Raw genomic sequence first — 72,089 nt, 5'->3', positions numbered from 1 at the left:
ATGCTCATGTTAAAGGAAATAGACATGTACCAGCTATAGCAGATACATTTCATATGCCTTCTTGCATCATATTGAACGTATGTTTCCTATGTTGGGATTTGAATGTACCCTTTTGCTAACCTTATATGACAAGTAATGTAATATTCATACCATGTAATGTGGATTTCATATTCTTTTCCTCACAATGTTATTTTCTCTTTGTGGGAAAAATCTTAAAATATTTTAGAAATAAACAGTTATATAAACAATACAGGAAACGAGTGGAGGACAGAGGAGACTGTTAAAGAAGAAATTACAGGTCTATGAGAGCCAGACATCTTGCTTGTTTGTAGGTAACCAAATAGTTATTTTCCATCATAATTTGCAAATAAATTCTTTAAAAATCAGACAAAGTGATATTATGGATTTTTTTTCTCATTATGTCTCTCATAGTTGAGGTATACCTATGATGAAAATTACAGGCCTCTCATCTTTTTAAGTGGGAGAACTTGTACAATTGGCGGATGACTAAATACTTTTTTGCCTCACTGTGTGTGTGTGTCTGTATATATATTAATATATATATATATATATATACCAATTATTTTTTTACACCTATATGGTGTTTGCCATTTTACTAGTCAATTATCTTGCCAAGTCAATATTGGTATGGTTCAGTTTTCATTAGTATGTCCCTAGACGTCTGACTCTTGGCAGTTGTCAGGCACAATAACCTCTCCCTTCCCAGTCAAGCATAGGAAATATGATTGGCCAGTCTGCCCAACACCCTCTCTCTGTCCAATATTAGCATTTGATACATATTTTATCTAGATTGTTTGCCAAAGGGAGGAGGGGTGCACACTGCAATATAGTAGGCCATTCTGTAAAGAGACATTTTATTTAAATATACACATGCTGTAACATAAATATGTACACATTATATTTACTATAATGTGTTTATGTGTTACCACTTTTCTGCTTCTGTCTGCTTCTTGTATTCCTTTTTATCTGCAATTATAATTTAGGCATTGACCTAGCACTGTACCAATTCTCCTTCCTGTGGGTGCTCTGTGTAGTCCTCAGTATTTATGATTAATGGACAAATAATGATAATTTATTTATATAGCGCCTACACATTCCGCAGCGCTTCCACTTCTAAAGTGCTTTATGTCTTCTCTTATGCTTGGTTTGGTTCTGTTTCCTGGATACTGCACACACGCAGAAAAGGTTCATGTACATACAGATACCAGCGCTCTGACTACTCTATGACAATCCTATTTTTGGTCAAAATTGTTTCACTGTGTTTGCATTATTCCTATCAGATACTGCTGCTATTCTTAATTTCTGTACCAGGAAATGTATTTTTGGAGCCACTGATCTTACATTGTTTTATCATGTAAATTAAAGGAGATGTCTGGCGCAGACTTTTTCTATTCCGTCTTGCCCGGGCTGCAAAAAAAGACAAAACAAACTTTCACTTACCTCCATTTGTTCCCCCGGAGCTCCGCAACAGCTGATCGGTTGGCCGGGCTGTCTGCTTCCTACTTCTTTTAACCCGGTACGTCACATAGCGCTTCAGCCTATCACAGGCTGCAGCGATGTCCTGCCTCGGCCGGTGATAGGCTGAAGCGCCGTGTGACGTATCGGGCTAAAGGAAGTAGGAAGTAAACAGCCCGGCCGACCCATCAGACTTTGCGGAGCTCCGGGGCAACATATGGAGGTAAGCTACACATTGATCGGGTGAGTGAGACTTATTTCTTCTATGCTTTGAAGACGTAGGTTCCATTTTAATTTTGCTGAGAAATTCAGTTGCTGCAGACTGCTATTGTTTTCAATAAGATTCTGCTGCATCATGCACGCAGCAAATAATTCCGTCTTCTGCAGAAAGAACTGACATGTCCATGCAGAATATTCTCTCGGAAAGTATTGTCCAATTTTTAGATAAAAACTTCAATGTTTAAGTTCTCATTCAAGTAGTAAATCCATTGAGCCTCTTCTTACTCTGATAACAACCCTGTAAAAACGATTATATTTTTAGTTCACTGTCTAATATGTATATAAATAGGACATGGATTTTCTTTTCCAACCAGGATTGCTCATTGTCAAAGACAGGCTGGCATATGTTGCCAAATGCTAGAGGCATTGTCTGGAATAGCCTTATAAAATCACACTGGGTATACAGTCTATCCCTAAGAATTTATGATACCATGATACACTGAGGAAGCACAGACCAGCTTTGTAAAGGTAAATCTTGTTTAAATAATAATTATATCTGAGATAACCAGATAGAAATATACACAGATAGAAGAAAAATGCTATATGAAAGACATATTGTATATAGTCAACATAACAAAGTTTGATTTTTCATTTACTTATGGTACATTTCTTGGCTAAGAAAGGAGATAGCATGTATACTAGAAACTTAGTGAGAGCAAAATCAGTGGTCTCTGATATTACCACATTATATATATATATATATATATATATATATATATATATATGTTAATGTAAATCAGTGATCTCTGCTTGTTTATAATCATAATGATATAGGCTGATGTTTTGTATTGTTATAAATATATATATATATATATATATATATATATATATGTAAATCAGTGGTCTCTGATATTACCTCACTGCTTGTTTATAATCATAATAAAAAAGGCAGATTTTTTGTTCTATATATGTATATTTTTGTTCTATATATGTACATGTTAATGTAAATCCACGGCATGCAACCTATCTATTCTTCTCTAACTTGCAGTCATTCACTGACATCAAATGTGGATAGTATTTGCCTAAAAGAGGTAATGTGTGAAAGGGTGTGATGCAAAGGGCAGGTGGAATAACCCTAGGGGCAGATGGTATTAACCCCTAGTATTCGTGACGCCAGGGCATGGTTTATCCTTAATACCACCCAAAGGTATACCGCTGGATCCAGGGCTAGACACGGGGGCAATAATGACTCCAACGCCACGTTACGGACAACGATTAGACAGATGGAAAAGTCTATACAGTTCAGCCACGGCCCACAGAGTTGACCAGCGACTCAGAGACCTTAAGGGCTTGCTGGGACTTGTAGTAGACATGGTCAATTTAGTGCAGGCCACGTTGACGTGACAAATGATGACTATGACTGACTTGACTTGACCGATGACTGACAATACTGAGACTGTGGCTTACTTGTAGCTGCTTGTGGCTGCAGACTGGACTTGAGGTCTCCTATGACTCTGGACACACACCTAGACTCGACTGCACTGGACCTCAGCAGGAAGCAAGAGAGAGAGAAGAGATTCCTCCCAGGGCTTTTATGGGGGTGACTCTGGTGGGGTCCCATTGGTCACCCTTAAGTCACCTGGTCACTGATACCTCCTGGGTAACAATCACATGACAACCCACATGACAACTGATGATCACGTTAACCTTTCTTAAAAGATACAACATTCTTATATACATAACATAGGGGATAATATACAATTACAGTAGAACAGATGCAGGGGGGGCCCAGGGGACACTGCAGGGAGGCTGCCTGACAGGGCAGCAAGAGTACGGGGTAACAACTCCCGTACTGGGTCACCACAGTAAGTCTAGAGATATGAATGATATCAATAAACTTCAACAAAACCCAACTTCACAAAAATGTCACCAAAACTTCTTTAGTTTCATTTACTGTGATATGTCAGTATATATGCATGTTGTTCAACAAGTTACACAACTGCTATACAAGTAAGTCCTAGTCTAATCCTCTCCCATTGTTAAAGTGTTTATTAGGCACATTAGGTGCTGTACACCATCTATAACTGGCCCCGCTTCTTCATGTTGACTGCTAGAATACTTGCGGTAACACATCATTTTATTTTGGCATTATATTAGTGTCTACTTATGTTCAACTTGTGATGACTAGTGGTCTCTTTTTCCAGTTATCAAGTTATTACTGTGGTAAATAAATCTTTTTTTGTAATAACTCTAATAAAGAAATTATGCTAAAAGTTGAAATCTATTAACTTGTATATAATGCACGATTGATATATGCTGTTATTTTGCAATGTAATAATTGTCATGTCATTATGAAATTCTGTGTTTTCAGTTATCCTATGTGCAAAAAGTTGACTATGCTAGGCTATGTTCACACGGTGAAATGTTCGCACAGAATATCTCTGTGCAGACATTTGACAGACAGCAGAGCAGCAGAAAATGCAGGTGCTGGTACCACTCTGATAGAAAGCAATGCATTTCCTTGTGGAATCTGCAAAATCATTACTGTGAACAGAGCAGCTGAATCCTAATGAAATCAATGGGACTCTGCTGCTGCGGAATGTCAGTGCAGAAGATGTAGGGTACGTTCACAGGGGCAAATTTATTTTGGGGTTTACCGCTGTGTATTTGAAAGGGGGCGGGCTCTTTGCGGTTGTCCGCAGCAGATTTTCCGCTGCGCAATTACGCTGCGGAAAATCCGCCGCAAGCCCCATTGAAGTCAGTAGGTCTGTGGCGGATTTTCCGAAGCAGAAATTCCACCACGGAAAATCTGCTGCGGACAGCCGAGAAGAGCCTGCCCCCTTTCAAATATTCAGTGGGAAACCCGCAAATAAATCCGCCCGTGTGAATGTACCCTTATGCAGAATTCTGAACAGACATTCTGTCGTGTGAACCCGGCCTAAGTTTCTAGTTCTGCCGCTGGAGGCTCCGTGTCTGAAGCCTCACGACCACGGGGCAGGAGTATCGTGATGTAACGACTCCGCCCCCTTGTGACATCACACCCCACCCCGTCAATGTAAGTCTATGGGAGGGGGCGTGATGGCCATCATGCGCCCTCCCATAAGCTTGCATTGACGGGGCGGTGCGTGACAGCACAAGGGGTCGGAGTCATGATGTCATGATACTCCAGCCCCCTGGGACCCCTGCGATCAGACATCTTATCCCCTATCCTTTGGACAGGGGATAAGATGTCTTAGGGCCGGGGTACCCTTTTAAGGACTCAAAACAGTTTTCGTTCTTGCACTTTCGTTTTTTTCGCCTCCCCTTTTAAAAATCATAACGTGTTAAATTTTGCACCATTGTACTTTGTAATGATATCACTTATTTTATAACATCATCTGCGGCAAAACAAAAAAAACGTATTTGTGGGGTGAATTTTTTTAAAGGCCATTTTGCAACATTTTAGAACTTCCGTTCCTACGCAGTGAACTTTTCATTAAAAATGACACCTTATATTTATTCTGGAGGTCCATTCGGTTACACGAATACCCAATTTATGTAGGTTTTATTTTATTTTACTACTGTATTTTCCGGCATATAACACAACTTTTTAACCCAGGAAAATTTTCTCAAAAGTCGGGGGTCGTCTTATATGCTGGGTGTCGTCTTATAGGGCGGGGTCTGCAGTCGGTGGGGATGCCTGGGGTATGGATAGAGATAGAGCAGGGCACCCGGGGTATGGGTAGAGAGAGAGCAGCACTGTGCCCAGAAAAACATGCATCACTCATAGCCCTTGTATGTATCCTATTACCGTACCTCTTTCTCTGCCTCTCAGACCTCACTCCTGAGGACTGCAGTGAAGTGGCGCAGGAGAGCATGTGTGAGATCTGAGGCAGCGCAGGTGCGCATGTGCGAAATCTGACAGGCGGTGCTGTTGCGCATTTGCGAGATCTGAGAGACGGAGAAGGAGGTACGGTAATGGGATACAAGGGTGGCGCATCTGCGAGATCTGTGAGGCAGAGAAGGAGGAATGGTAATAGGATACAATGGCGGGCCAAACAGGTGGAAGAGGCATGTACTGCTGATAGTCTTGGAGACAGGAAGGGCTGGGCAGGCAGGGAGAGCTGACCAATCCAAGCAGGCTTTGTATACAACAACCTGGTAAGGTACCGTACATCACTTGCCCTGATTGGCTGGTTGTTGTATACTGGGTACCACATACAGTACAACACCAGTATCTGTACCTGTTCATACAGTAACATTACATACAGTACAGTATAAAAATGTCCAACAGTCAAAACCCCATCATGGCTGCACCAGCAAGAAGAAAGAAATATGAAGCCAATTTCAAACTCAAAGTTATAAACTTTGCCATGGAACATAATAACTGCGCTGCTGCAAGACAATATGGGGTGACGGAAAAGATGGTTCAGGATTGGAAAGCAAATAAAAAAGCATTCAAGAGTGTGCAATAAGAAGAGGCACCCCACATTGGCCAGAACTCGAAAAACATGTAGCAGACATGGTGAATGAGCATCGCCAAAACGGTTATGTAGTGACATGATATAAAATACGTTTGTTAGCACTTCAGTGGGCCAAATGTAGCCCAGATCAGAGCAACAGCTTTAAGGCCACTGTATCCTGGTGTACTAGATTCATGGCAAGGCATAATATGGTACTGAGGCAAAAGACAAAAATTGACCAAAAATTACCTGCAGATCTTGATAGCAAAGTAAATAGTTTCCATCGATACGTAATACAACAGCGCACTAAACAAGGCATTGCGTTAGGTAGTATTGGAAATATGGATGAAACTCCAATGAATTTTGAAATGGTTGGAAATAAAACTGTCCATCAAAAAGGTGAAAAACCTATTTTAATTAAAACATGCCCAGTTTTGCAATGGTATCAGGATGCACAGCTGATTGCGCCAAACTGAGACTAATGATTATTTTTAAAAGGAAAAAAAATGCCGAAACTCAAGTTCCCTGTTGGTTGTTTTGCAAATGTGAATGAAAAAGGATGGATGGAGGAAGAAGAGGTAAAGCTATGGCTTGATAATGTATGGAGCAGGAGACCAGGTGGACTTATTCAAAAACATAGGCCCTCATTTACTATTCTAAACCCGACTTCTTTTGTCGGGTTTTTTTGGCGCATCTTTGTCTGCGACATGTCGCAGACATCGTGTGCCAGTCTGCGACACGATGCAACATTTTTTCCCGACGGACTTGATGTGGATTCTTCCAAACCCAAAAAAGGGGCGTAACCCGACATTTCTAAACTTTCCCATGTATTTATAAAGGTTTCCAACTCGAATTTGTTGAATTGTTGTGGATTTTTTCCCGACAACTCAGAGGAGTTGGAAACCAAAACCAACAAAACCCAGTGCGACAAACAGGATGCAACATAATAATAAATACCAGGGGAAAAAAGCAGTCGGGGAAAAAAGCAACATAGACTTACAACCCGATTTTCTAAGTAAATGAGGTCTACTGGTGTGGGTTATGTTCAGGGCTCATTTAACCCCCAGCACCAAGCAAAGACTTGCAAGACTAAACACAGATGCGGCAGTTATTCCTGCAGGATTGACATCGTTGGTACAGCCACTGGATGTGTGCCTAAAAAGCCATTTAAAGTATACCCGTCAGATCCAACAAGTTTTTTTTTTTTTTTTTTATATATATCGCTCAGTACCTAATCCTGACCATGTACATCTATACACGTTTATTTGTCTAGCACCTTTATTTATTTTTTTATTACACTTTTAATTTAGCTCACTAGTCTGAATTCCTCTCAAAGGGAGGGGGCGTCTCCACCCCCTCCCTCAGTATGCTGTCTGCTCACATCTCCCCTAGAATTAGCAAAACTACAACTCCCAGCTTGTCCTCACGGACAGTAGTGGGACACAAGCTGACAGTGGGAGGATTTTTCCCTGCGCTCACAGCTGTGAATCAAGAAAGTGTGTCCATGACATAGGTGATGATGCATGGACACAGCAGGACTAGTATGTGTCCAAGCAGGCAGGGGGGGCAGTTGTTTGACTGGCTTTTTCAGTATGAAATACTGAAAATTTTCTATTGGTTTTGCATGTTTTACAACATATCAAAAGTTTTTGTATCTGACAGTGCCCATTTAAAGATCGCATTTGAGAACAGTGGAATGAATGGATGGTTAGTGCCGTAAAGTCATTCACAAAAGGAGGAAACATGCATGCTCCACAGTTGGATGTTTTGTGCCAGTTTTCATAAAAGCCAGGAATGATATTGATGCAGAAACAGTAATCAAGTCTTTCAAGAAGTGTGGCATATCACATTCATTAGATGGTATTGAGGACGACTACTTGTGGCAAGATGAAGAGGAAGCCAAAGCCGAAGCTTAGACCACACCATCTGATACGGAATTCGATCCATACGATGTCTGCCTTACAAATGTATCACAATATGTCATTGATGTACTTATGATATCAGATGACGAACAGGAGGATTTTTAAGGCTTTTAAAGGGAAACTGTCACGCCAACAAAACCTGTAAAAATACCGTAGCTTGCAGTTATGATGGACGTTGCTAACTCGCCAGGGAATTGCACGGCACTTGCTCTCTCTCTACTGTTCGTTATCTTCTTCTTATCACCATCAGTTCCAGTTTGGTTGACAGCTTAGAAAACAAACAGCATGGCAGCTCCCATGGGTTTATTGTCTTATCCTTCTTTTCAACTTTAGAGTGAATTAGCAAAAGTTTAATCCACTTGCACTGTTTTATGTTTACATGTTTGATGACAAACAGCCTTATGTTTATAAGGCTGCATTCACACCTCGTTTTCACTGTACGGGTGCCGGATCCGGCTGGGGTACGGGAGAGCCCAGTTTTCGCCTCCCTCAGCCGGATCTGGCACCCGTACAGTGAAAACGAGGTGTGAATACAGCCTATGTGACAGTTTTCCTGTTAAGTACCTGCATGTCATAAGCATTTGAATGAAAATTACCATATTGAAATCAGATCTGATGTTTTTTTTTTTTTTTATTTGGTATGCGTTGGAAGAGTGGTAGTCTTATACGGCGAGTATATCCCAAACTCTATATTTTGGAGATCGTCTTATATGCCCAGTTGTCTTATATGCCGGAAAATACGGTACTTTAGAAAATTATAACTACATACACCAAATTAGTATGTTTAAAATTGTCATCTTCTGACCCCTATAACTTTTTAATTTTTCCACATATGGGGCTATATGAGGACAAATTTTTTTTGCGCCGTGGTCTGCAGTTTTGACTGGTACCATTTTTGTTTCGATGGGACTTTTTGATAGTTTATTAATATTTTTATGGTATAGGAAGTGACAAAAAATGCACAATTTTGGATTTTGCTTTTTTTTATGTGTACGCCATCGACCGTGCGGTTTATCTACCCTTATATTTTAATAGTTCGGATATTAACACATGCGGTGGTACCACATATGATTATTTTTATTTTTTATTACATTATTTTATCTACAAAATGGGAAATGGGGGGTAATTCAAACTTTTACTAGTGGAGAAGCTTATTCACAATTATTAACTTTCTTTTTTTTTTTTTTTACACTTTTTACTATTTTTTTAGTTTAGCCCCTTAGGGGTCTATACCATGCAATCTTCTGATTGCATATACTGATCAATGCCATAGCATAGCATCGATCAGGGTTATGGGTGCTCTGCTGCTCCAGCCTGCATGGCAGACTTGGAACAATAGATCACCGATTGGACAGCGAGGAGCCAGGTAAGTGCCCTCTCACCGTCCTCTCAGCTGATCATAACTTTGATTGTGGCATCTAAAGGGTTAATTCCGACCATCGGCCCGATTAGTGATGCCCAGCATTAACCCTGGGTCCTGGCTGCTGATAGTAGTCAGGACCCACCAGGTGTAAAGCGTTCTCCGCTTGTGAGAACGCTTTAAAAACCCAGTAACGGGAATCAGGTCATATAGGTATGCCCTGAGTCCTTAAGTACCAGAACGCCAGGGTGTACCTGTACGCCCTGTGTCCTTAAGTGGTTAAAGGGTAACTATGTTTTAAAAAACATGTTGCCCAGACATGTCAAAAGTTTCTATCGCAACGAGTCTCATTCCTGAGACATGCTGCGATCACTAGCTATAAGTTAGGGAATTAATGGCGGCATGCCGCTCATTTCCTGGCTGTCAATCAAATCCGACCTTTTGCTATATAAGTCTATGCAGTGAAAAGGCCAGATCTGCCGGACAAGAAGTAGAGCACAATGCCCCGCACTTTTCCAGCTTATAACTAGCGATTATAGCAGGTCTCAGGAAAGAGAACTGATGCGGTCAAGACTTTTTTTTTTTTTTTTTCCAATAATAGTAACCCTTCAAATATTCAACTGTAAGGTTATAATGAAACAGTAAGGTTAACATAAAAACATAGAATGTGTCAGCAGATAAAAACCATTCAACTTTAGTCTGCCCAATTTAGAGAACATAGGAAATACAGCACTCACTATCTTGCCTCCCAGAATACTGTACTATGCAGTTACCAAACCAGCCTTTAAGTACATCTCTTTCAAATAGGTCTTGATATAGAAATATGTTAAGGAATTCTGGAGGCTATTTCCAGCATACATCAAGAGGAAACAGTTGACAATCGTATAGCAAACCTATACCGAGGAGATAAGTTCCATATATGCAGGTACTGATAATGCAAGTTACTTTTTGTGGACTGGAAAATATATTCAAATACTTTCCTCAATATATTTAACATTTGTCAGCTTAGACTTTTATGCATTATGCACATGAGCATTTAGTGAACCCCCAAACTGTATTCACATGGTCACATGGTCTGCCATGTTGCCTTGGTCCCTAAATGATATCAATATTTAATAATATCACTCACCATTGATCGATTGATCGTGGACAATATAGGAGGAAAGAAATGTCCTGAACTGACTTTTTACAGCAGTGGCATTCTATTACACAGTGCTGTGCTGGAATATAGTGGGCTCTTTAGAGTGACACATTTTTTCACAAATGTTTGTATAGGTCAACAGATGCTGGATTTTATACATCCAAGGCAATGAATACTTGGTACGTGCATATAGGGGGAAATTTATCAAGGATGGTGTAGGTAAACAATGGGGAAGATTTACCAAAACCTGGACAGAGGAAAAGTGGACCAGTTACCCATAACAACCAATCAAATGGCTTCTTTCACTTTTCAGAGGCCTTGTTAAAAATGAAAGAAGCAATCTAATTGGTTGCTATGGGCAACTGGTTGACTTTAACTCTGCACAGGTTTTCATAACTCCCCCCATAGTATGTTTCTATACCTTTAATTGGTGTGATGGTAATTTGTATGTGCGCCACATTTATTAACTGCTTTTATGGCATGTGAGAAATATTAGTATTAGTTCACATTTTTTTTTTTCAAATTACACTGTAGTATACCACATTGTATGGTTCCTTCTCAGTGTCTTTTTCTGCATCTGTTTCTGTTTCTTGTTCAGTAAAAAAAAAAATTCTGATAAAGCTTCTGATCTTCTCCCCCAACTATGTTCAGGTTGTTCCCCCCATGTCCTCATCTTTGGTTTCTTATTAAAATTGCTTGTTTAGTTGAAATGTTTCTTGACACTTTTTTACAAGCATGAGATTTCTGGAGAACAGAGAGCACTTTCTAAAGTAATACAAACAACAAATAGGATTTGATGATAAATATAGATACAGGATCACTTAGGACTTAGATAAATCCATGTAAATCCATGCATATCAAACTTCCACCCTTTACAGAGTGTTTGTTGTGACAGCAAAGATTAGATGCAAGCATTCCACCTTGTGAAACTTAAAAGCAGCAAATATGTACAGACTGTATAAAAAATACATACACATAGATGCTGATAGTGACCTACATGAGGGGTCTGGGGTGAAGTTCAGTAATGTTGTAACACTCACGTTTCAGAAGACAGGAACTCCGGTGGATGTGGATCCGCTTGACCTGTGTGGCAGATGACTCGGACTGTACCAGGGAGCGAAGTCTAAGGTGCCGCTGGTTTTCACCAGAGCCCGCCGCAAAGCGGGATGGACTTGCTTGGGCAGACTGCACCCAGGTAGCTACCCCTGGCACGGCTCGACCAAACAGGTGGCTGAGGAGATGCGAGGCACATACAGAATAAGGCAGCTAGTAGTCAGGATAGCAGAAGGTCAAGGCAGGTGGCAAAATAGCATAGTGAGGATGTAGCAGGAGGTCAGTAGGCAGGCGGCAGAGGAGCAAGGTCAAGTCACAGAGCAAAGGATCAGAATCACAGTAAGGCAACTCTCAGGAATGCTTTCTCTCAAGCACAAGGCAACAAAGATCCAGCAGGGAAGTGAGAAGGGGGGAGGAATTTATCAATGAGCCACAGGTGAATTACACTAATGAGCGCACTGGCCCTTTAAATCTTAAAGCTCCGGCAGGCGTGCGCCCTAGGGGTCGCGTACACGCATCCCGGAGCAGAGAGAAGCACCAGGGGAATGACGGCCTGAGGCTCGGATGCGGGCACGTCCCGCGATGCGACTCCCATCCCCGCCAGCAGCAGGTAACGGGACCATGCGCTCACGTGTGCGACCGGTGCGCATAATGTAACAGTACCCCCTCCTTTGGTCTCCCCCTCCTTTTACAAGTCAGAAAACTCCTGAGAAGGTCACGGTCCAGGATATTCTCCTCAGGCTCCCAAGATCTCTCCTCAGGACCGTAACCCTCCCAGTCAACCAAAACATTTTTTTACCTCTCACAGTTTTTGTAGCAAGAATCTCTTTAACCTTGAAGATGTCAGAAGAGCCGGAGACAGGTGTAGGGACAAGATTCTTCTGAGAAAACCTGTTTATGACAAGAGGCTTGAGGAGAGAGACGTGGAAGGAATTGGACATACCGTAGCAGGTAGACAGAGTTTGTAGGAGACAGGGTTGATTTTTTGTAGAATCTGGAAGGGACCAAGGTAGCGAGGACCGAGCTTGTAACAGGGGATCTTGAAGCGGATGTACTTGGATGAAAGCCACACCATGTCACCAGGGTAGAAGGACAGAGGAGGTCTTCTACTTTTATCTGCTTGCGCCTTCATGCGTGAAGAAGTCTGAGATAACGACTGTCGGGTCTGTCGCCAGATGGTAGACAAGTCATGGACCAGCTCATCAACAGCAGGCACATCGGAGGACACTGGGGGAGGAAGAGGATGATGGAGATAGAGTCCGTAGACAGCAAAAAGGGAGACGACCTCGTGGACTCGGAATCCATATGTGTGAGCACCAGCAGGGTTAACAGGTGCTGACAAGGTGTTGTTTGCAAGGTTGATGGGTTACGCCCTGTTGTCTGAGTGGCTAGCTACTGATTGACCACATGTGCATCTCCCTATATTACCTGGCATCAGTCACTGGGAAGATGCCTGTGAAACTGGTCATTACCTGAGTAGCTAGCATTCCTTATTCCCTTGTATACCCCGCAACTTGACTTCTGGCTTCATATCTGACTTCTCTTTGGTTATAGCGATTTGGCACCTCTTCCCACTCCTGGCTTGACTCGGTTTGATTGACATCGACTTTATGTGTGTATGTTTAGTTTGTCTTTGTTAGTTGCTTGTTTCCCTGTTGCTCCTGACAACTGAGAGGATTGTATTTTATTGTGTTGACATTTGACTCCCCTCACTTATTTAGGAAGGAATTGTCGACCAGTTGCCGGCCTATCATTTAGGATAGGCAGACAAGTAGGCAGGGACAGGGGCGCGGGTAAGCTTAGCGAGCACTCCTTCCCTGCCCATACGTAACATTTTCACAGGCCCAAACTACTACCTGCATCTGCTATGATGGAAGCAATGACTTCTTTAGTAGAGCAAATGCAGGGATTAACCCAGTTAGTGCATTCTCTTGCTGAGAGGGTTCAGGCTCAGGAGACAGCTAATGGTCAGTCAGTGGTCTGTCCTCCAGCGGTTTCAAGTGACCCTAAAATTAATCTTCCTGACCGTTTTTCAGGTGACCGAAAGAAATTTGTTGTCTTCAGAGAGAGTTGCATGTTTTGGGGGTGTGTGTTCTTTTTTTTTTTTATAACTTAAAGGAGTACTCCACCCCTAGACATCTTATCCCCTATCCAAAGGATAGGGGATAAGATGTCTGATCGCGGGGGTCCCGCTCCTGGGGACCCCCAGGATCTCGGCTACAGCACCACGCTGTCATTACTGCACAGAGCAAACTCGCTCCGTGCGTAATGACGGGTGATACAGGGGTGGAGCTGTGATGTCACGATGCTCCGGCCCCTGTATTGCCCGTCATTACGCACAAAGCGAGTTTGCTCTGTGCAGTAATGACAGAGGGGTGCTGCAGCCAAGATACCAGTGGTCCCCAGCAGCAGGACCCCCGCGATCAGACATCTTATCCCCTATCCTTTGGATATGAGATAAGATGTCTAGTGGCGGAGTACCCCTTTAAATTATTTTAAAAAAGAACACACACACCCAAAACATTTATTACGTTATGCGCTCCGGCCGCACACGCTGGCCGTGAGCGCATGGTCCCGTTACCTGCTGCTGCCAGCGGGGCTGGGACTCGCATCACGGGACGCGCCTGCATTCGAGCCCCAGTCCGTCACTCACCTGGTGCTTCTCCTGCCCCAGCCTCTGCCTCTCTGCTCCGGCACGCGTGTCCCAGTCCCCTAGGGCGCACGCGCCAGAGCTTTAAGATTTAAAGGGCCAGTGCGCTCATTAGTGTAATTCACCTGTGGCTCATTGATAAATTCCTCCACCCTCCTCATTTCCCTGCCGGATCTTTGTTGCCTTGTGCCTGAGAGAAAGCATTCCAGAGTTGCCTTACTGTGTATCTAATCCTTTGCTCTGTGACTTGACCTTGCTCATCTCCTGCCTGCCTACCAACCTCCTGCTATGTCCTGACTATGCTACTTTGCCGCCTGCCTTGAAATTCGGCTATCCTGACTATGAGCTGCCGTATTCCTCCTGTGCCTCGCATGTCCTCAGCCGCCTGTGTGGTCGAGCCATGCCAGGGGTAGCGACCTGCCGCAGCAAGTCCATCCCGCTTTGTGACTGGCTCTTGTGAAAACCAGCAGCACCTTAGACTCCGCTCCCTGGTACAGTCCGAGTCATCTGCCACACAGGTCCAGCGGATCCACATCCACCGGAATTCCTATCTCCTGAAACGTGAGTGTTACAGTAAGATCCGGCCATGGATCCCTCTGAGGTACCCCTGCCTGAAGTCGCGGATCTTCCCTCTGTTTGTGGTACGTCAATCACAAACACAGTTTGCCCAACAGGCGCAGCAACTTTCTCAACTTTCAGCTATGATGCAAAAGCTATATTTTTGCATGAGACCACAGTGTACTAGCACAGAGGACCAGAGAGTAGGACTTATATTGTCTTTGTTGCAAGGAGACCGTCAAGAGTGGGCTTTCGCCTTACGTTCCTCAGCTCCTGAATTAAGTTCAGTGGAGGCTTTCTTTTCTGCTTTGGGCCTTCTTTATCCTTTCAGGGCCGGGTCCATGTAGCTACGCCCCCTAGTGATGCAGTCATTAGGGGTGGAGCTACAGACGGGAGGCAGGCTGGTAAGGGTGTGAGGCTCTGTTCACATTGTACGTTTTGTATAATGTGAACAGACCCTTCTCCCAAACAGAGAGACTCTAGCTGTTGCTAAACTACAACTCTCAGCATACCCAGACAGCCAAAGGCTGGACTACTTCAATTGAACTGGATATTTTTCTTTTAATAAATTGGTTTAAAGAGGGCTGTGGGGGAGTTTTTTTAAATAACCCATTTTTTGTGTTTCATTTTTCTTCTCATTTCAGATTCGTGTATGAAGAGGATTACGGCAGAAACGGTGGATTACTGCGGATGAACTGGATTTTTTTTCTTTTAATAAAATGGTTAACGAGGGCTGTGGGGGAGTGTTTTTTAAAATAAAAAAATTTTTCAATGTGTCATGTTTTTTTTTTATTGAATTTTCAGGCTTAGTAGTGGAAGTCGTTTTATTGACAGAATCCATTACTAAACTGGGGCTTAGCATTAGCACCAAAAACAGCTGGCGCTAACCCCTAATTATAATTATTATTAGCAAGAGGTCCCGGAGCGTCTCAAATGTCGCTCCTGGGCCTAGGCGGTAACAGGCTGGCGTTATTTGGGCTGGGGAGGGTCAGTAACAATCGTCCTTACTCACCCTGGTAACGTCAGACTGTTGCTGCTTGGTTGGTATCTGACTGAGAATAAAAATACGGGGAACCCTGTGTGTTTTTTTTTTCATAAATAAATGCATTTAAAAAAAACGCATAGGGTTCCCCGTATTTTGATTCTCAGCCAGATACCAACCAAGTAGTAACAGCCTGACGTTACCATTGTGGGTTAGGACGATTGTTACTGACCCTCCCCAGCCTAAATAACACCAGCCTGTTACCGCCTAGGCCCAGGAGCGCCATTTGAGATGCTCCCGGCCTGTTGGTACCGGCTCTTCCCGGCACCCCTGTGGCGGCGGGTACCGGGTAATATTTGGGGGTTTGCTGTTTTTGGAGCTAATGTTAAGCCCCGGCTTAGTAATGGACTCCCTCTATAAGACAGCTTCCACAACTAAACCTGAAAATTCAATAAAAAAAAAAAAAACATGACACACTGAAAAAATCTTTTTATTTAAAAAAACTCTCCCCTACAGCCCTCGTTAACCATTTTAACAACCTTTGGCTGTCTGGGCATGCTGGGAGTTGTAGTTTAGCAACAGCTGGAGTCTCCCTGTCTGCGAAGACACTGGCAGAAGGGTCTGTTCACATTATACAAAACGTACAATGGGAACAGAGCCTTAGACTTACCACTCTGCCTCCCGTCTGTAGCTTCGCCCACTAGTTACATCATCACTAGGGGCGGAGCTACACGGACCCGACAGGGACAGGGAGCAAGGGAGGCAAGTGGACCTTGTCTTCTGTATACACTATATACAGCTATCTATAGATAGCTGTATATTCTGTATACCGCCCAAAGGGGCTATAGGAGCAGGGAGTCCTGTCAGTCTGGTAACAGGATTCCCAGCTCCTGTATAGTATACACGGGTACACTATGCACCCCTGTATACTATACGGCTGGGGGAGGTGAATAGTGATGCTGTACATCACTCCTCATCTCCTTACACTCTGTGGACCGGGCGCTCAGCATCAGACCCACACAGAGTGGTACCTGAAGGCAGTGAGAAAACTGCCACAGGGGACAAAATTAGCTGTTTCCACACACCTGAAAAAACGCCAGAAAAACTGCCAAAATGCAAGAAAAAAGCTGTGGCAGTTTTTCTGGGTTTTTGCTGGCGTTTTTTTAGGTGTAAAAAATAACCAAGTGGAAACTTAGCCTAAAGTAGCCATGTGGAACCTATATGGTGCACATACACAAGAAATAAGTACATAAAATGACCACAGAGAAACCATTTTGCATATAAATAATAATTTAGCACCTTGTATTGCTTGTCACTGTGCATGTGAATGCTTCTCCTGAAGAGGCTGCAAGCTGTCTGCATCTTATCTGTGCTCTGAGGAACAACATGGAGATAACTACACCTCCCTCCCCTACATATTTTTCTCCTTTTTAAAAAAAGGCCAAAAAGGCAGCATTTTCTTGGTTCGTTTGCAGAAGAGACCCCTAGTGGCCATTTTTTTAAACCAGTTTTTTACATGTTTAGCAATCAAATTTTTTTATGAAGTATGTTAGGAAAATGCTTAGTTTTTAAGAGAGCATTACATTGAAAAAGGTTTCTAATGACAGTAACGCTTTAATTTTGGCTTTATAGTGGAATCTATCTGATAAATAACATCCATTACTATGCTTGGACTTAGTGTTAACCCTTAGAACAGCTAGCAGTAACCCCACCCCTATTATTATCATCCTGGTACTCACCACCACCAGGGGTACTAGGATGAGTCTGGTATTGTTGGGTAACAAGCCCTTAAAAAATTTGCCTTAGGCTAGGATTCCACTTGTTTTTTTTTTTTTCCCTGTTTTTTTTTTGCATTTGAGTTGAAATAGAATTTTTGGCCCCTTTGGCGTGGTACCCAAAAACAAAACAAAAAGGATTCAGTAGGGATGGGAAAAAAATGTATTTAAGGACATATTTATTTGTTATAATGGACTTTTAATAAATGTGTAATAAAGTGTGTATGTGTGTTACATTTTTTTTCAATTTTTTTTTTTTTACATATTTAGGTAGTACTACTACTTCCAGCATTGAACAGACTGTTCCATGTTGGGAGTAGTAGTACCTGTACTAATAGACATATCGCCCCGGTGTCAGTCCTGACACCCGATGTGATCGTCCATAATATAGCAGAGATTGGGAGCGGCTCTATACAGCACTCGCATCTCTGCACCATACTCCGGCCAGTGATGTGAATAAAAATTCACATCACTAATTATATTTTCCGCCCAGAGTGGTGATTGGCCAGATGGTTGCAGCCAATCACAGCTCTCAGCGGGAAATATGAATGAGCAATGTTCTATTCACATCACTGGCCGGAGTATAGTGCAGAGATGCGGAGCACAGGAGAAAGCCTCTCCGCATCTCTGCAATAGATAGGACAATCACAGCGGATGTCAGGAGTGACACCCGCTGTGATCTGTCCTTAACTGCAGGTACTACTACTCCCATCATGGAGCACGCTCTGCTCCATGTTGGGAGCAGTAGTACCTGCAGTTAAGGAAAGATCACAGCGGATGTCACTCCTGACACCTGCTGTGATCCTCCTGTATAATGTATAACAGATGCGGGCGGCCGATCTTCTATGGCCCATGCACTGACGTATATATACACCTATTCATATTTCCCGCAGAGAGTTGTGATTGGCTGGAACCATCTGGCCAATCACAGCTCTCTGCGGGAAATATGAATATGTGTATATATGCGGCAGTGCAGGGGACCATAGAAGAGTGGCCGCCCGCATCTATACATTATACAGAAGAATCGCAATGGACCCGGGGCGATCTGTCAATTAGTACAGGTAACTACTACTTCCATCATGGAACAGTGTGTGTTCCATGCTGGGAGTAGAAGTACCACCTAAAAGATAAAGACAAAAAAAGTGAAAAACACACACTACATTTATATTATTATAATTGGAGATATTTAAATATAATTTATATAGAACCAGTCCTCAAAGTACAATTTAAAAAGAATAAAGATAAAGATGAGAGTAGGTCCAGTAAATATTAATAAATGGTATTTATTATATTATAATAGTAGACACAAAGATTTGTTTAAAATGTATCTATGGTAAAGGACGCCTAAAAACCCCAGCAGGGCCCTTACATGGGGTATAGGGGTCCAAAAAATGAGTAAAAAATAGGTAGTAAAAAATGTTAATAAATAAATGATAATAAAAAGTGGATAAAATCAAGGGGATATGCTGTATATCGGGGCAATTAATAATAGTCTCTAATGCAGATTATATTTTCACCAAAAAAGTAGTTCATTCAATTAATTGTGGGTGCCTACAATTCATAGGTGGCACGGTGGAAGATAGCGCTTATTGATATATTTGTCACAGTTCAGTTGTAATAGTCAGCGCTGAAGATATATTGTTACTGTAAACATACAGTGTTGCTGTGAAGATACAGTGTAATGATGTGCTGGTATGCCAGTAAGTTATCGCAGTTCATTTATAAGTAGAAGTAGAAGTTCATTCATAAGTGTAAAATACAAGGTTGCTGTAAGATTGTAGTGTAGCGATGTTGTCAGGCCCAAGGCCTGATTATGGAAACATACATGTGTTTTTATTGTATCTGTGTATAAACTAAGACCTGGGGGTGAGGGTCATTCAGACTGTGGGTTTGTGTATTGCATTTTATTGGGGGTCTGGCTGTTTGGTGTCTCCTTTGAAGTCATGCACTCTGGTTCCATCATATAACCAAACAGATACGGGGTCAGGAAGAGAGATGCCCCACCTGGTGGGATCAGAGGGGAAGGGGGGAATGGAGTTTCCCTCCAAAGAAGCAGATAAGACTTAAAATGCTGGACTCAACTGTTGTTCAAGGCTGTGCCCAAAGCTGACAAGAGCTGGACTCTCACTCACAAGGATGGCTATATCATCATGCTGTAAGAACTTCATCTTTTGTTTTCTGAACTTGCCTTGCTAAACTCTTTCATATTTTTGTAACTGTATGTCATTTGTTTATTTTTATGCATACCACTGTGATACCTTTTATCAGATTAAATGTTTAATTAATCAGCTCTGGTCTTTGATCTCTAAATATAGGAGCTCACCTTTATGAAGGCAGCTCTGGTAAAACACGTTTATCTAAGGGTTAATTTGTTGACTTGCTGGGACTAGTAGTGGATACCCAGAGGTCTGGCGGCTTTTACCCTTGCACCATCACACTCTCTCGAGCGTCTTGGCTGGACCGATAGGGTGTGATCGTGATAGATGTTATCACAGTTCATTCATAAGTTGGAGATACAAAGTTACCGTGGAAGTACAATGTAGCAATGTACTGGGATATCGTGCTATGCCTGGTCGGCTCCTTGTAACAGGGTTCGGTGTACAGTACCACTCACCAGCTCCTGGAGGGGACAGAACAGGCTGGCGTGGCTGGGCAGTCGGCACAAGAGGATACCTGTCTGGCAGCTGGCTAGTTGGGTCCTAGGCTGGCACGGCTGACGTCCGGCCTTTTGGAGTAGATGTCCAGGATTCTAGTTTGCCGCTGGTCGCTCCGGAGCTGGTTGCGGGAGTGATGGGCTGTGTTGGCGTCCACGTTTCTGAACAGAGCGCTGACTGCGCGCGTGATGCGGTGGTCACTGAACGAGGGGCATTCAGCAGTTGCAAATGCCGGTATGACGATTCAGTTCTAAATGTCGATATACATATATAATCTGCTGTATATCGACATTTAGAACTGAATCGTCATACCGGCATTTGCAACTGCTGGATGCCCCTCGTTCAGTGACCACCGCATCACGCACGCAGTCAGCGCTCTGTTCAGACACGTGGATGCCAACACAGCCCATCATTCCCGCAACCAGCTCCGGAGCGACCAGCGGCAAACTAGAATCCTGGACATCTACTCCAAAAGGCCGGACGTCAGCCGTGCCAGCCCAGGACCCAACTAGCCAGCTGCCAGACAGGTATCCTCTTGTGCCGACTGCCCAGCCACGCCAGCCTGTTCTGTCCCCTCCAGGAGCTGGTGAGTGGTACTGTACACCGAACCGTGTTACAAGGAGCCGACCAGACACAGCACGATATCCCAGTACATTGCTACATTGTACTTCCACGGTAACTTTGTATCTCCTACTTATGAATAAACTGTGATAACATCGCTACACTATAATCTTACAGCAACCTTGTATCTTCCACTTATGAATGAACTTCTACATGAACTGCGATAACTTACTGGCATACCAGCACATCATTACACTGTATCTTCACAGCAACACTGTATGTTTACAGTAACAATATATCTTCAGCGCTGACTATTACAACTGAACTGTGACAAATCTATCAATAAGCGCTATCTTCCACCGTGCCACCTATGAATTGTAGGCATCCACAATTAATTGAACGAACTAATTTTTTTGGTGAAAATATCATCTGCATTAGAGACTTATTAATTGCCCCGATATACAGCATATCCCCTTGATTTTATCCCCTTTTTATTATCCTTATTTTATTAACATTTTTTACTACCTATTTTTTACTCATTTTTTGGACCCCTATACCCCATGCAAGGGCCCTGCTGGGGTTTTTAGGCCGTCCTTTACCATACATACATTTTAAACAAATCTTTGTATCTACTATTATAATATAATAAATACCATTTATTAATATGTACTGGACCTACTCTCATCTTTATCTTTATTCTTTTTAAATTGTACCTTGAGGACTGGTTCTATATAAATTCTATTTACCATATTTTTCGTCCTAAAAAAATAAAGATTTTGAACCCAATAGTGGTCTTCAACCTGCGGACCTCCATGGTGGGAGTTGTAGTTTTGCAACATCTGGAGGTCCGCAGATTGAAGACCACTGCATAGGAGGTAATACTCACGTGTCCCCGCCGCTCTGGACCCGTCACCGCTGCCCTGGATGTCGCTCCATCGCTGTCGCCGTGTCCCCGTCACTCCGGAACGTCTCTGCTGCTGCCCGGGTATCCTTGCTCTCCGTCGCCGCCATCACGTCGTTACGCACGTTGATGCACATACGCGATGTTGAGGAAGGAGAGCGCCGGCCATACAGGGGATCCCTGAACGGAGAAGACACCGAGGAGGCAGGTAAGGTCCCTCCCGGTGTCCTGTAAGCACTAACCCGGCTATTCAGTCGGGCTGTTCGGGACCGCCACGATTTCACCGACTGAACAGCTGGGTTAGTGTCACTTTCCCTTCAGACGCAGTGGTCAGCTTTGATCGCCGCGTCTGAAGGGTTAATACAGGGCATCACCGCGATCGGTGATGTCCTGTATTAGCCGCAGGTCCCGGCCGTTGATGGCCGCAGGGACCGCCGCGATAGGGGTGTATTCGCCGTATAAGACGCACCGACTATTTCCCCCCAGTTTTGGGGAAGAAAAAGTGCGTCTTATACGGCGAAAAATACGGTATATATCTCCAATTTCGTTAAATAACATTTTTTACATCACTACTGTATCTTTATGTTTTTTTAATGGTACCCTACGAAATTTTATTTAAAAAGGTATCTCCATCACTTTTTTGGATCGCTAAAGTCCAAAAAAGAATAACCGCCTGTAAAAACACCAAAGTTAAAACCCACATGGCGTTTTTCTTGGAGTTTTTTTTACTCCCATAGACCTCTATGGGAGAAAAACACCACGATTTAAGAGAAAAAAACACCATAGGCTCAACATACTGCGATTTAGCAAAACCGCCAAGGAGCTGAAAAACGCCAAAGCCAAAAAAGAGTGAAAAACGCCAAAAGGATAAAAAAAATGCCAAACTGAAAAACACCAAGTGGAACAACAATTTTGCAATTTCTCATTGATTTACAGCTAATATCTGGCTGCAGCGTTTTTTGCCCGAAAAAACGCCATGCGGCAGAATTGGCGTTTTTCTTGGTGTCCCCCCCCCCCCCCCCAAAAAAAAAAAACAAGTGGAATTCCAGCCTAAGGGTACGTTCACACGTGTGGATTTTCGCAGCGGATTTTGCTGTGGATCCGCCGCTGAAGGACCTCCTATATGCTGCTTTTATATGTGCCTGCTCAGAGCGGCAATACGCCGCTCCGAGCAGACACACTGCGATATGCGAGTTGCTGTGCTTGTGCGGTGTACTCACACACATCGCGACCACTCCCCCTGCTCAATGAGCTAGGCCAAGAGCTGCCGCGATGTGCGAGTATACTGCGCATGCGCGCAGCGATTCGCACAACACAGTGTGTCTGCTCGGAGTGGCGTATTGCCGTCTGAGCAGGCACATGTAAAGGCAGCATATAGAGGTGCTTAAGCAGCAGATCTGCAGCGAAATACGCTGACTAAATCCGCACATGTGAACGTACCATAACACTGACAAAGCAGAAAGTGTGTCTGGAAAATTTATAGTATTTTCGTCACACAAAAGATCCACTGCAGATTTGAAGTTGTAAAATCCACAATTGCGGATTTTACAAGGCAATTCTTAAGTATTTTTCATTGCCTTGTAAAATCCGCAACTGCAGATTTTACAATGTGGATCCGTAATTGTGGATCTGCAATTTTAAATCTGCAGCGGATCTGGTGTGTGAATGCCCCTTTATGAAAAGGAAACATATTAATAGATTTCCAAAGATTCACCTATCTTCATGTCCTTTTTCCTTGCTATTGTTATGTGTTTATTGATAGCTTAATATATAGCAATAATAAATCGCGTTAGGCTGGGTTCACACTACGTTTTGGCCTTACGGGCACCAGATCCGGCTGGGGGATAGGAAAACCGGGCGCTACTTTATCCCAGCCGGACCCGGCCCCCATCTCATTAATTTGAATGAGCCCACCGGAGTCAGATAGTGACTCCAGTTGGCTCATTTTTGCCCTGTATCCAGTTTTCTGACCAGATCTAAAACCGTGGTATACTGCGTTTTTAGATCCGGTCACAAAACCAGATTTGGGGCAAAAATTATCTATCTAACTTCAGTCGGCTCATTCAAATGAATGAGAAGGGGGTCAGGTCCGGCTGGAATACAGGAGCATGCAGTTTCCACTCCCCCCCAGCCGGATCCGGTCTCCGTATAGCCAAAATGTAGTGTGAACAAAGCCTTATATTTGTAATTGTTTACTAGATTGTGATATAAAATGTATTTTTACAGACTTACACCAATGGCCTAATTGGTCCACTGTAAAACAATGAGGACTGCTGGATACAGCTTTAGGCACGAGCAAACAGACTAAACCTTGTATGAAGTTATAAGAAATCATGGGCTGTTTATGCTCCATCTGCACCTACATTTGCTGGCAAAAACACACTGGAAAAAGGTTAAAAAGAGTCTTCTGCTGTTGTGGGAAAAGAAAAACAAAAACAGCTGAATGGATCATGTGTGACTCACTTCAGTTGAGACCCCCACTAGAGAACTGTGAAAGGTATGTCTTTTTTCTAGATTCTATTATTATGAATTACTGTTGTCGCAATATTTGCACGTACCCACTGTATTTACTGTATTTGTATTCACATGTACTATATATGCTGCAGATTTTCTGCTGGAGACTTTGGGGGAGATTTATTAAAACCTAAGCAGAGGAAAAGTTGACCAGTCACCCATAGCAACCAACCAGATCGCTTCTTTCATTTTTCACAGGCCTTTTTGAAAATGAAAGAAGCAATCTGGTTTCTATGGGCAACTGCGCCAATCTTCTTCTGCATAGTTTTTGATAAATCTCCCGCTTGTAAGGGCCCATGCAAAGAGAAAAATTCAGCAAGAATTTTTCTTGCTAAATTTCCTTGCAGAATCCGTGCCGCTCAGAAGCGCTGGTTATTTAATCCGGAATTTTAACATAGAAACAAGCGGCAGAAACCAAAGTCTCATTAACTAATGAGCATTTCTGGACGGATTCCCGCAAAGAAGTAAAAATGTTCATTCTTCTATTACTACGGAACTTCAGATGTGTGAAGTGTGCAGCAGTATTTCCTAACTGAATTTTTAGCACGGTGGAATTCCCTACTGGAATCCAGTTTAAGGGTACGTTCAGACAAGCGGATCCTCTGCTGAAGGATCGCTACATGCCCTAAGGGTCCGTTCACACATCTGTATTTTCTGATGCAGATCTGCTCTAACAGATTTTGCGACCCATTAAAGTCAATGGGCAACAAAGTCTGCAGCAGCAAATCTGCAGCAAAAATACACGTTAATGCACCCAAAGGGTACTTTCACACATGCATATTTTTGCGGCAGATCGTCTGCAGATTTGCTGTAACAGATATTGCTACAGATTTCAAACTCGGAGCAGATCTTCCGCTGCAAGTTTGAAAAGGGGCTGGGTCTCCGTGCGCTACCAGCGCTACCATTTTTGCCAGTGGAATCTCCGCTGTTGAAAATCCGCCACAGACCCTATTGACTTCAATGGGGTCTGCCGCAGAATTTCAACAGCGGAAATTCGGCTGGCAAAAATCTGCTGCAGGTAGCACACGGAGACCCAGCTCCTTTTCAAACTTGCAGCGGAAGATCTGCTCCGAGTTTGAAAAGAAATCCGCTCCTGTGAACGAGCCCTTAGGGTGCATTCAAACGTGTGTATTTTCTGCTCCAGATTTGCTTCAGCAGATTTTGCTACCCATTGAAATCAATGGGCAGCAAAATCTGCAACAGAAAATACACACGTGTGAATGCACCCTAAGGGTGGATTTATTTGTGGGTTTCCTGCTGCGTATTTGAAAGGGGGCGGGCTCTTCTCGGCTGTCAGCAGCAGATTTTCTGCGGAGGAATTTATGCTGCGGAAAATCCGCCGCAAGCCCCATTGAAGTCAGTAGGGTCTGTGGCGGATTTTCGGCAGCGGAAATTCAGCCGTGGAAAATCTGCTGTGGACAGTCGAGAAGAGCCCGCACCCTTTCAAATACGCAGCGGGAAACCCGCAAATAAATCCGCCCGTGTGAAGGTACCCATGTGAACATACGCTAAGGGTGTACAGTATCTTGTGTATATTTGATGCGCAGGATTTAAAGCTGCAGATTGTATGCTGTAAATTTTAATGTAAACAAAATGACTTCAAATCTTACACAGGATACTGTACGTGTGAATAGACACTACAGATTTAGTTTGAAAATTCTGGTGCAGCAGCCTTCCTTTGTTTTCAATGGGATTCTGCTGCACCATATACATGGCACAAATTCCATGGAGGAAAATATAGCCTTGGAAATTCTGATTCTGACTGCTGGAAGAATGAACATGTTCATTCTTTCAGTGAAGCATACAGCGAAGAAAGTTTATTGTCAAGATGCCAATTACATGTCCTGCCATTGATATCCAGCCACCATCGTCTTCGTTTGCAGTGGTGGATTGGAAACATATCATCTTTAAAGACAAATCCAAGCTCTGTTTGAAATCCAACAATGGTTGGGTTTGAGTATGGAGACCTCGTGGTGAGCTCTTCAATCCTGCTTTGGCTGTGGAGCAACACACTGCCCCAACTGCCGGTGTGATTATTAGCCATAGTATATGACAGACGTCACCCATAGTAGGGATACCAACAGCACGGCGATATGTGCAGGACATCCTGCTGCCACATGTGTTATTTCTCATGACAGGGCTTCCAATTGGCATTTTTCAGCAGGGTAACGCTTACCCACACACAGCAATAGTTTCCCAGTTATGTATAGTAGATATTGGTTGGAGTATAGTGTAGACTTGAGGGTGATGTGACTATAATGAATGTCCGTGATGCCAGAAGTGTTAACCTACCACACTTCATAGAGTAACGGTTGCCGGTCACCAATTGCTGGGAAAATAATTTTTCAAATGGCAGGATAAGGTAACCACTTGTAACTTTACTTGGAACAACTGCAGGATAGTAGTGCAAACAGTACAATTCAACAGCTTATAAACAGATGTGCAATTGTAGCGATGGATGAGGCAAGAAACCACAGTTGACTAGGATTTGACTAGACTTGACTTAAATGGCTCTACTCCCGCCGCTGGGGACACCCACAATCTCTCATGCAGCACCCACCTGTCTATGCTGCACGAATCGATGATAGCTCCGTGTCTGAAGACTCACAACCACGGCGTCGGAGTATTGTGACATCACGACTCCGCCCCCTTGTGATGTCACGCCCGCCCCCTCAATGCAAGTCTATGGGAGGGGGCATGATGGCTCAATCTTGGTGTTTACAGCCAGTGTGGACTATAATGGACAGGTGTGGCCTGAGGATCATCACACCTCTTCAATTGTCCCCAAAGCCTGACTTAGACTGGACTAACAACCTGGTCGGCGGGATCCATGTGAAGAGTGTCATCACTCTTAGGCTGGGTTCACACTTCAGAATTTCTGGGCAGAATTTCTGCCGGAGATCGAGCTGGCGGCGCTAGGACCGAGCAGACTGCATTGCTGCCTCCATAGACTGCAATGCATTTCTGGGTGGATATTTTGGGATGTCTGCTCAGAAATGCATTGACATCTATAGGGACTGCAATGTAGTCCGTGGGGTCCTAGTGCCGCCGGCTTGATCTCCAGCAGAAATTCTGCCCAGAAATTCCACAGTGTGAACCTAGCCTTAATCCGATAATTCAGCAACTGGATCTTGGGCCTGTCCCAATGAGGTATGGGAAAGGTCACATAGAAGAGAACTTGTCTCTCCCCTGACTGGACTAAACTCCTCCCTGTCCGGTTAGACAGGCCAGGAGGGCCCCGATTGGCTGTACTGCTCATGTGGTTTCTTATCTATCCTCACAAAGAAATATCATTAACTCTTTACACGACATTAAAGGTAAAATGACATTAGTGGGAAACACATCTCTCTATATTTATCATAACAATATACATTTAGACATGGAGCTGGGGTGGCAGAAGCGGGCCCCATATGGTGACATCCACTTGACAGGGCAAATAGATAAAGGTGTTCCGCTGCGGGACACCACACGTCTCTGCCGGATTGCGACACTTCCTCGTCCTGTCGTCAGATTTATCACCAAATGAGCATTTATGGTGCCAGCTTCGGCAACCTAGGAGTGTGCAGGATCTATAAGCTTGTCTCATATTCAGGTTAAAGGCGGCCTAACGGGGAAACAGAGCTGTCTGAGGATAGAAACTGTCTGGTTTCCCCATAGAAACCGATCACAGCTGAGCTTTAATTTTGAAACATAAACTGTGACTGTCTGCTATGGGTAAGGCCCCTTTCACACTGCCGGTATGCTCCGGCAACTTCCCAACTTCCCAAACTCACTTTTTTTTTTCAGTTTGCCGGCCGTGATTTTGCCAAAGCATATCGGCAGATAACAGGCCCCAATGGATTGTACTCAATAGCCGCCGTTATTTTCGGAGAGAAAAGCTGGAGAAAAAGACGGTGCAAGCACTTTTTCTCCGGCTTTTCTCGATCCAGAAACTGTCTGGTTTAGGCTGCATTCACACTGCCAGTTGTCTCCGGCAGTGTGAATGCAGCCTAAACCAGACAGTTTCTGTCCTCATGCAGATTGGGGAGTCAGGGCCATAACGTTTCGTAAAGGAGTAGTGCAGTGAAATATAACTTATCCCCTATCTGCAGGATAAGTGATAAGTTATAGATCACGGTGGGTCTGACCGCTGGGACCCCACCCCAATCTCCTGAACGGGGCCCGGCGGTCTACCTGAAGTGGCCGTTCCAACCCCCGCAGAAAGATGCGGCTGGCACACCCCCTCCATGTATCTCTAAGGGATACATGGAGGGGGCGGTGTCAGCCACCCCTCGGTGCAGACTGCCGGGGCCCCGTTCAGGAGATCTTGGGGGTCCCAGCGGTTGGACCCATAGTCCTTTGGATGGGGGATAAGTTATATTTTGTTACAGAACTCCGTTAAAGCATTATTTTTCATGTCATTAGAAGAGATATAGCAACACCTCTGTAAAAGAAGAGTTGAGAAGTTGCCCATAGCAGCCAATCAGATTGCTTCTTTCATTTCCTTTCTCAAAGGCCTTTTAAAAAAAAATAAAAAATGAAAGAAGCAATATGATTGGTTGCTTTATCCAGGTGTATATACTCAGCTTCATCTTAGCGCACAGGGATTAAAGGGGTGCTCCAGTGGAAAACTTTTCTTTTCTTTTTTTAAATCAACTGGTGCCAGAAAGTTAAACAGATTTGTAAATGACTTCGATTAAAAAATCTTAATCCTTCCAGTACTTATAAACTGCTGAATACTACAGAGGAAATTATTTTCTTTTTGGAACACAGAGCTCTCTGCTGACATCTCTGTCCATTTTAAGAACTGTCCAGAGTAGGAGAAACTCCCCATAGCAAACATATGCTGCTCTGGACAGTTCCTTAAATGGACAGAGATGTAAGCAGAGATCACTGTGGTCGTGATGTCAGCAGAGAGCACTGTGTCCCAAAAAGAAAATAATTTCCTCTGTAGTATTCAGCAGCTAATAAGTACTAGAAGGATTAAGATTTTTTTAATAGAAGTAATTTACAAAGCTGTTTAACTTTCTGGCACCAATTGATTTAAAAAAAGAAAAAAGAAAAAAAGTTTTCCACCGGAGTACCCTTTTAATTTGCCACTGACAGCCCACCACAAAGCAGCAAGCAGTAGAAGGCTGGGTAGGTCACGTGTTCGGTTTTCTCCTATGACGTGCCGCACACTCCACGCCGCCTACGTCACCTACGACCTATCACTAATCACCTCTGAAATGCTGTCATGCATGGGGAACCCATATGCCAGGCCTTACCTGATTGGACAGTTCAACGCGACGAGCTGATTGGATAGTTCAACGCGACGAGCTGATTGGACACCAGCGTACGGCGCTTTGATTGGCTGTTACTGGCTGACTGAACGGAGGGGGCTGAAGCAACGCCCCATAGTTTCCGGCACCTATCACGGTATGTCGCTGAGTTTTTTGACCGGTACGAGTGCGTAGTGATGTGTGAGTATACACGGTGTCCCGCTTGCTGACATCTGGAGGACGGTGTGGGGGTGACTGCTTTCCCCGTATACTAATAGTCCTGGAGCTGGAGAGCGGTCACGTGATCTGTGCGCCAAGTAGCCTGACCGGACGCCTTGTCTCAGCTGTGTGAAGTCTGGTCAGCTGTCATGGTGGCACATTGTATACCTCAACATTGCACGAGACCTTTAGCTACTACACAGCTTAACTATAAAGTATATAACAGGGTTTCCCAACCAGGGTTCCTTCATCTGTTGCAAAACTACAACTCCCAGCTGTTCGGGCATGCTGGGAGTTGTAGTTTTGCAATGGCTGAAGGCACTCTGGTTGGGAAACCCTGCTATATAGACACACACAGGCTGTCAGGGCATGCTGGGAGTTGTAGTTGTGCAATAGCTGAAGGCACACTGGTTGGGAAACCCTGCTATATAGACACACACAGGCTGTTCGGGCATGCTGGGAGTTGTAGTTTTGCAATGGCTGAAGGCACTCTGGTTGGGAAACCCTGCTATATAGACTCACACAGGCTGTCAGGGCATGCTGGGAGTTGTAGTTTTGCAATGGCTGAAGGCACTCTGGTTGGGAAACCCTGCTATATAGACTCACACAGGCTGTCAGGGCATGCTGGGAGTTATAGTTGTGCAATAGCTGAAGGCACACTGGTTGGGAAACCCTGCTATATAGACACACACAGGCTGTCAGCATGCTGGGAGTTGTAGTTTTGCAATGGCTGAAGGCACACTGGTTGGGAAACCCTGCTGTATAGACACACACAGGCTGTCAGGGCATGCTGGGAGTTGTAGTTGTGCAATAGCTGAAGGCACACTGGTTGGGAAACCCTGCTATATAGACACACAAAGGGTGTCAGGGCATGCTGAGAGTTGTAGTTTTGCAATAGCTGAAGGCACACTGGTTGGGAAACCCTGCTATATAGACACACAGGCTGTCAGGGCATGCTGGGAGTTGTAGTTTTGCAATGGCTGAAGGCACTCTGGTTGGGAAACCCTGCTATATAGACACACACAGGCTGTCAGGGCATGCTGGGAGTTGTAGTTGTGCAATAGCTGAAGGCACACTGGTTGGGAAACCCTGCTATATAGACACACACAGGCTGTCAGGGCATGCTGGGAGTTGTAGTTGTGCAATAGCTGAAGGCACACTGGTTGGGAAACCCTGCTATATAGACACACACAGGCTGTCAGGGCATGCTGGGAGTTGTAGTTGTGCAATAGCTGAAGGCACACTGGTTGGGAAACCCTGCTATATAGACACACACAGGCTGTCAGGGCATGCTGGGAGTTGTGGTTTCGCAATAGCTGAAGGCACACTGGTTGGGAAACCCTGCTGTATAGACACACACAGGCTGTCAGGGCATGCTGGGAGTTGTAGTTGTGCAATAGCTGAAGGCACACTGGTTGGGAAACCCTGCTATATAGACACACACAGGCTGTCAGGGCATGCTGGGAGTTGTAGTTGTGCAATAGCTGAAGGCACACTGGTTGGGAAACCCTGCTGTATAGACACACAGGCTGTCAGGGCATGCTGGGAGTTGTAGTTGTGCAATAGCTGAAGGCACTCTGGTTGGGAAACCCTGCTATATAGAAACACAGGCTGTCAGGGCATGCTGAGAGTTGTAGTTTTGCAATAGCTGAAGGCACACTGGTTGGGAAACCCTGCTATATAGACACACACAGGCTGTCAGGGCATGCTGGGAGTTGTAGTTTTGCAATGGCTGAAGGCACTCTGGTTGGGAAACCCTGCTATATAGACACACAGGCTGTCAGGGCATGCTGGGAGTTGTAGTTGTGCAATAGCTGAAGGCACACTGGTTGGGAAACCCTGCTATATAGACACACACAGGCTGTCAGGGCATGCTGGGAGTTGTAGTTGTGCAATAGCTGAAGGCACTCTGGTTGAAAAACTCTGCTTTCTAGACACACATACATGGGAAAGTATCTTCCTATCCCTGCAAGTGAAAGTAATAGTAGGTGGGTTCACACCACATTTTTACATTACAGTTCCTGTATACGTCTTCAATTTGATAACCGTATGCTTTAACTCTCCATTGAAAACCGTATGCCAAACAATGCATCCGGTTGTGTCCGGTTTTTTTTCCCCGTACCCAAAACAATCATTGTTTTTGGTCCGGGTGAAAAACTGTATGGAAACCGCATACAGTTTTTTTTTTTTAACATTGGGAGTCAATGGGAATTTATTCATAATGGAATGAAAAGTTAAAAACTTTTTTTTCCCCGTATACAGGTTAAAATTTGTACACATTTTGATACAGTTTAGTCCGGTTTTGAGGAATCCATTTTTCATCCAAAAACCTGATACAGGAACTGTATTGCAAAAACGTGGTGTGAACCCAGCCTAAGACGTATCAATATATTTGCCTTAAATCATGCGCTTTGTTCCACGGTTCACACTGTGTGTTGTGCCCATTTTAAAGAGGTACTTCAGAGAACTGAACTTATTAAACACTTATTATAAATATATTATCCAGTCCGTCACTTGCCCAAGTCCATGGGTGGGTGCTGGAGCGCGCCGAGAACTAGTAAGTATGACGAACACCTATGTCCTTTCCTGAGTATAGAGGATAAGTTCAGTTCCCTGGAGTACCCCTTTAAATATGCCAGAAGTGACATGTCACCCCGGGAGAAGCAGGATGTCCTTGTCCAATCTGTGGCCACAAATGGTATCAACCGTGTCAAAATAAACTGCTGTGAATTTTTTCTAAAGACAAATTTCCCATGTAACCATACCTTAGCTGTCACACACCCCTAGCTGTATTGGTTGTCACTAGGGATCGACCGATTATCGGTTTGGCCTATATTATCGGCCGATATTCACGATTTTGGGCGTTATCGGTATCAGCAATTACCTTGCCGATAATGCCCCGCACCGCCCCCACCGCACCGCGACCGCCCCCCCCCCCCCCCACCGACGCACCGCGTCGCACACTGCACCGCCCCAGCCCCATTGCCTCCCCCATCCCTGGTTTTATAATTACCTGTTCCCGAGGCCCGGGGTCAACGCTACTTCTGGGTCCTGCTGCGTCCTGCGTTACGCTGTGCGCAGTGACGAGCGACGTGACGTCACCGTCAGTGCGCACAGTGACAGCTCAGGAGGACACCACCGGAGCCAGATGTAGAGTGGACTGTGGATGGGGGAGGCAATGGGGCCGGGGCGGTGCTGTGGGGGGTGCATTGGGGCGGTGGGACGGGGCGGTGATAGGACTCAGAACCCCCGGACAGGCAGGGGGAGAGAAGCGGGTGGTGGCGGCAGTCTATGGCACCGCAAAAGCCGCTGCAGTTCATTGATTTAAATCAAGCCGCTTTAAATCAACCATCTGCATCGGTGGGGGGGGGGGGTAAATAGCCGATAACTTATACCGGAATATCGGTATAAGTTATCGGCTATCGGCCCTAACCTCCACAGATTATCGGTATCGGCTCTAAAAACCGATATCGGTCGATCCCTAGTTGTCACCCAGCTTTGTATATAAGTACTGGGAGATGTCATGCATGTAGAACAAGAGGAGTAGACTGCTGTTTGATTTCTTTACTATTGCCCCCCATGTTAAAACATATATTCATATTTTATTATTTTTTATTTTTTCTGGGAGGGGACACACATGGGATATCCCTGGATCTGGGCATTACTTTCAGTGCACTGTATAGAAGAAATGTAGAATCTAGTTTCCCAGCAGAGCATATAGGGGGAGACTTATCAAAACCTGTGCATAGAAAAAAATTGGTGGTTTCCCATAGCAACCAATCAGATTACTTCTTTTATTTTTCAGAGGCCTTCTGAGAAATTAAAGAAGCGATCTGATTGGTTGCTATGGGCAACTGGTCCACTTTATCTTAACATGGTTTTTGATAAATCTCCCCGATGGTGTGTAAGAACCAGGTTAGAATATTGTCAAGTGGCAGCCAGCCCCCTCCTCAGGCAGCAGCAGTGCCCTTTTAGGATGGCGATGGACAAGGGGGCACTTCTGTGATAAAACCACCTGTGTTCTGTCTTGTACCAGAGCGTGACAGAAAGCAGTGGCATGGGGGGAGATTTATCAAAACCTGTGTAGAGGAAGAGTGGTGGTGTTGTCCATAGCAACCAATTAGATTTCTTTTTATTTTTTCAGAGGTCTTTTTAAAAAAAAAAAAAAACACAATCTGGTTGCTATGGGCAACTGCACCACTCTTCCTCTACACAGGTTTTGATAAATCTACCCCAAAGTTACTGCAGAGAGCAGATATTGCTGGATTTCCAACAAATCGCATATAAAAGAAATGCAAAACGCAAGTCCAGCCATGTGAGCAAGCCCTATCAATGGATGGCCACCGTAGTCTTGGGTGAATGTGGGTCATGTGACAGGCTGACATACACAAGATGTCGTGCTTCTTGTACCAGTGGAAGGGTTTCTTTATTAGTAAAGATCTAGTGATGTGAGGACATAGAATACACTTCCTCTTTTGTGAGTATTTTCACCTGTTTGAGCACTTCTGCTCTCGTCTATCAGACATTTCCAATGATTTATACCCGGTATGTCGTCATCATCACTGGTGTGACTAGGTGAGAACGTCCACTCCCCACATCTGTCATGGCTGAGTCGGTTGTCCACTCATTCATCTGAGGTGTTGTCTGCTCCTTGTAGTCATAGAACAATACTTGTGGCAATGCGTTCCTGTCCTCACAGGAAACGTCTCTACAGCCTTACTTTCACTGTTGTTTCCATTGAACTGTGCAGAACTGTGTAATGGGCCAATTGTTCACGTATTTCCATCGCAGCAAACAAGAGCCAGATGAACCTGTGAAAGAGGAAGTGGGGGGCTCTTCTGTAAGCTCCCAGCAGCTGGAACCCGAGTTTCTGAACTGTGCTGTAGATGTATTCTTATATAGAAGAAGACAGACTTTACTTCCTGAAGCTAGCTATGAGATAGAAAATGGGTGAGTAATGATGTATTGATCTGTCTTTCCAGCTATGTATCCTCCAAACATAAAAGTACGGGTGTCCCAATACCATTTTCTTAAACCGAGTACCAACACTTTTTTTTTTTTTTTTTCAAGTAAAAGAATCAAAGTCTGAGAACAAATAATCACTCAGGCGCTGCTCATGACACGAGGCAAACTATATGAACTGAAAGTCAGGTGGATACTACACGATACTGCTCACAGCCGAAATGGTGTGCTAGCATATGACAAAGCAATCCAGCGGTACTGCAACAAATGAAGAAAGAAGTAAATGCCGTACTCTCATATAGATGGCTGTTATCTTTTTAATCCCATCATAATATGATCAGCAAGGATAAAATCCATGAAGCGGGGAGCGAGAGACGCAGCTCTTCCTGCGCAGTGGTACGCGGTTATGGATTTTATCCTTGATTGCTGATCATCTAATGACGGGATAAAGAAGATAACATCCATCTATATGAGTGAGTACAGCATTTATTTATTTCATCATTCATTCATTCCTTTTTTTATTTATTTTTATTTTTTATTAAGTACTCAGATACCAATTACCCATACTTTTTTTCTTTTAAAAAGGGAAACAATAACATCACTATACCAGAGCAGTTGATGCCAGGAGACGCCAGAGCACAAGCTTTTGAGCAGCTGCACTGAGCCCTGCTTACTTCTTCCTGCATCTGGTCCCATGATATTCACACACCCCATGCATGTATCGGGTAGATATGTACCAGCGCCAGTACTAGTGCACATCTCTAGTATAGGCTCCAATATCAGTATTGGGACATCCTGTTTTTTTTGGATGGCAGCTGGACCAGTTAATTTAATAACAGGATAATAATAATATATTTTTTCTGATGTCTGCATTTCTATTGTCCTAAATATATGTTGGAGGTTTAGACCTAGTGCAAAGGAATAAGAATGAATAAGGAAGACCACAGCAAGCAGTCACATTGCCCCATTCATTGCCCAAAGCAGCAAAAAAAAAAAAAAAAAAAAAAAAAGAGCTGGCATGTGTTTGCTATGGGCAAATCCCTTTTTGTAAATTTTCTCTAGAAAGTTTCCCCCATGTGTTATTGTGCTTTGTGTAAACTGGTGAATGAAGAATGGGGCTGAACTGCAGTACAACGTCGTGTACTCTATATTACACTAGTACTTGTTGGCATGGTTGTTCTTGTAAGTCCTAGTAGATAGACACATTGTAGTTAGGCCTTAAAAAAGAAATTACTATTTTAATATATAATAAGGCAATCTCTAATACTTCATAACAATACTTCACATTAAAAAAATTCTCGTGATTTTCTGTATAGTGGAGAAACTGGCACTAGTCAGGTTGAAGGAATAATGGAGCTGGAACCTGTGAATTATGACTGTGTGGATCAGAACACGAAAAGGTCATCAGGAGAATGGAGCAGTACAGATGATGGGAAAGCAGATGTCGGAAGCCTCTCTGAATGCAATAAGAGGTCCAAGTTATTCCAGGATTCTCAGACGGAAACAACTGCCGGGTATGCCAAGATAAAGCTTTTTATCTCCTGTATTTTAAGTCAACTTAATGGGCCTTCTGCACTGTAAGAAGTGACCATAATAAATCATTAAATATTACCAAGTTTTAGGAGATCAAAGTGTTTACCAGGCATCTAAGATGTTAATCAGAGTGAGAGGTCCCCTTCTGACATCCCATTGGTGCCTCCATGACGCAGTTGTGGGATGTTGATGGATTTCTATGCCACCAGGAGACTATATGAAGTCTGCCCCCTTTTTTTTATTTTTTTGGGGTTTTTTTTTACACTTGTTAGGCCCTGGGCTTTACACTGGTGGACAGGTTTTACTTTAGTATAGTATTATGGAAGTGATCAAATAATTGTAAAGTCATGTCCCATAGTGGGACTAAGGCTGCTTTCACACTATGAGCATTCATCTGTTATTAAACGTCCGTTTTCTGTGTGAAAACGGATGTATAATAACGGATGAAATAATGGGTGCTAACGGATCAATAAATATTCATCCGTTAAGACCCGTTATAACGTCCCTCATGTATGGCCATAACACCTCTGCCTACAGACTCCCACAGCCGGGACTACTACTAATCCCATCATGAAACAGACTTGTTTCCATGATGGGAGTAGTAATTCCCTGGCTGCGGGAGTCTGCAGACAGCTGGGGAGGCTACATTAGTGTTTGTACTACTACCCCGATCTGTTCCATGATGGGGGTTGTAGTACAGGGGCTGAGGGATTGATCGTCGCGCACCGAGTCTCACTTCTGAGACCCGATGCGATCCGAAGTTATTAAGCAATTGGGGGGGAAAGATGTATAGCGCTGCAGGGGGTGGACAGACATATAGCCTATATATCTAGCCCCCCCAGCACATTTATAATATGCCCCCTGCAGCGCATTAATAAATGTATACCCCCCACCGGCGCATTAATAAATATATATCCCCCGCCGGCGCAAGTATAATGTATCCCCTGCCGGCGCATGTATATGTACCCTCGCAGCATCTATATACATATGTCACCGCTGCGCTATGAATGAAAAGCATTCTAGCAGCAGCCGACGGCCCGATGCTGCTGGTAGAAATACTTTTCATTCATAGCGCAGCGCCAGCATATGTATATAGAAGCACTGTGGGGGGCAGATAACGCTAAATGTCTGCACCCCCAGCGCTTCTATATACATATACCCCTGCAGCGCTATGAATGAAAAGTATTTCTATTAGCAGCGCATAGTGCCAGCAGACCTCTGGGGGATATAATATATAAATGCGCTGCACAGGGCATATTATAAATGCGCTGGGGGGGTATATATTTAATGCGCCAGCGGGGGATATATATATATATATATATATATATGCACTTGGGGTCTAGATATATAATCTATATGTCTGCACTCCCCCCCCCCCCCCCCCGCAGTGCTGTATATCTTGCCCCCACAGCACTTCTAATGTACATATGGCCCCCTGCTACTCCCAATGTTCATTTTTAAATCTCCCGCTGAGAGCCCTGGAAGGCTCCTCGGTACTGACCATTCAGGGGATTCAAAAATGAAAGTTAAAACACACTGATACATGGCAGGGTTGCGGACCATGCCGCCCGCTCCCCTGCTTTATAACTTCGGATCGCATAGGGTCTCAGAAGTGAAACCAAGTGCGATCAATCCCTCAGCCCATGTACTACAACCTCCATCATGGAACAGACTCTGGTCCATGATGAGGGTAGTAGTACAAACACTAATGTAGCCTCCCCAGCTGTCTGCAGACTCCTGCAGCCTGGGAATTACTTCTCCCATCATGGAAAGAAGTCTGTTCCATGATGGGAGGAGTAGTAGTCCCTCAGCAGTGCAGGAGTCTGCTGATGTCACCTCTTCTGAGCATGCTCAGAAGTAATAATGGATATTATAAACCAGGTGCAAACGGATGACGTAAAGGCTCATCCATTTACTATAGAGTTCAATGTTAAAAATAACGGCCGTTAATTTACCCGTTGCTTGTGAAGGAAGAATAATTAGTGCATGTGAGGTTATTTCTCCCGTCACAACTAACGGCCGTTATTCATGACGGGCTATAATGGTTCATAACGGGTAATAAAAAAATCCCATAGACTTGAATGGGATTGTTTAACGGCCGTTTAACAAGGGTTTTCTGATGGACGTTTATAACGGATGCATTTTGTAAAATGAAAATCAGTAATGTTTTTATAGGGGGGAAAAATAAAATGGTGCCAGAATTGTGGGTTTGTTAGCAGAATTCTAGCCATCAATTTGCATTGTCTACCACTGGAAACACAAAAAACAAGCACTTCATTGGAAAAACTAGAAGTGTGGGTCTTACAGCTCGTTCACACTGCGGATATTTTGCTGCTGAGTTCCGCTTGCCGGAAAGTATCTTTGTTTTCAATGGGATTCCGCTGCTCTGTGCATACTGTGAAATTCCACCAGCAGAATGAACGTTAGCCCAAAGAATGAACAGGTTTATTCTTTGGATGGAATTCTGATGGACTGCATTGCTTCTATCATTATAAAAGAATGGGGGGCTCACCACATATCGAATACACAATGGGTGCTACTACTCAGTATAATGAAGACTACCATAACACCAAAGAAAGAGAAATACTGTATAGAGTGCACACCACATAAATATAATAATCAATAATCTTTATTATTTACCAAATACAATACAAAATAGGGATGTACACAGGGACAGGACCCCAGAGCCTTCACGCGTTCCGTCACAATCGGTGACTTCCTCAGGGGTGTTGTCACCCCTGAGGAAGTCACCGGTTGTGACGGAACGTGTGGGGCTCTGGGGTCCTGTCCCTGTGTACATCGTTATGGTTCCTCTGTCTGTGGCTGCCAATATTTGGTGATATTATATACTCTGTTTGCACTTATTTAATCTTCTTATTCAGTAGTCATATTGTACCTGCTTGTTATTATTCAGAGTTGTTTAGCGGTTGCTATACATTGACTTGATATTGTGCATCTACAGCCACACGGAGTGAGTATATTACAGGGACAGGACATTGGTGAGGGGGGGTTCATGGCCCCTCTCCCATGTTGGGTCATGCTTTGTTTAGCTTTTTAATTGGTTTTAGCCCTTTATGTGTATTTTGTATTGTATTTGGTAAATAATAAAGATTATTGATTATTATATTTATGTGGTGTGCACTCTATACAGTATTTCTTTCTTTGGTGTTATGCATTGCTTCTATGACACCGCGCACGTCCATGCGGTCCTACTGCCGATGTTCGCAGTGTGAACGAGCCCTAAGAATGCAGTAATGCAAGAAAACTAATATTTTTATTTAAAAAAAAGTGGGGTGGCCATAGACTCTCTCCTTATATTCATGTATGCATATTTTTGTTCCTAGGGATGAAACTGTAAGTGATAGCCCTTTGGTTACTCAGCAGAAGCAACCAGAAGATGTCCCAGAATCTTTACAGACTTGTGAGGACTCCAGAGAAATGGGAGATTGTGTAAAAAACAAACCTGATAAGCCACCAAATGAACTTGCACAGGAAGAAAACCTTAATACTGAAGAGTTATTAAATAAAGATGTGCCTGATGGAATCTGTAGTTCCCAAACTAGTCTAGGATCAGAATCCAAGACGATTGCAGGTCAATTGTGTACAGCACAAAAAGAATTGTCTCTGGACACGTGAGTACTAAACTGCTCCTTCCATATTGTTAGAATTTGGGTATAAGCATGTGTTTATGGAACTACTGAGTATTCACTTTCTCATTCATCTGAGCATTTATGAAGTTTTCCCATCATCAAGCTACTTTTTAATATTTGGCAAAGATAACCCGAGTAGGCACAACATTTTTTTTGTTTTTTTCAAATTAATAATTTTATTGAAAGAGAAAAATACTGTTCAGCCCTACTTGTCCCTATGTGAAAAGTAATTGTCCCCTTAATTTACAAAACAATTGGGCTCAATTTAATTAGCCACACCCAGGCATTATGACTACCTGACCCCTTTAAAGTGTATATCCAATTGTGTGGACCAAGATTAATCACACAAGCGCCTCACTTGTCTAGGTCCTGGATATTGCCATTGTTTCTGGAGCTTTTAGTTGAAAAACCCCTTACAGAGGGGAGCTATTTATTTTGCACAGTTCCCTTAGTTCCATGCTGCCCCGCTCACTGTCCTGTCAGTCTTCAGATACAGCAGAGTCTCTGTGCTACATTTTGCTTCCTTCTGTGTCATGTCCAGTTTGTGGGATCATAGAGACAAAGACACAGTGAGAAAGGAACGTTTAGGTCACCGACTCTGTCGAGTGCCTCATCATAAGGAGAAGAGGGAGCTACATTAGAACAGGGGAGCTGATAATAGGTCACTGCTTCCTGCCCTGAGACTGTACATGTCAGACGGATGCTAGAATCTGTAGCCAGCATGGGTAAGAGCGGAACGACTGTACTTTTCACATTTAAGAAGCCGCAAGACCCAGGGAGAGCTGTCAGAATATGAAAGTACGTTGGAAAATTGTTCCTATTGATGCAATGTATCCATTTAAAGGAAACGTCTGCAGTATGCACAGTGCAGCAGAATACCTTTTTGAAGGAATTATCTAGTTGACTTTTCCCACCAGATTCCATTTGGAAATTCCAGTTATGAATGGGGCCAGAGGTCAGATGTATGAGGTTTGGCATATATGTAAAGGCTTTAAATAGCTGCTTAGGCTGTCAAATCATGTATAAAACAGAAAATAGAAACTGATTAAGAAAAGAAGAATGTGTCACTATCTGATTTTAGTTAGTAAAAGATACAGGTGTTACTTTCCCTTTTAATGCACCCCATATTAGAGCTGTGCGGTATGACCAAATATGTGTATCACCGTATTTTTGTAACTTATGGCGGTTCCACGGTATATAACGGTATTTCTTTCACCCCCCCCAAAATCATGTGACCCGTGTGCGATGTTCTGCTTCCCCCCCAAATCATGTTACCCGCCAGCGTTGTTCTGCTCCCCCCTAATTATCAGCCCAGCGGGGTACTACTCGCATATGTCAAGCACTGCCCTCCTCCTCTTTGTTGGGGGGCCGCTGGCACTGAAACTCACTGTATGTCAGTGGTCTCCAACCTGCAGACCTCCAGATGTTGCAAAACTACAACTCCCAGCATGCCCGGACAGCCAACGGGCATGCTGGGAGTTGTAGATTTGCAACATCTGGAGGTCCGCAGGTTGGAGACCACTGACGTACAGTGAGTTCCAGCGCCAGCGGCCGCCAACAAAGAGGAGGAGGGCAGTGCTTGACATACGTGAGTAGTACGCCGCTGGGCTGATAATTAATCGGGGGGGAGCAGAACAGCGCTGGCGGGTAACATGATTTGGTGGGGGGGGGGGAGCAGAACAGCGCTGGTGGGTCACATATGATTAGTTCCCCGATGTGGGGACAGCGCAGTGCAGCGCTGGGCTTATTCATTCATTCCCGAATGGGAGAGGTATGGGAAAAATTCATATCGTGCAGCCCAAAAATTTCGGTATTTGGTATGAACCTGTATACCCCATATGACAGAGACTGGTACAGGCTTGTATGTGTTATCCTGCCTGGTAGTGTCCCTAAATAATCTGCTTTACCCAATAATTTTTGCTTAGTTATGAAGACATTTATCGAGATGAAGAAGAAATTGAAAAAGAGAAAATCCAGAAAGGAATTACAACGGCTGAAAAAGACATGAAAGGTACCCCTTTTGTGCTTGTATGTTGTAAAACTCCTATAGCGCTGAGTCCTGAGCATGCTTGAAAAAAGCTCCATTGGGGAGCTGAAACGTCACTTAAATTTTGACATGAAGGCATACATTTTTCACTTTTTGCAATTTTGGAGTGCTGCGCCATTGTTTTCTATTACATGGACTTTGATCAAGTCAGGGCACTGGCACGGGGCATCTAATGGTGAAGTAGTGCTGCATTGTTTTTGAATTATGTGAATTTAGTGATTATGTGGCAAAGTATTAAAAATATTAAAATGCTATAACTATATTGGAAACGTTCACTTTGTACTGCATACATTGAAAATGAGTCAAGTTTTGTACACCAGTTTACCCCATTTAATACCCCATTAAAAAAAAAAAATTACCGCATTTATCGGGGTATACCACGCACCGGCCTAGAACACGCACCCTCATTTTACCAAGGAAATTTGGGTAAAAGACTTTTTTACCTAACTATACTTGGTAATATGATGGTGTGTGTGTGTGCATGTGTATACCCCGATACACTATTTCTGACCCCGCAGAAGCCCCCAGGAAAGGCAGGGGGGAGAGGCTGTCGCTGCCCGCTTCTCTCCCCCTGCCTTCCCTGGGGTCTAGAGCCCTGCTGCTGCCGCTTCTCTCCCCCTGGCTATCGGCGCCGCTGCCCCTTCTCCCCCCCCCCCCCTGGCTATCGGCGCCGCTGCCCTTTCTCCCCCCCCCCTGGCTATCGGCGCCGCTGCCCCTTCTCCCCCCCTGGCTATCGGCGCTGCTGCCCCTTCTCTCCCCCTGGCTATCGGCGCTGCTGCCCCTTCTCTCCCCCTGGCTATCGGCGCCGCTGCCGCTTCGCCTCCCCCATCCCCATTTTTATAATTACCTGTTGCCGTGGTCGGGTCCGCGCTGCTTCTGGCTCCGGTGTGGCGTCTATGCGTCGTTGCTATGCGCTGCGCTACGCAATGACGAGTGACGTCGCGTCATTCTTCATTGCGCCTCGCAGCGCATAGCAACGACGCATAGACGCCACACCGGAGCCAGAAGCAGCGCGGACCCGACCCTGGCAACAGGTAATCATAAAAATGGGGATGGGGGAGGCGAAGCGGCAGCGGCGCCGATAGCCAGGGGGAGAGAAGCATCAGCAGCAGGGCTCTAGACCCCAGGAAAGGCAGAGGGAGAGAAGCGGGCAGCGACAGCCTCTCTCCCCCTGCCTTTCCTGGGGGCTTCTGCGGGGTCAGAAAAACCGGGGGGATGGGGAGGGAAGGCGCCGGCAGTCTCTGGACCCCAGGATAGGCAGGGGCAGAGAAGCCGGCAGCGACGGCAGGTCTCTGGACCTGCAAAAGCCGCTGCAGTTCACTGATTTAAAGCGCCTACTTTAAATCATTGAACTGCATCGGCTTATCGGCGTATAACACGCAGGTAGACTTTACGCCGATAAATATGGTAATCACCTTCCAAGCTGTAGACTATTTCTTTATTTACGATGCTACAGGCTTGCACATCTTTTTTAGAATGGCTGTAAACCGCACAATAAGAAGTTATTTAGAAGAGCTTTACAGCAAGTTTATTCTCCAGCTTTTAATGCTTATTAGAGCATCTTATGAGACACTCTGTACAGGCGTTTATAACCGTGGGAGCTGAAGTCAGTTTAATGTGTATGAGCTTTGTGTATGTGTTTTGTGTCGGTTGTGTGTTGCCTAAATGGTATTTAAAACTTATTGGATAACTAATGGGAAATTGTAATGAAGTATTTTATTATAGACTAAATTATGTACCCTTCTCACTATAGTATAAATCTGCTTTGTGGAATGACATTTGTAGAGAGGGTAGGTGGGGGATCTGCCTATGCGTGAGAGCATGAACTACTCAGACACATGATTGTGACATCCTATGGATTATGACAGAGGTTCTACCACTCCCAAAGATTTTACTGATGTGCTGGAGTTTTGTATATCTATGACAGTGTTTCCCAACTGCCGAAGGCTGTATGGGCATGCTGTGAGTTGTATTTTTGCAACAGCTGGAGGCACCCTTGTTGGGAAACACTGATCTAAGAAAATTAAGCTTAAAACAGATGCATATTTCATAGCTGTATTTTATCTTCTACACACAACTGTTTAAAATATATATATATTTTTTTTCTTAGAGGATCTTAAATTAGGAGTGGGACCAGAAGTTGACATCATAGAATATTGCCAAAGGGAATGGAGAGGGAAGACATCGGTAGCAAAGAAAATGAAGGAGGTACAAGCCACTTTCATGCTCCTTGTTATATATCCTGAATACACCTTTAAAGGGGTTATCCAGGGAAAAAACTTTTTTTTTTTTTTCATATCAACTGGCTCCAGAAAGTTAAACAAATTTGTAAATTACTTCTATTAAAAAATCTTAATCCTTCCAATAATTATGAGCTGCTGAAGTTTAGTTGTTTTCTGCCTGAGCACAGTGCTCTCTGCTGACACCTCTGTCTGTCTCAGGAACTGTCCAGAGCAGGGAAGGTTTGCCATGGGGATTTGCTCGTGTTCTGGACAGTTCCTGAGACAGACAGAGGTGTCAGCGGAGAGCACTGTAGTCAGGCAGAAAAGAACAACTCAACTTCAGCAGCTGAGAAGTACTGGAAGGATTAAGATTTTTTTTTAATAGAAGTAATATACAAATCTGTTTAACTTTCTGGAGCCAGGTGATATGAAAAAAAAAAAGTTTTTTTTTTTTTACCAGAATACCCCTTTAACCAGTAGTGTTGTGTAGATGATCATGCACCTTCAATAGATTTTGTTTAACTAACAGCTGTCCCTCCCATTACCCCCAAACACTTGAATGCTCAGCCAAGTGTTGAGAAAATATGGAAAAAAAATTGGGATAATGCACTTCGACTCCTTTCCCTTTAACTGCAACATGCCTGATCCTTCTCTACCTTGACAACACCTTTTAGGCTGCGTTCACATCACAATTTCTCTATCTGACTTGAATACACTATTTTTATAGCTTAAAATCGTATGAAATCGTATATAAAGTCGGATCCATTGACCTCCCTTAAAAAATCAGATCCGTTACACACATCCGATTTCACATGATTTTTGTTCGGGTCTGAAATCGGGGTGGTCCACGATTTCAGACCTGAACAAAAAATCGTGTGAAATCGGATGCGGATCAAATCGGATGTGTGTAACGTATCTGAACTTTTAATGGAGGTCAATGGATCCGACTTTATATACGATTTTAAGCTATAAAATCGTGTACTCAAGTCGGATGGAGAAATTGTGATGTGAAGGTGAACAGAAAGTCTTTATACTTCTCTTCAGTGTTTCTGGAGACTTTTAAAGTCACATCTTTAATTGTATTAATCTAAAAAGGACTGTGAAAAATAAGAAAAAACATAATTTGTTGCATTGGGCAACTATTTCTTTCTTTTGACATTCGCTCTGATACATCCTCTGCCACAGGGGAAATATATTCTTATATAACTGCCATTCCAATGAATGCCAGGCTATATATTGATTGCCTACATGATGGATGGAACACATTTCCATTTCAATCAACAATTACATTTTCATCCACAAAAAAATTGCTAATAGTTTAAAGTTTTAGATTAGGTTTAGGAATTTGCAGTTATGGTTATAGTGTTTATTTATATAAGTGTATAATATAAAGTTACATAATATACACGTATTTCTTATTGTAATCTGCATGCAGAAATCTATATGCACAATCCTGCTTTGTTGGTAATTCTTTAGAGAGCATCTGTCGGCTCTCCTGACATGTATAGCATAGTATAAAAATGTATTGCCCCTAAAATCATTCTGAAGCTTCTTTTCTCAGTGCTGCACTGTGGTCTTTCTTTGGTAATCCTGACAAATAGGGATGTCCCGATACCATTTTTTTAAGACCGAGTACCGATACCAAGTACGAGTACTTATATTTTAAAGGGAATCTGACAGCTTGGTGACGCGGTTTCTGGCGCTGTTTACCCTGCTGATATGTGGGTCCTTGTTGTGTACAATGGAGGCGGCTGCTGTAGTAAGAGCCAAGATTTCTCTCTTCTCCATTGGACAGAACAGGGAATTTGCATTGGCGGAGAGAACGATGACCACATGGTGAGCAGTGGTAGAAACCGGGTCACCTGCATCTACCTATAAATTCAAGTTAGTGCAGGTGACTCTGCTGTAAGATTGTCTTTAATAGTAGGTAGTATCCCCTTACAGAAATTAGCAGCAGCAGGGCCCCCCTTTAGACATTAGCAGCAGCAGGGCCCCCCTTTAGACATTAGCAGCAGCACACAGCTCCACTGCCCCGTTCTTCCTTCCTCCTGGTCCGCATCATGGCGTACTATGCAGGAACATGTGACATACATGTCCCTCCGCTTCCTCCGTAGCGTTACGCTGGGCGCAGGGGAGGAGGTGGAGTGACGGTGTGTCACATGCTCCTCCATGGAAGACTATGAAGCGGACGGGAGGACCGGAGAACGGGGCAGCGGAGCGGCAGCAGGTATCGGACATGGTATCGGGGGCATTGAACGAGTCCCCGATACCATGTTAATGGCTAGTATCGGCCCCGATACCGATACTAGTATTGGTATCGGGACATTCCTACTGACAAATATAATTTGTCAGCTGGGTGTTACCAATCCCCTTGTTGAAAAGTTGTGTCTCTACACAGATCCAACACTCTCCAATCAACAAAAAGTGAACTCATGTGACTGATTTGTTGCAGAAACTTCTGCAACTGGAAGCCTGTTTCATTCATCTAAATAGGGATATACACAGTAGTAAAAGGTTGGCTATCTAAAGCAGTGCCCAAACTGTAATGCACGCTAACTTTTTTTTCCCTCAAAGAAAGTGCCAGCAGAGCAATTAAATCAGAATACTGAGGTTTAAGTTAAGAAAAAACAACTCACACAGTTTCCATAACTAATTAACATCTTTTTTTTTTTAAAGAAGAACACAACCACAGTAATAAGTGATGTACTCTGCAGTCTGTGTGTGTACTCATATTATCCGCTATGGCAAAAGTGAATCGGGGGGAGGGGGGAATGATGGCACAAGGGGATTAAGATGGAGGAGGAATAGTAGCACAAGGGGATTAAGATGGAGGAGGAATAATAGCACAAGGGGATTAAGATGGAGGAGGAATAATAGCACGAGGGGATTAAGATGGAGGAGGTGGGATAATCCAATATGGCAAAAGGGGATCAGAGGAAGGGGGGAATGCTGCAAGATGGAGGGGATTAAGATGGAGGGGGGCAAATGGCGCAAGAGGATCAGAGGGAGGGAGGAATAATGGCACAAGATATTAAGATGGAGGGGTAGAGGGTTAATGGTGGAGGGAAGGGGGGATGGAGAGTAAAATTTAATGCCTTGTGCTTTATTACTCCCTATCCCCCCACCGCCATTATCCTTTTCCCCCTCCATCTTAATGCCTTGTGCTTTATTACTCCCTATCCCCCCTCCGCCATTATCCCTCTCCCCCTCCATCTTAATGCCTTGTGCTTTATTACTCCCTATCCCCCCTCCGCCATTATCCCTCTCCCCCCTCCATCTTAATGCCTTGTGCTCCGTCCCATACAGTCCCCCTCCGTCCCATACAGTCCCCCTCCATCCCATACAGTTGTTTAACTTTTTTTTTCTTGTTTTACCTGGCCTCCTGCGGTCCCCTGCAAGCTGTTACTTCATGCAGCGCATCCCATTCGGTGGGGCCGCACTGACGTGTGACGTCCTCCTGCGCTGTGCGACAACACTGCACAACTTCAGGGGAGGTCACACGTCTCCCCGGCAACCACGCAGCTCACTTACAATAGCATGGCCTGTATTTGTCAGCTCTTTCGTGTACCCCCGCTCAACCCGTGCACCACGGGTTGAGAGCCCAGGGCATAGCGGAAGTCCAGCGCTGGCGGAGTGCATCAAAAGGCAACCGTGGTGAACTATGGCTGTGTGCCCATAGAGGGGGCTCAGCGTGCCACAGGTTCGCCATCACTAAATGGAGGACTCACAACTTATCAGGGTAGAGAAAACTTGGACATGTGTGACTTTTTTGTTTTTGGGGAGATGGGAACCTGTCTCCTGTATTATTCTGACCAAACTGCAGTGAGCAGGTCCCACAACAGTTTGATTTGCTTGCTCAGGCATTTCAGAGAAATTAGTTTAGGAAAGAAGCCTGGGCCCAAGCAAGTATTCATGGGGTGGCAGACTCTGCCGGCTCTAAGTGTCATGTCTCTCTGTCTGTGAACTCATCCCTTAGTTATTCGGGTTCTGTTGGCTTTTTTTAATGTTGATTTCTTTAAGACGCCCGTCCTTTTTAAAATAAATAGGGGTTTGGGACCCCACTTCATGCACCGGTTTCATTTTGCCGTTGGTTTGTGCAGCATAAATGGTTTTCTATTTACTCTTACAGGGATATGAAGAAGTGTCTCACTTTTTTGGTTCCATAAGACGCGTAAGGGGAGATAATTATTGTGCCTTAAGAGCTACCTTATTCCAGTGCCTTAGTCAGATGACACAGCTTCCACGATGGATGGACAATGATCGGCTTATTCAGGTATGTATTTAAATATTTTTACTTGTGGATACTCTTCAGGATCATACTTTTTGTACTAGAAAATAACTGGATAGTGCTTTGTCAAAGAGTCACAGTGATTTGTTGTTTAACACATTTTGGTTGGCTGGACCTGGTAATGGAGCCAATAGATGAAAACGAGAAATGCAATACTTCTAGAAGAAAATCTCAGCTGTAGCCTGGAAGGGAAAGGAGCTTACTAAAAACCTATAAAATGCACAAAAAGGGCTTTTGACAATTGTTTTCTGAATGTGGTCAGCCCACTAACAATTTATGTAAATCTTTGAAAAAACTGATTTGAAATTTCAAACCTATGCCCAGATTTATTAATCTATTTGAAAACAAGGATTGTCTGTCTGATTTTCCATTGCAGCCAATTACAGCTCAGCTTTAATTTGTCACATTGCTCTGGTAAAATGAAAGCTGAGCTATGGTTGGTGGCTATAGGCAAATCCATTTTTGTCCCTAGACAGATTGATCAATCTAGTCTATAGTGTTGAGTTCCTGCAGTGGAAGATGACGAGAGCGAGCGGATTCTTAAACTTCATTATGTCTTTATACATACATGTTTAATTTATACAGAGCAAGACAAGATTGAAAAATAGGACAGATTTGCTTAAATAATCCAGTACCAGCTTTATCACAGTGGCTCGGGCACTTTGAACTATTGGTAGCATCTTAACCCCTTAAGGACCAATGCAAATAAACCTGTATGCCCCTGAAAGACCAGGCCTGTCTGTCTTTATTAGAGAATAACTCTGGTAACGTTTTGCCAATCACGATAATTCTGACATTGTTTTTTTTGTCACAAGTTGTCCTTCATGTACATAGTAAAAGTAAGCCGATATCATTTGTATTTTTTTTTTACAATGCAAAAAATCATGAAATTTTTACAAAAAATTACGATTTTTTGCTATTTTAACACTAATTGGTTGCATATATTTATACTTACTGACCAAATAGTTCATGAAACTTATAATTTCAGATGTCTACTTTATTTTGATGTCATTTTTTAGTTTTGAATTAACATTTTAAATTAGTTAGAACCCTAACAATTTAACTTGAAATTTAGAAAATTTAGAAAATTTGAAAAGGACATCTTTTTTTGTGTGCTATGCAAGGTTTGCAGAAATTAAAAGGTAGTAGAACATAGGAACAACCCCCCAAATGACCCCATTTTAAAAACTAGACCCCTCAAGGTATTCGCTAGGGGGTACAGTGAGTATTTTAACACCATAGTTTTTTGGCAGGAATTATTACAAAGTCAGTGTAAAAAATTCGAAAATTGCAATTTTTCACAAATGCATCATTTGAGGGGCATATTTTTTGTACATCACTTCTGATATTGAAAAAAATGCACCCTATATTTTATTTAGCTGCTTGTCCCATGTTCGGAAATACCCCCGCTTTGGCCATATATGGTTCCTTGGCCGCGTGGTAGGACTCAGAATGAGAGGAGCGCCATTTGGCTTTCAGGGCAGAACAGTACCCCCACCCCCACAAGTGACCCCATTTATATACCGCACCCCTACAAGTTATTGGCTGGTCGGCTGGCAGTATAACGCGTCTGTCTGTGACAGTTAAGGCTCCTGATGGATATATCCGCCATGTTGTGGGAATAAGCACCCGCTCATGGCGAATATATCCATTACTGCTGCGGCTGGGTAGCTCAGTGTGTCCGCTCATGACTGCTGGCGGAAAATCCGCCGCTATGAGTGGACGCACAAAGCTACCCAGCCGCAGCAGCGAGCTCATTACCGTGACTGCTGCATAATGTGTAGGATCATGTGGCGGACATCCGCAGCATATTACATGCTGCGGATGTCCGCCAATGCGATCCTACACATTATGCTTTTTTTTTTTTATTAGATTAATTTAATAAATGTATTTTTAATATATATTTTTTTTTTACACTTTTATTACATTTTTATTTATTTTTACACTTTTATTTTATTTATTTATTTATTTATTTTTACACTTTTTAATGCTTTGGAATACTTAGTATTCCAAAGCATTGCAGTTATATGCTGCCTGCCAGTTTTCACTAGCAGGCAGCATATTTCACTAGCAGGCAATACCCAGGGCAGACCTGGGGGTCTTTGTAGGACCCCCGGCAGCCCAGGTATGCAGCAGCACCCCGCGATCGCGATGCGGGGTGCTGCAGGAGAGACAGAGGGAGCTCCCTCCCTCTGTCATAACTCTTACAGCCCGCGGTCACTTCCGACCGCGGCTGTAAGGGTTAAAACTGCCGGGACCGAAGTTTACTTCGGTCCTGGCAGTGCAGCAGGGTCCCGGCTGTGTGATACAGCCGAGTCCCTGCCGCGATCTCGTGGGTGCACTGGGCAGCACCCACGAGAAGAATGGACGAGTATAGACGTCCAGGTGCGGGAACGCCCGCCAACCTGGACGTCTATACTCGTCCATGGTCGTTATCGGGTTAAATCACTTTTATCTAGCTTAACAGTTGTTGGTTGACTTGACTCAATTTGTGTCAAATTTTTACACAAGTTTAACGCATGTTGTTGCATGTAAGTGACACTCCCTTTCCAGTGAAGCCCAGTGTCTTTACCATATATAGTACTTTACCATATACAGTAGGACATCAAATGTGCTCAGAATACATTAAATGGGCACTGTTATTTGCAAAAACTTTTTAAACGATGTAGATCAGGGGTCTTCAACCTGCAGACCTCCAGATGTTGTAAAACTACAACTCCCAGCATGCTGGGAATTGTAGTTTTAGAACATCTGGAGGTCCGCAGGTTGGAGACCACTGATTTAGATAATAACCTATGTATCTGTGTAATAAACATTGGTTCAAAAACGTGTAAGTTTTTGGGAACAAAAATGCGGTGCGGGAAAAGAATAGCACTGTGCTGTACACTGAGACTCTGTAACACGCCCCGGCTCACAGATCGGACTAATCAACAAGCCTGGAGCCTGCACAGAGTTTTGCTTGTCCCTGTATTTTGTCCCAGCCATGACACAGACAGTAGCTGCAGCATTTTTTTCACCCATACATATACACACTTTTTTAACCAACGTATAAAATACAAATATGCATATAAGGTTATTGAAGGGGTATTCCAGGCAAAACCTTTTTATATATATATCAACTGGCTCCAGAAAGTTAACTATTGGAAGGATTAAGATTTTTTAATAGAAGTAATTTACAAATCTGTTTATTAGCTTCTGAAGTTTTCTGTCTAACTGCTCAATGATGATGTCACGTCCCGGGAGCTGTGCATGATGGGAGAATATCCCCATAGGAGCTGGACAGCTCCCGGGACGTGAGTCATTAGAAAGCAGTTAGACAGAAAACAACAACTCAACTTCAGAAGCTAATAACTATTGTAAGGATTAAGATTTTTTCATAGAAGTCATTTACAAATCTGTTTAACTTTCCGGAGCCAGTTGATACATAAAAAAGAATTGGGCCTGGAATACCCCTTTAAGTATGTCATATAAACATTTTTTATTAACAAAATTGTCATAAAAAAATGGAGGGAAAAGGACTTTAACACCAGAATCAAGAAAAGCTTCATGAATACTTTTTATTGTGCCCTTTTTGAATTTGGAATCCTTCTGAAAAACTAGAATGTACTAGAGCAGCAACACTTTCTTTTGTCCATTCAGCTCAGCGATTTCAAGCATTTAGCCCACATTATTTTTCAGTTTTCTTTGTCTGATTTGTTTGTTTAGTTCTGTTTTTGAGATATCATTTCTATTTTTATATAATAAGTGGTCTTTAATCTGTATTTATAGTAATCTAAGGTTTTACTTTGACCATCTTATAATGCTCCAACGATGCTGACCTGTCCTTTTAACCCTATAACTTTCCATGATGAAGAGTTACATCATTATGGAGACATATAAAGGGCTTAGGAGTTGGGTTTTCTTTATACCTAGCTGCTCCAATCTGCTTTCACCAGCTGGGGTCATGGCTAATAGCCGACACAGATCAATCTGTTGCCAGTTATTTTATGGCTGGGTTCACATTGCGGAATCACCTGATGGAATTTCCATTGGAGATCCTGAGTGTGGCGCTAGGGCCATGCGAACTGCATTTAAGTCCCTATAGACAGCAATGCATTCTTAAAGGGGTATTCCAGGAAAAAAAAAAATTTTTAGATATCAACTGGCTCCAGAAAGTTAAACAGACTTGTAAATTACTTCTATTAAAAAATCTTAATCCTTTCAGTACTTATGAGCTGCTGAAGTTAAGGTTGTTGTTCTTTCCTGTCTAAATCCTCTCTGATGACACCTGTCTCGGGAAACGCCCAGTTTAGAAGCAAATCCCCATAGCAAACCTCTTCTAAACTGGGCGTTTCACGAGACAGGTGTCATCAGAGAGGATTTAGACAGAAAAGAACAACCTTAACTTCAGAAGCTCATAAGTACTGAAAGGATTAAGATTTTTTAATAGAAGTTATTTACAAATCTGTTTAACTTTCTGGAACCAGTTGATATATATATAAAAAAGTTTTTTCCCTGGAATACCCCTTTTAAGTGGATCTGCCGAAAGATCTCCAGTGGAAATTCGGCCCAGAGATTCTGCAGTGTGAACTTAGCCTGTGTAAAATCAGTTGCCGTTACAGGAAGGACATGCTTAGCCCAAATGGCGAGTGCTTGCTACATTTGGGCTCACATACTCAATCCTGTGGTTAGGGGAGGAATTGGGCAACTAATATTCCAGTATCTCTGACATTAATAGTGGGAAAATAAATGGAAATAATACAGGATAGGGTTGTGGAACATCTAAAATAACATTGATTTCAAATCAAAAAATAAAGGGAACACTAAGATAACAGATCCTAGATCTGAATGAATGAACTAATCGTATGAAATACTTTAGACTTTACATAGTTGAATGTTCTGACAACAAAATCACACAAAAATGATCAATGGAAATCAAGTTTATCAACCCATGGAGGTCTGGATATGGAGTCACACTCAAAATCAAAGTGGAAAACTACAGGCTGAACCAACTTTGATGTAATGTCCTTAACCCCTTAAGGACTCAGCCCATTTTCACCTTAAGGAAACAAAACAATCTTAGTTTTTGCATTTTCTAAAAATCAATGCGTTTAATTTTGCACCTACAGAGCCATATAAGGGCTTGTTTTTTGTGTCACCAATTGTACTTTGTAATGACATTCCTTATTTTATAACCTAATCTGCGGCGGAAAAAAAAAATATTTGTGGTGTGAAATGAAAAGAAAAAACACAATTTTGGAAATGTTTAGGGCTTCCATTTCTATGCAGTGCACTTTTCGGTAAAATGACACATTATCTTTATTCTGTAGGCCCATACGGTTACAGGGATACCCAATTAATGTAGGTTTTACTACTTTAAAAAAATTATAACTACAATATATACCCGAGTATTAGCCATTTGGAATATAAGCCGAGGCCCCTAATTTCACCCCAAAAACCTAGGAAAAGTTATTGACTCGACTATAAGCCTAGGGTGGGAAACACATCATCCCCCCCCCCCCTTGCCATCATTGCCCCCCCATGTCATCATCCCCCCCCTGTCATTATCACCCCCCGGTCATGATCACCCTCGTCATCATCCCCCTCCCTTCATCATCCAGACCCCTCCTTTTGTTTTCTACTCACCTCCCCAGTTGTTGCTTTCTCGGTGGGAAGGAAGGGTGAGCTGGTCCGGGCCGTCCATCTTCTGCCATCTATGCTGCAGGGACCGTCCGGTGGGGAGGGTTAGTCGTTCCGGGCTGTCCATGTTCACCGGGAGGCCCTCTTCTCCACTCCGGGCCGGCCACGGACTAGTGACGTTGCGTTGACGACAATGCGCAGAAGAGGGCCTCCCGGTGAACATGGACAGCCTGGAACGACTAACCCTCCCCACCGGACGGTCCCTGCAACATAGATGGCAGAAGATGGATGGCCTGGGCCATCCCATCACAGCTAAGCCAGAAACGTTTTTGTTCACTCGAGTATAAGCCAAGGGGGGGCGTTTTCAGCACGAAAAATCGTGCTGAAAAACTCGGCTTATACTCGAGTATATACGGTACATGCACCAAAATTAGTATGTTTGAAATTGTCATATTCTGACCCCTATAACTTTTTTACTTTTCCACGTATGGGGCTATATGAGGGCTTAATTTTTGATTGCGTTTTATTATTTTAATGGTATATGAAGGGACCAAAAATTCACAATTTTGGACTTTGGTATTTTTTTTACGAGTTCGCCATCGACCATGCGGTTTAGCTAGCTAACCTTATATTTTAATAGTTTGGACATTTATTACATTATTTTATTAAAAAAATAGGAAAAGGGGGGTGATTAAAATTTTTATTAGAGGGGGGGGGGCTCATTCACATTTATTCTCATTTTGTTACCACTTTTTTTACCACTTTTTTTTTTTTTAGCCCCCTTAGAAGGCTATACCATGCAATCTTTTGATTGCATACACTGTTCAATGCTATGTCATAGCATAGCATTGATCAGTGTTACCGGCACTCTGCTGCTCTAGGCATGGAGCAGTAGACGATGAGGCAGGTGAGGACCCTCCGCTGAGAGAGTTTCATTTTCAGTTTAGATGCCGCAATCAACCTTTATTTACTAAATGGTTAACCTTTTACAATTTAATTTCACTTCACCGATGATAGAGATATATGTGTGTGTGTGTATATGTGTGTGTGTGTGTGTATATATATATATATATATATATATATATATATATATATATATATTACACACACACACACACACACACACACACACACAGTACAGACCAAAAGTTTGGACACACCTTCTCATTCAGAGTTTTCTTTATTTTCATGACTATGAAAATTGTAGATTCACACTGAAGGCATCAAAACTATGAATTAACACATGTGGAATTATATACATAACAAAAAAATGTGTGAAACAACGGAAAATATGTCATATTCTAGGTTCTTCAAAGTAGCCACCTGTTGCTTTGATTACTGCTTTGCACACTCTTGGCATTCTCTTGTTGAGATTCAAGAGGTAGTCACCTGAAATGGTTTTCACTTCACAGGTGTGCTGGTGTGGAGGAGGAGGTGTGATGGTGTAGGGGTGCTTTGCTGGTGACGCTGTTGGGGATTTATTCAAAATTGAAGGCTTACTGAACCAGCATGGCTACCACAGCATCTTGCAGCGGCATTCTATTCCATCCGGATTGCGTTTAGTTGGACAATCCTTTATTTTTCAACAGCACAATGACCCCAAACACACCTCCAGGCTGTGTAAGGGCTATTTGACTAAGAAGGAGAGTGATGGGGTGCTGCGCCAGATGACCTGGCCTCCACAGTCACCAGACCTGAACCTAATGAAGGAAAAAGGGCCAACAAGTGCTGCTAAGCATCTCTGGGAACTCCTTCAAGACTGTTGGAAGAGGTGACTACCTCTTGACGCTCATCAAGAGAATGCCAAGAATGTGCAAAGAAGTAATCAAAGCACAAGGTGGCTAGAACCTAGAATATGACATATTTTCAGTTGTTTCACACTTTTTTGTTATGTCTATAATTCCACATGTGTTACTTCATAGTTTTAATCCCTTCAATGTGAATCTACAATTTTCATAGTCATGAAAATAAAGAAAACTCTGAATGAGAAAGTGTGTCCAAACTTTTGGTCTGTACTGTATATATAAATGCATAATTTTTTTTATTTTTTATATATTTTTGGTTCGGAGAATGTTATTGAAAAATGTAAAGGTATCATTATAGTAGGTAGTTATGGCGAGGTGGAAAAACGAGAGTGTAAAAGCGAAAATTGGCCCGGACAAGTGGATTGTCATGAGGAACAAGTAGATTTTGCTCCATTTTAGTCCTGTAAATTTCCACACCCCTGTCCATTAAGATGTCATACATTTTGCATGCGTAGAGTCATGTGTCAAACAGTTGCTGTTCTTGTCTCTTTCTGGAAAATATGCCTGCCAAGGTGACAGCATGAATGGTAGGCTCAGTTGGGTGTGAGCATCAGGCTCAGGGTGCGTGGATCATGTTCGGGGGAGTGATGGTGAAACTTCTATTCACAACCCTGCTGATCCTAGCATTCACACCCTTCAATTTTCCAATGAAGTTTCCACCCATCTGTTCGTATTAATTAAAAAGTGTAGATAGTCAACCAAACAGTGGCGCATAGCAATAAACTAAAAACAATACTGAATTCAGGGCACCTGAGAATAAAAAAAAAAAAGGAGGTAATTTTTAAGTGTCGTGCATTTCACAATGCGCAAATCTGAACTTATGACCAGTTAGTTTAACCATCTTATTCCATAATGTGTGCATTATAGTCACATGTATACTGTTCACCATGTTTTGCTGGGGAAGTCTGCAAAGTACCATTTTATTGGAACACAGTCTGTGTAGAATCCGGACATTTTAGTAGTCTGATGTTACTACTGCATTTTTATAAAATGGCCATACTGTGTTTGAGTTCTGCGATGCCTGTGTCATTACATTTTGTGCCTATGTTTCAATGCATGTGAAGGTCTCGGGACTATTGGTTTAAAGAAGCACTCCAATGGTTCAGTTAGAGCATATACAGAAAATGTTACTCCAGAATGAAAAAATACTATATGAAAATTTCCTTCCTTGTGCATTGTCATAGCAATACCCGCATCCTTATTCCTGCCCCTCATAGTAAGATTGTATTTAGGTCTTAACCTGCAGCAAAAATTTATGTATGTATGTTTGTATGCATTCAGAAAATGTACAGACCTTTTTACTTTTTTTTCACATTGGGTTGAGGCCTTGTGCTTTAAAAAAAAAAAAAAAAAAATATCCCCATCATTCTGTATTCAATACCCCATAATGTTGATGTGAAAATAGTTTTTTTTAGAAATATTTGCAAAATTACTAAAAATGTAAACAATTTTGAATGTACATAAGTATTCAGACATTATATATATATATATATATATATATATATATATATATATATATATATATATATATATATATATATATATATAATAAATTTCACGACCCATGAAATGTTGCTCTGGCTCCTCCTACTTCTCTTGATCACCTCTGACATGTTTCTACACCTTAATTGATGTCACCTGTGGTAAATTCAGTTGACTGGGCAGGATTTGGAGAGACAAAACCCTGTCTTTATAAGGTCTCATATTGGGCAATGCATATGAGAGCAGAAACCAAGCCTTAAATGGACTCTGTTTAATCCAAAACCTTAAACAGTGTTCAATTTAGTCAGCCTCCAATTGTGCAAGTTCTCCCACTTAAAAAAGATGAGAGGTCTGTAGTTTTCATCATAGATATACCTCAACTATGAGAGACATAAGAAGAAAAAAAATCCACAAAAGCACAGTCTGATTTTTTAAAGAAGTTATTTGCAAATTATGGTGGAAAATAAGTATTTGGTCAATAAAAAAAAAAGTTCATCTCAAGACTTTATGTACCCTTTGTTGGCAATTACAGAGGTCAAATGTTTTCTGTAAGTCTTCACAAGGTTTTCACACACTGTTGCTGGTATTTTGGCCCATTCCTCCATGCAGATCTCCTCTAGAGCAGTGATGTTTTGGGGCTGCCGCTGGGCAACACGGACTTTCAACACCCTCCAAAGGTTTTCTTTGGGGTTGAGATCTGGAGACTGGCTAGGCCACTCCAGGACCTTGAAATGCTTCTTACGAAGCCACTCCTTCGTTGCCCGAGTGGTGTGTTTGGGATCATTGTCATACTGAAAGACCCAGCCACGTTTCATCTTCAATGCCCTTGCTGATGGAAGGAGGTTTTCACTCAAAATCTCACAATACCTGGCCCATTTATTCTTTCCCTTACACGGATCAGTCGTCCTGGTCCCTTAGCAGAAAAAGGATGATGTTTCCACCCCCATGCTTCACAGTAGGTATGGTGTTCTTTGGATGTAACTCAGCATTCTTTCTCCTCCAAACACGACAAGTTTGAGTTTTTACCAAAAAGTTCTACTTTGGTTTCATCTGACCATATGACATTCTCCAAATTCTCTTCAGGATCATCCAAATGCTCTGTAGCAAACTTCGGATGGGCCAGGGCATGTACTGGCTTAAGCAAGGGGGCACATCTGGCACTGCATGATGTAAGTCCCTGGTGGCGTAGTGTGTTATTGATGGTAGCCTTTGTTACTTTGGTCTCAGCTCTCTGCAGGTCATTCACTAGGTCCCCCATTTGTTTCTGGCATTTTTGCTCACCGGTCTTATGATCATTTTGACACCACGGGGTGAGAGCTTGCGTGGAGCCCCAGATCGAGGGAGATTATCAGTGGCCTTGTATGTCTTCCATTTTCTCATAATTGATCCTACAGTTTATTTATTCACACCAAGCTGCTTGCCTAATGCAGATTCAGTTTTCCCAGCCTTGTGTAGGTCTACAATTTTGTTTCTGGTGTCCTTCGACAGCTCTTTGGTCTTGGCCATAGTGGAGTTTGGAGTGTGACTGTTTGAGGGTGTGGACAGGTGTCTTTTATACTGATAACACGTTCCTGTGCCATTAGTACAGGTAAAGAGTGGAGGACAGAGGAGACTCTTAAAGAAGTTGTTACAGGTCTGTGAGAGCCACAAATCTTGCTTGTTTGTAGGTGACCAAATACTTATTTTCCACCATAATTTACAAATAAATTATGTGATTTTATGGATTTCTTTTTTTTTCTCATTTTATCTCTCATAGTTGAGGTATACCTATGATGAAAATTACAGGCCTCTCTCATCTTTTTAAGTGGGAGAACTTGCACAATTGGTGGCTGACTACTTTTTTGCCCCACTGTATATATTGTAAATCTTATCAAAATATTAACCTTTCTAATATACTTCATAAGAAAATGTTATTTCGTTTTCATAGAAATCATGGCTTATAAAATCATGTCTTTGTCCAAGCTGAAGCACAGGCATGGGCGAAGTCCAGCAATTGATGGTGGGCTAGCACTCCTCACGTGCTGTCTGATAGGACTCCTCTGTGCTGTCTGATAGGACTCCTCTGTGCTGTCTGATAGGACTCCTCTGTGCTGTCTGATAGGACTCCTCTGTGCTGTCTGATAGGACTCCTCTGTGCTGTCTGATAGGACTCCTCTGTGCTGTCTGATAGGACTCCTCTGTGCTGTCTGATAGGACTCCTCTGTGCTGTCTGATAGGACTCCTCTGTGCTGTCTGATAGGACTCCTCTGTGATCTCTCCTGTCTTATAGGAGTGCTAGCCCACCCTCACTTACTGAACTTTGTCCATGTCTGTGCTTCAGCTTGGACAACGCCATCATTTTATAAGCCATGATTTCTATGAAAAGGAAATAAAATTTTCTTCTGAAGTATATTAGAAAGGTTAATGTTTTGCCAAGATTTACAACATATAAAAAGTTTTTGTATCTGACAGTGCCCATTTAAACAGAAATGAACTTCCTGCAGAGCTCAGAGGCAGAATTGTGTGGAGGCACATATCTGGAGAAGGGTACAAAAGAATTTCTTCTGCACTGAAAGTTCCCATGCACAGTGGCCTCCATAATTCCTAAATGAAAGAAGTTTGGAAATGCCGGGGCTGGTAAAAGAAGTCGACAACAACCCAATGATCACTATGGCTGAGCGTCAAAGATCCTGTGTGCAGATGAGAAAACCTTCCAGAAGGTCAACCAACACTGTCCAGAAAGAAGCCTATCCACAGTAAGGGTATGTTCTCAGGGCAGAATGTCCGTGCAAAATTCTCCAGCAATATTCTGCAGTGGAGTTCTATTGATTTCAATGGGATTCTACTAGACAGGTCACACTGTCGAATTTCTGTGCCACAGAAATCTCAATTCTGGTGTCCAAGAAAAGAATAGACTTGTTTATTCTTTTTGTGGATTTCATTCCGGAATGCATTGCCCTCTATGAGACGTGCATTTCTGAGCGGTCCTGGCATCTCCCTGACTCTTCAAATGTGCAGAATGTCCACACTTGTTTTCCGCACGGACCTTTTGCGTAATTTACTCCATGTGACCATGGCCTTAAAGACACATAAAAGCAGAAAAAGCAAAAAAAAAAAAAAAAACATTTAAAGGACTCTCAGACTGTAAGAAACAAGATTTTCTAGTCTGATTAAACAAAGATTTACATTTTTAGGCCTCAATTCTAAGTGTCATGTATGGAGGAAACCTGTCACAGCCCAATACTAGCTCTAGAGTGAAGCATGGTGGTGGCATTATCATTCTGTTGGGATGTTTTCAGAAGAAAGTAGAGAGAGACACTTAAAGGGGTATTCCAGGAAAAAACTTTTTTTGTTATATCAACTGGCTCCAGAAAGTTAAACAGATTTGTAAATTACTTCTATTAAAAAATCTTAATCCTTCCAATAATTATCAGCTGCTGAAGTTGAGTTGTTCTTTTCTGTCTGGCAACAATGCTCTCTGCTGACATCTCTGCTTGTCTGGGAACTGCACAGAGTAGAATAGGTTTGCTATTTGCCTCTACTCTGGACAGTTCCCGAGACAAGTGTCATCAGAAAGCACTTAGACAGAAAAGAACAACTCAACTTCAGCAGCTCATAAGCACTGAAAGTATTAACTTTCTGGAGCCAGTTGAGATATATATATATATATATATATATATATATTTCCTGCATAACCCCTTTAATAAAGACCTATTACAGAATTATCTAGATCTCAGACAATGACCCTAAGCACACAGCCAAGACAACACAAGAGTGGCTTAGGGATAACTCTGTGGGTGTCCTTGAGTGACCCAGACAGAGCTCTTATGTAAACTAAATGTAACATTTTTGGGGGAGACCTGAAAATTACTGTTCACCGACAGTGCCCACCCAACCTGAGAGAACTTGAGAGGCTCTGCAGAGAAGAATGACAGAAAATTCCCAAATCCAGATGTGCAAACCCTGTGGTATTATACCCAAGAAGACTGGAGGCTGTAATAGCTGCATAAGGGGCTTCAACTAAGAACTGAGTAAACGGTCTGAATACTAATGCAAGTGCAATATTATATATTATTTCTTGTGAATAAATTAGCAAAGCTTTCAAACATTCTGTTTTTCATTTTGGGGAATTGAATGTAGAATAATTAGGGGTAGGGGGGTGGGGAGAGAAAACCAAAATGTTCTCCTGTCCGCAACATAACCAAATGAAAAAAGTCAGAAAACTTTTAAAATGCACTGTGTGTGTGGCAAAATGTTATTGAGCAATATATGGCAGTATGCACACTGCTTGTGCTGTATTTTCTGTATTGCTGTAGACAAACAAGAAATATGAAGTGTTGTTTTGCTCTTACTAAATGTCAGTCTTTTTAATAAAAAGAAAAATAATTGTAAAGTTGCTGAGTATAACCATTGTGATAGTTAGCATAGCATATCTCTGTGCTATTTAACCTATAGGCTTTATCTGTCTATGTTCACAACATCACAGCTTTTGAGACAAAGTATACCTAATTTTAGTGGAATGTATATTAGAAAATTGCAGTACCTACAGGGAATTAAATTTTTAGTTTTTCCTGCAGATTAACCCCTTAAGGACGCAGGACGTAAATGTACGTCCTGGTGAGGTGGTACTTAACGCACCAGGACGTACATTTACGTCCTAAGCATAACCGCGGGCATCGGAGCGATGCCCGTGTCATGCGCGGCTGATCCCGGCTGCTGATCGCAGCCAGGGACCCGCCGGCAATGGCCGACGCCCGCGATCTCGCGGGCGTCCGCCATTAACCCCTCAGGTGCCGGGATCAATACAGATCCCGGCATCTGCGGCAGTTCGCGATTAAAATGAACGATCGGATCGCCCGCAGCGCTGCTGCGGGGATCCGATCATTCATAACGCCGCACGGAGGTCCCCTCTCCTTCCTCCGTGCGGCTCCCGGCGTCTCCTGCTCTGGTCTGTGATCGAGCAGACCAGAGCAGGAGATGACCGATAATACTGATCTGTTCTATGTCCTATACATAGAACAGATCAGTATTAGCAATCATGGTATTGCTATGAATAGTCCCCTATGGGGACTATTCAAGTGTAAAAAAAAATGTAAAAAAATGTAAAAGTAAAAGTAAAAAAAAAGTGAAAAATCCCCTCCCCCAATAAAAAAGTAAAACGTCCGTTTTTTCCTATTTTACCCCCAAAAAGCGTAAAAAACATTTTTTATTGACATATTTGGTATCGCCGCGTGCGTAAATGTCCGAACTATTAAAATAAAATGTTAATGATCCCGTACGGTGAACGGCGTGAATGAAAAAAAAATTTAAAAGTCCAAAATTCCTACTTTTTTAATACATTTTATTAAAAAAAAAATTATAAAAAATGTATTAAAAGTTTTTTATATGCAAATGTGGTATCAAAAAAAAGTACAGATCATGGCGCAAAAAATGAGCCCCCATACCGCCGCTTATACGGAAAAATAAAAAAGTTATAGGTCATCAAAATAAAGGGATTATAAACGTACTAATTTGGTTTAAAAGTTTGTGATTTTTTTTTAAGCGCAACAATAATATAAAAGTATATAATAATGGGTATCATTTTAATCGTATTGACCCTCAGAATAAAGAACACACGTCACTTTTACTATAAATTGTACGGCGTGAAAACAAAACCTTCCAAAATTAGCAAAATTGCGTTTTTCGTTTTAATTTCCCCACAAAAATAGTGTTTTTTGGTTGCGCCATACATTTTATGATATAATGAGTGATGTCATTACAAAGGACAACTGGTCGCGCAAAAAACAAGCCCTCATACTAGTCTGTGGATGAAAATATAAAAGAGTTATGATTTTTAGAAGGCGAGGAGGAAAAAATGAAAACGTAAAAATTAAATTGTCTGAGTCCTTAAGGCCAAAATGGGCTGAGTCCTTAAGGGGTTAAAGGGGTACTACAGCAAAAAACTTTTCTGTCACTATGCCCAGGTTGCCTCAACTTTGTATCCAGCACCTATATTTTCTCATAAATACCTTTTTTTTATGCTCACTTGGTTTTTCATCCTGTGCTCTAGAGGGGGCATGTTTGTCTCTTGCCCTCACTCTGCATGCTCATCTTCCTCCCTGAGTCTGCTGTGCTGGGTTTCTTCATTCAATCACTGTAGACTGCTCTGTAACCCCCTCTTCTCTGTTTTCGTGCTGCAGTCTGATAGGACAGGAGTAAGCACAGGAGTGCTAGTCCCACCCTCACTTACTGAACTTTGTCCATGCCTGTGCTTCCGCTTGGATGGTATGAGGACCTCCAATGGTGGTTTTTATAAGCCATGATCTCTGTAAAAATAAAACGTCCTTATGAAGTATATTAGAAAGGTTTATGTTTTGCCAAGATGTACAACATATGAAAAGTTTTTTGAATCTGTCAGGGCCCGTTAAGTTCTATATTGCATTTTGAAGTACATATTTTGGACCAGAATACACATTGCAAAAAATTGTGTGGAACCCAACCGAAAGATTAAGTGTTGAAATAGAACAGATTTTCAGTTGCAGATTTTTATTGCAATTATACCTTCCACATCCTAAGCCTCCTGTCAGAATGATATTTATCCTTCACTTTCCTTACAGAAATGTATGTTTGTAAAGTTGTCAAATAAGTATTGCTTAGTCTAACCTAGTCTAATGCAATGATTACATTTATTCATAGTTGCCTGAAAAGCTTGTTAAAAAATATGAGTGGATTAAACAGTGGAGATTCTGGCATTCTTATGGAAGCAAGAAAACGTCGGCGCTGATAAAGGAGTCTTTGGAGCTGCTTAAGAAAAAGGTGCAATTATTTATTTAACACTTGAAGGTAGGGTCAAACATGCTGTATTTTGCTGCATATTTTATGCAACGGATTTTGCTACGCATTGGCCGGCATTTATCATTGTAGGCGTAAGTGAAGCATTTTTCTACACCTTTTTTTGTGTGTTGGTAATGTGTAGGGGCACCACATTTATATAAATGGTCACAGAGTGTTTTATACATTTTGTGCAGGTCATATTTTTTTTAATTTCTCTCTTCACATACACCAAAAAGCTAAGTCTGGGCTGGTGTAGTTTTAGAGACTTTCAGTGGCTTTGCGCCTTTTTTGCACCTTTTCACAAAAAAGCGCAGTTGATAAATCTCTTCCATATCATGTATGTTGCCAAAATCAGTGGATTGCAACTCAAAATCAGCAGAAATGTATAAACCAAAAGGAGCAAAAAAGGCTCAAATAAATCCTGCTTGCACCTTTTCTAGACACAGAAAAGTCTAAAGACAATGATAAATGTCGGCCAATGACTTCAATGTGTAGGTAAGTATGCAGCAGCAAAATATGGCAGGTGTCACCCTAACCTATGTCATTGAACACAAGAAATCTCAGTCTTTCATTTATTCTTTCAGTGCGTGACCTGTGGTCTGACTACATTATCTATGACTGTTTTCGAATTGTCATTTGTTTTCCTTATAAATGATTTTTTTTTTTTTTACAGCATACAGAATAGATCAGTACTTTTACTCTATATTCCATAACAATCTGACATACATTAAATCATATGGACACGTTTAGAGTATACTTTGAGATTACAGCACCTATTAACATTATAGAGAATATCAGTACAGTGACCCCCCCCCGACTTACGATGGCCCCGACATATGATCATTTCAACATATGATGGCCTCTCAGAGCCCATCGTATGTTGAAGGCAGCATCGACATATGATGCTGCTGTGTGTCGGGTCCATCGTACAAACAGCTATCTGACAACGCTGACAACTTCAGCAACTGGCAGATAGTTGTTTAATGTGCCCCGTGTGCCATTCTGCCTCCTGTTACTCACATGCTGTCCTGCTAACTCACGCAGGCTTCCACTGTGAGCGCCGTGTAAGCCCCGCCCCCCAGTGCAGCCATAGCCAATAGCCTGCAGCATCTTGCTGCAGGCATCCAATGAGCTGCTGGCTGCCCTCCCCTTCCTTTCCTATAGAGCTGTAGTCGGCAGGATCGTAATGGAGGACATTTTGTCCCCCCTGAAGGTATTTAAAGAACTGTACAGTACTGTATGCGATGTCACACATCACATACAATACATAGACACACTATACACCCCATACATCAATGTTTCCCTATCAGTGTGCCTCCAGCTGTTGCAAAACTATAACTCTCAGCATGCCCAGACAGTCAATGGCTGTACATGCATGCTGGGACTTGTAGTTGTGCAACAGCTGGAGGCACCCTGGTTTGTTAAACACTCCCCATACACTCCACATACAATGGTCATCCCAGAACCAATTAGCAGTTTCCCATAGAGATATGTATTCAACATACAATGGTTCCGAGGCCCCAGAACCAATTACCATTTTTACATAGAAATACGTACTCGACATATGATGGTTTCAACATATGATGGTTCTCCTGGAACCAATTAATATCATATGTTGAGGGACCACTGTATTTCTATAGTGTGCTGAATCATAGGGAAACCTAAAACGCACAAGCAAATTTCAGCAGCCTGTGACTGCGGTGCTTTGACAAACTACAGACTGCTATAAATGGCTCCCTGGGCACTGAAACGCCAAAAGCATTTACCTTCTTGTCACGTTGGTATTATTACACCTAGTTGATAACTGAAGGTCTCCAAAGTGTGTTTAGCTCTCAGTAGCTGATCCAGCAGTGCTGTCCATTTGTTCATAGTGACCTGTGTATCTTAATTGCACTACATAGTTGGAGCACAACTGTACACTTCATTTTGATTGATGTTAAATATATGTTATTACTTTATTACTGCTCATATATCACACGGTAAATATATTTTAGCAAAGGGAAAATGTAGGTTATTTTACATTGTTCTGCTAATCTGCTTCACAGCTGCCACAAGTGAAGTCAAGTATTTAGTATATATTTTTTTTATACTGATTAGAAAAATGAATGATGATGTATTAAAGGTTGTACACACACACACACACACTCATACATTAGCCCCTTCCATATTAAAGGGGCAAATCATCACCTCTTTTCCACTATCCATATAAAAAATATGTTAAAGGACATCTGCAGCGTTACAAACACTTCTCCCCTATCCTCAAGATAGGGGATAAGTGTTTGATCGCGTGGGGTCCAAACGCTGGGGCCCACGGCGATCTCCTGTACGGGGCCACGGCTGTCCCGTGCAGGGGGCGTGCCAGCCGCAGCATGACGTTGCGGCCGGCACGCCTCCTCCATACATCTCTATGGGAGAGGCGGGGAGGCAGCATTCATGCCTCCCTGCATCCCCCATAGAACTGTATGGGGACAGGGAGGAGACGGGACGTTACCGTCGACCCTACGCGCCTTAGCGCTCACCATAAGCGCTGTAATGCCGCTGCAGTTGTCCTTTAACATAATAAAAATAAACATATTTGGGATCGCCGCATGCGGAGTTGTCCGAAATATAAAAGTTTACTTTTTTTTTTTTTTTATCCTGTATGGTAAGAGTAAAAAAAAATACCAAACCCCTAGATTGAATTTATTTTATCCCATCATATTCCAGAAAATATAGAATAAAAAGCGTTCAAAAAGTCAGATCAATACCACAATGGTACTAATAAAAAATAAAGATCGCTGCTCCAAAAATTAGCCCAGTGTATGGAATAATAAAAGTTATAAGGGTCAGAAGACAGCATTTTAAAGTATACTAATTTTCTTACAAAGTTATAATTTTTTTTTTTAAAACTAGTAAAGTAAAACAAAACCTGTATAAATTGAGTATCGTTATAGTCATATTGACCTACAGGATAAAGATACCATGTCATTTTTACTGAAAAGTGCGTAGGAATGAAACGACTCTTTCCTCCCCATTTGCAGAATAAATTTTATTTTTATTTTGTCCCCACAATTTTTTTTTTTTTTTTGTGTGGGGCTCCAAAAAGTTGAGCAGATTTGTGAATTACTTCTATTAAAAAATCTTAATCCTTTCAGTACTTATGAGCTTCTGAAGTTAAGGTTGTTCTTTTCTAAGTGCTCTCTGATGACACGTGTCTCGGGAACCGCCCAGTTTAGAAGAGGTTTGCTATGGGGATTTGCTTCTAAACTGGGCGGTTCCCGAGACACGTGTCATCAGAGAACACTTAGACAGAAAAGAACAACCTTAACTTCAGAAGCTCATAAGTACTGGAAGGATTAAGATTTTTTAATAGAAGTAATTTACAAATCTGTTTAACTTTCTGAAGCCAGTTGATATATAAAAAAAAGCTTTTTCCTGGATAACCCCTTTAATCTTTCCAGTACTTATTAGCAGCTGTATGCTACAAAGAATCCTTTTCTTTTTGAATTTCTTTCTTGTCTTGTCCTCAGTGCTTTCTGCTGACACCTGATGCCCGTGTCAGGAACTGTCCAGAGCAGCATAGATTTGCTATGGGGATTTTCTCCTGCTCTGAACAGTTCCTGATACGGATGTCAGGTGTCAGCAGAGAGCACTGTGGACAAGACAAAAAAGAAATTCAAAAAGAAAATAATTTCTTCTGTAGCAAACAGCTGCTAATATGTACTGCAAGGATTAAGATGTTTTAATAGTAGTAATTAACAAATCTTTTTAACTTTCTGGCACCAGTTGATTTAAAAAAAATGTTTTCCACTGGAGAACCCCTTTAACCACTTAAGGACTCATAGCGGGTCGGGCCCGGCCTCTAACAACTGCCAGGACCTGTGGCTAATAGCTATTAACCCTTTAGACACTGTGTTCAAAGTTGATCACTGCGTCTAAACTGAAAGTAAACTACTACCAGTTAGCTCAGTGGGCTGTTCAGGACCGCCGCAGCAAAATCGCAGCGTCTCGAACAGCTGGAGGACATTAGGAGGATCCCTACCTGCCCCCTGCGTGTCCGATCGCCGAATGACTGCTCAGTGCCTGAGATCCAGGCATGAGCAGTCAAGCGGCAGAATCATTGATCAATGTTATCCTATGGGATAACAATGATCAATGTATAAAATCAGTGTGTGCAGCGTTATAGCCCTCTATGGGAGCTATAAAATTGCCAAAAATAAAGTGGGGGGAAAAAATTCATAAACCTCATTTAACCCCTTCCCTAACAAAAGTTTGAATCCACCCCCCTTTTCCCATAAAAAGTGTGAATAAAAATAAACCATATGTGATATTGCCGTGTGTGTAAATGTCCGAATTCTAAAAATACATTAATTAAACTGCACGGTCAATGGCGTACGCGCAAAAAAATTCCAAAGTCCAAAATAGCGTATTTTTGGTCACTTTTTATATCATGAAAAAACTAATAAAAAGTGATCAAAAAGTCAGATCAATACAAAAATGTTACTGCTAAAAACTTCAGATCACGGCGCAAAAAATGAGTCCTCATACCGCCCTGTATGTGGAAGAATACAAAAGTTATAGGGGTCAGAAGATGACATTTTTAAACGTATTTATTTTCCTGTATGTAGTTATGATTTTTTCCAGATGTACGACAAAATCAAACCTATATAAGTAGGGTATCATTTTAATCATATGGACCTACAGAATAAAGAGAAGGTGTAATTTTTACCAAAAAATTTACTGGGTAGAAACTGAAGTCCCCAAAATTTACAAAATGGCATTTTTTTCTTTCAGTTTTGTTGCACAGTGATTTTATTTTCCGTTTCGCTGTAAATTTTTGGGTAAAATGACTGATGTCATTACAAAGTAGAATTGGTGGTGCAAAAAAAAAGCCATCCTATGAATGTTTAGGTGCAAAATTAAAAGAATTATAATTTTTTAAATGTAAGGAGGAAAACACAAAAGTGCAAAAACTGAAAAACCCTGACTCCTTAAGGGGTTAAAAAATTTGTAAATTACTTCTATTTAAAAATCTTAATCCTTCCAGTACTTATCAGCTGCTATATTCTCCACAGAAAGTTATTTTCTTTTTGAATTTCCTTTGTGTGACCACAGTGTTCTCTGCTGACACCTCTGTCCAATTTAGGAACTGTCCAGAGTATAAGCAAATCCCCATAGCAAACCTATCCTGCTCTGGACAGTCCCTAAAATGGACAGAGGTGTCAGCAGAGAGCACTGTGATCAGAACCAATCAACTTCCTCTGGAGCATACAGCATCTGATAAGTACTGGAAGGTTTAAGATTTTTAAATAGAAGTAATTTACAAATCTGCTTAACTTTCTTGCACCAGTTTATTTAGATTTTTTTTTTTTCTAGTGGAGTACCCAATTAAGGCGCAGATCATAGAATCGTTTGATTGCTAATACTTTTCAATGCTATGCATAGGGCATAGCACTGATCAGTATTATCAGCTATCTTATATTCTCGTCTGCTCGATCTCAGACCAGAGTAGAAGACTCCTGGAGATGGCCGGAGGCAGGTGAAGGGACCTTCGGCCATGCTGGATGATCGGATCCCTGGGGCAGCGTTGCGGGCGATCCGATCATCCATATGAAGTGCCGCAGATGCCATGATCTGTATTGATCACGGCATCTGAGGGGTTAATGGCACACATCAGCGTGATGGCTGATGTGCGCCATTACCGGCGGGTCCCTGGCTGCTGATAGCAGCCAGGACCGGCCGCACATGACATGAGCACCGCTACGGTGCTCGCAGTCATGTATAGGACGTAAATTAACGTCCTGGTGCGTTAAGTTCAAGGGCACCAGGACGTACATTTATGTCCTATGTTGTTAAGAGGTTAATTCACTCACCTTTTGGATTTTTTCATTTTTAATTGTGTGGAAATAAATTTTGAATTGTAACATTATTTTGGGAGCTGGAGTTCTGCACGTATATATTTTTCCATGGATTAGTTCACACCAAGAATGCGGCTTGGTTCTTTATTCCGTGCTTCCTAGCAAATCTATGGGTCCTCTGATCTCCAGCGAATACATGGCAGTGAGCTGGTCTTTCTTTGTTTTTTGTCTATATATGAACTCTTACTATACATCAGTCCAGAAAAATATTAACTAAATCCTACCTTTTGTTTGCATGTAAAAGTAATAGTTTTTAATAGCATGTTAAAGTGTATGAAGCTGTTCACAATCTACTCATTAAAAGAAAAAGAGCTGAAGGCCCCTTTAGGCTGTCAGGCTTCCGATATTGAGCGTCAATTAGTCTTCGATTAATCATGTGGCCTCTAACTTCTCCGTTCTTTACTGAAGCTTATTTTGCTTTGTGTTTTTGCCAAGTGGTCCGAATTGAGTGGAATCCAGATCCCAGACAAGAAACAAGCTGCTTGTGATGAGATCTTTCAGAGTGATGAGGAGTATTGTTTATATGAGGCTGTGAAGTTCTTGATGCTGAAAACTGCTATTGACTTATTTAATGCCAATGAGGATGGCAAAGAAGTTCCTGTGTTCTCGTGGCTGTTATTTGCTAGGAACACCTCTAAAAATCCTTGTGAGTTTCTGAAGAATCACTTAAACCATGTGGGACACTCTGGAGGACTTGAGCAGGTATGTTTATCAGGGACTCACCTAGTAAGATGCCGGTAAGTTTTTATATATGTTTTATAAACATAGTGGTATCTTCTATGCCATCCTCGCCCACCACTTAGTCAATAAATGTAGGAATAACTTGAAACACATTGCTCTCTCCCAGCGTAATGGAGCTCCAACTTTGTTTGAAGTCCTGTACTGTAAACTACATATTGCAGTTTATACCTAATGCCCCTATAACATATGATAAGGGACCCCAACCCAGCGTATGTCAAATCTTAACTTTCTGGTTAATCAATATATATTTTTACTTGTATTTTTTTGTTTGTTTTTTTTAGGTTGAAATGTTTCTTCTTGGATATGCTTTGCAGCACACCATCAAAGTATATAGATTATACAAATATGGGACCGATGAGTTTATCACCCACTATCCTGATGACCAGGCTGACTGGCCAGTGGTTACACTTATAACTGAAGACGATCGCCATTACAATGTTCCTGTTAGAGTATGTGAAGAGACAAGTTTATGAACATTAACCTGTATGATTAGGGCAATCTATACAGATTGGATTTATATCTGTATTTTAGATATAGAGCTAATGTGCTATCCCATATGTGGGAATATTGCAGACATCTCGATGGCTAACCACATGATCGCCAAGAACAAGAAGATGAGCACTTTGGGTCTGAGGTGCTTGAGATGCTTTATTTGAACCTGAATGTGTAACAACAAAATTTCATTGGTGGAGGTTGTTTACAAGGTTACCTGCAAATGCTTTGCATTCTGGATGCTTTTCAGAAATAGCGGAGAAGTCTGCAGCTAGAGCAAGAATTGTGAATGTCCTTTTAAAGGGTTACTCCGCTCCCCAGCGTTCGGAACTCAATGTTCCAAACGCTGGGTGTGGGTTTTAGTGTTCATGCCCGCCCCTTCGTGATGTCACGTCCTGCCCCCTCAATGCAAGTCTATGGAAGGGGGTGTGTCGGCCGTCACGCCACCTTCCCATAGTCTTTCATTGAGGTGGAGGGGCATGACATCACAAGGGGGCGGGCATGAACACGAAAATCCGCACCCAGCATTCGGAACATTGAGTTCTGGACACTGGGGAGCGGAGTAACCCTTTAAATATAGGGGGATTTGGTGTGTGTTTTCTTGTTTTTGTTTTAATGTATTTTTTTTTTTAATAATATTTGTTTTTTTCTTTTAATTATTAAATGACCACCAAAAGTAAAATGAAAATTGATTTGTAGTGGCTTGCTTGTGGTACACAAACATTGCAGAAGAGTCTTTTTATGAGCCTTGTATGAGCATGGGATGACCTAGGTGAAACGTAAAAAAGGTGAATATAATTAGACAAATATGCCTCTCATAAGTAGAAATTGGGCTGTTCACACCTGTTACAGAGGTTCAATAGGAATGAAATCTGTAGCCCAAACAAAATAG

The 72,089-nt window shown here is 42.5% G+C and overlaps 1 protein-coding gene across 4 annotated transcripts; it reads left to right on the top strand.

Moving 5' to 3' along the window:
* The first annotated feature begins 29,467 nt into the window (after positions 1-29,467).
* OTULIN (OTU deubiquitinase with linear linkage specificity) lies at positions 29,468-71,562 on the top strand. 4 transcript variants are annotated; one of them, XM_056520955.1, is made up of 10 exons: positions 29,468-29,605; positions 34,459-34,617; positions 35,946-36,143; positions 39,507-39,794; positions 41,738-41,823; positions 43,970-44,067; positions 48,211-48,354; positions 63,930-64,049; positions 70,400-70,666; positions 70,987-71,561. In XM_056520955.1, exons 3-10 carry the CDS (start codon positions 35,980-35,982, stop codon positions 71,176-71,178), a joined length of 1,359 nt encoding a protein of 452 aa, XP_056376930.1. In that variant the 5' UTR covers positions 29,468-29,605; positions 34,459-34,617; positions 35,946-35,979; the 3' UTR covers positions 71,179-71,561. The 4 variants fall into 4 exon arrangements, with proteins under 4 accessions (XP_056376930.1, XP_056376928.1, XP_056376931.1 ...); XM_056520953.1 differs by having other exon boundaries at positions 29,475-29,605; positions 34,418-34,617; XM_056520956.1 differs by having other exon boundaries at positions 29,564-29,649.
* Positions 71,563-72,089: the final 527 nt, after the last annotated feature.

The sequence above is a fragment of the Hyla sarda genome, chromosome 5 (assembly GCF_029499605.1).
Source record: "Hyla sarda isolate aHylSar1 chromosome 5, aHylSar1.hap1, whole genome shotgun sequence".
NCBI classification, from domain to species: domain Eukaryota; kingdom Metazoa; phylum Chordata; class Amphibia; order Anura; family Hylidae; genus Hyla; species Hyla sarda.
Note: the sequence above shows the minus strand (reverse complement) of the source record. Positions and strands in the feature narration are given on the sequence as shown.

Coding starts and splice junctions, on each gene's coding strand:
- OTULIN (XM_056520954.1), top strand. CDS start 34,427: ATGGGCCAATTGTTCACGTATTTCCATCGCAGCAAACAAGAGCCAGAT. Junction 36,144..39,506: donor CAGACGGAAACAACTGCCGG/GTATGCCAAGAT, acceptor TTTTGTTCCTAG/GGATGAAACTGTAAGTGATA. Junction 70,667..70,986: donor ACTCTGGAGGACTTGAGCAG/GTATGTTTATCA, acceptor TGTTTTTTTTAG/GTTGAAATGTTTCTTCTTGG.